Source organism: Triticum aestivum, chromosome 3B, assembly GCF_018294505.1.
Source record: "Triticum aestivum cultivar Chinese Spring chromosome 3B, IWGSC CS RefSeq v2.1, whole genome shotgun sequence".
NCBI lineage: Eukaryota > Viridiplantae > Streptophyta > Magnoliopsida > Poales > Poaceae > Triticum > Triticum aestivum.
Genome location: NC_057801.1, coordinates 638,735,916 through 638,808,004, shown reverse-complemented (window position 1 = coordinate 638,808,004; position 72,089 = coordinate 638,735,916). Strand labels below are relative to the sequence as shown.

Here is a 72,089-nt window from a genome sequence, read left to right as displayed (position 1 = left end):
TTAGGTCCTTGGGCCAATGCACATGCTTGGAGCATATCCTCGAGTATTTGATTTACTCGCTCGGTCTGTCCATCTGTGGATGATAAGTTGTGCTATAATTTAGGGCAGTCCCCAAGGCTTGATGTAGACAGGACCAGAAGGCTGAAGTGAGGAGAGATCCTCTATCGGAGGTGATGGTCTTTGGCACTCCATGCAAACTGAGGATCCTGGACACATATAATTGTGCAAGTTGATCGGCACGGTAAGTGGTCCGGATGGGCAGAAAATGAGCCACCTTGGTTAAGGTATCCACTATGACCCATATTGCGTCATTCCCTCGGTTTGTCTTTGGTAAGCCGGTGATGAAGTCCATGCAGACATCCTCCCATTTCCATTGTGATACGGGTAAGGGTTGAAGGAGTCCGATGGGCTTCTGATGTTTCGCCTTCACCTTGTCGCATATATCATAACAAGCTACAAAGTAAGCAATGTCTTTCTTCATTCCTTCCCACCAGAATACCTGACGAAGATCTTCATACATTTTGGTGCCACCTAGGTGAATCGAGTACGAAGATTCGTGTGCTTCTGATAATATCTTTGTTTTCAGACTTGTATGCAAATCCTTCCTCGAAACCTTAGCGTACCGTGTTGATCCTTAGAGAAATCCTTCATTGTCTTGGCATATGATTGCAGTGATTCGTCATGTGCTTGAGCGCTACGAATTTCTTCCTCGAGAGTAGGAGCCATTTCCAGTATGCTGGCCATACTGGCATCCACTATTAGCAAATTTAGCTGAGCCATTTCTTCACATAGTTTAGGATGCAAAGAATCCTGTAGCGCATTCAGGCTGGCGGGCTTGCGGCTGAGGGCATCAGCCACCACATTAGCTCTATCCGGGTGATAATTTATCCCGAGGTCATAATCCTTAACCAACTGAAGCCGTCTTCGCTGACGGAGCTTTAAATCTGGTTGAGTGAATATATACTTGAGACTCTTGTGGTCCGTAAATATTTGACACCTCTTGCCAATCAGATAGTGTCTCCAAATCTTCAAGGCATGCACCACCACAACCAATTCCAAGTCATGAGTTGGATAATTTCCTTCATGAGGTCATAGTTGTCGGGATACACAGGCCACAACTTTGCCATCTTGCATGAGTACACATCTGAGCCCTTTTCTGGATGCGTCACAGTAGACATCAAAGCTGCGGTAGATGTCGGGAAGAGTTAATACTGGTGCGGATGTCAGTCTGGTTTTTAACTCGTTGAAGCTCCTTTCGCAGTCCTCAGTCCATTCAAACTTCTTATCCTTCTTTAGGAGCTCTGTCATTGGCTTGGCAATCTTAGAGAATCCTTCAATAAAGCGGCGATAATGCCCGGCTAATCCAAGGAAACTCCAGATTTCTGAGACTGCCGTGGGTGCGGTCCAATCAAGCATGGCTATACCTTCAGCTGAGAGAATATGCCCTAAGAATCCCACTTGATGAGCCAAAATTCACATTTGCTGAACTTCGCATAAAGGTGGTGGTCATGGAGTCTTTGCAAAACTGCTCGGAGGTGGTCCTTGTGCTCTTCTTTGCTTTTTGAGTAAATGAGGATGTCATCGATGAACACCACCACAAACTTGTCCAAGAAATCCATAAACACCTTATTCATCATATGCATGAAAAAGGCTGGGGCGTTGGTGAGACCGAACGACATAACAGTATATTCATAAAGACTGTACCGAGTGGTGAACGCGGTCTTGGGAATATCTTCCTTCCTGATTTTGGATTGATGATATCCTGTCCTTAAATCAATCTTGGAGAATACTTTGGCCCCACTGAGTTGATCAAACAAATCATCAATTCTTGGTAGTGGATACTTGTTTTTGATGGTGATGACATTCAACTGTCCATAGTCTACACACATTCGAAGACTGCCATCCTTTTTATCCACGAATATAGCGGGTGATCCCAAGGTGAAGAGCTTGGACGGATGTATCCTTTCTACAACATCTCATCGAGCTGTTTCTTTAACTCCACCAATTCAGACGAAGGCATCCGATAATACTTCTTATATATCATTGCAGTCCCGGGCACCAAGTCAATTGCAAACTCCAGTTCTCTGTCTGGCGGCATTCCTGACAATTCCTCAGGAAATACATCTGGATACTCACTGACCTCAGGAATTGATTCCACTTCTTCGACCACAGCTGAGAATACCATATCATTCTTGGGTATACTTCTGTGGGCATAAAAACTGGTGATGCAACCTTCCTGATTTACCATGGTGACTTCTCTAGTCGCACAATTCATGCATACTTGGTATTGGGTCAACCAATTCATTCCCGGAATAATGTACAATTTATCAAATTCAATAACTATCAAGGTTGTTGGAAACTTGACTCCTTTTATCTCAATTTCCAAATTTCGGTAGACCAAATTACTTTGGAGTACCGATCCCGGGGATTGCACCATCATACCTTTGCCCATAATTGAGCAAGGAAATTTGTTTTGGGCAACAAAACTCCGCGATATAAAAGAGTGGGAAGCCCCAGAATCAAATAAAATTACTGCAGGTATGCTATTAACAGGGAACATACCAATGACGACTTCTAGGTCTTCTTGGGCTTCGTCAGCAGAAATATGATGGATTTGGCCTTGGATGGCCCTCGGGTTAGAATATGACTCCAGGTGGTTGACTTGTGGATGGTAGGAAGCTATTAGTTTGCCGTTCTTGGGACATTATCTGGCGTAATGTCTGGTTTGTCCATAGCTGAAGCAGGATTTATTGCGCTGGCAATCTTCACGCACCGGACTGGCTACCACATTCTTGACTTGAGTAGTGGTCTTGTTGACATTCTGCTGCTAGTTGGGTTTGTACTCAACCTGAGTCTGCCGCCATGTACGAGCCTTCTACACTGGTTGCATATCCTTCTTAGGCTCGAATTTGCGCTTGTGATCATTATTTGCGGACCTGCTGTCGTGCATGAGCTTGTGTTCCCTTTCTGCGATGAGGGCCTTATTCACCAGAGTTTGGAAGTCTGGAAAATCAAACATGCTAAGAGTGCATCTGAGGTGCTGGTTCAGTCCGCCAAGGAATCTGTTGAGCTTCCTTTCTTCGGTGGCCGCATCATAGAGAGAATAACGGGCCAAATGGTTGAATTTATTCAGGTACTTAGTTACTGACATGCTTCCTTGAGTAAGGGCGAGGAATTCGCGCTGCTTGATCTTCATAATTCCGGTGGGTATATGATACTTGCGGAACTGATCCTTGAATTTGGTCCACGTAATTTCCTCGTTCGCGGGCCACATAGCTTTAGCATTATCCCACCATATAGCGGCCGCTCCTTCGAGATAATGTGTTGTGAATGGAACTTTGTCTCCTTCTTCAATGCGAGCAATTTCCAGCTTCCTCTCAATGGTCCTTAACCAATCATCGGCTTCTAGTGGATCAATAGCTTGACTGAAACTGGGAGGCTTGGTCCTTTGAAAATCTGACACTTGGAGTAATGATCATTCTGATTTCCATTTTGTCCAACCATAACTTGCACACTTTTCAACATGTCCATCAGATCGTTGTTTCTTATTTCTTCAAACATTTGCATAATCTGCTCAGTGGAGGGCGGATGTGGCGGTGGAGGTGGTGGTGGCTGGTATGGCTCAGGGAAATGTCCTGCTTGCCGTGCGGAGCGACGAACAGGGACATCCTCACAAGCTTGGCTGCTGCTACCTCCCCGTGTCATCCTATTATTTATTTTCCCAATACAAGGCAACTGTGATGAGAAATATCCAAAAATGGGAGGAAAAGCAAGCGACAAACCCAGAAAAAAACACGGCGAAAAGAAACCAAGGCGAATAAAAAGGTTCCAACATAATTATACATAGAGTCAGCATAAAAGATAACATCATGACGGGTTCACTACCCTCATACATGAAACTAAACATCATGATGCGTACAACTACATCCATACATCATACTCATGATGAAGATGATACTCTAGCGATCTACTGCTCGGCTGGTACTGTTGCGAGCTCCTCTCCTGAGCCGGACTCAGACCCTGAACTGATAGTGGAGACCTCCGGATTAAAAGAAAATGTGACGACGCTGCCTCGAGGACTCTCCCTCAGGGGCAGGTGCAGAACAGGATCTAAGCATAAGAGCTACAGGAGTAGCGACAAGGGAAGACCACGCAGCAGGAGCACTGAGAGGGGTCACTGCCAAAGGGTTGGTGGTACCCTGGGTGGTCACCGGGGTACTAGAAGTGGGAGGAACGTATGGAGTGAAACCGACAGTGGGTAGAGGGTTCCTATTCCGAGCTGCGGCAAGGGCTATCCGAGACCGGGTTAGCTCTCGAGCTAACTCATAGATCAAGAGATAAGTGGCAGTGATATAGCAAGAAAGGTGGCTAGAAGGACGGTCGCACGCCGGATCAATAAGAGGGAAGCGAATACGCCCATTCTCGTGCAGAGATGGGTAGTAGTAAAAACCTGGGTGGGTGTGCATGCGAACCTCGTTGTAGCGCAAGTCTACAAGAGCCTCGATAGCAGCAAACTAGACCACCTGAGATGGCGTAGAAGCGAAACCACCTTTAGAGGAACGAGTGCAAGCGCCGGAAGGGGAACTGTGGTGTAGACCTCAACATAATACTCATACAGCGAACCGGCCAGCTGCTCTCGATACACCTGATACACTGGATCAGCACCCTCTGGGTAGAGTCGTCGCCACATATTCTGAAGCAGGTGCGGCGATGTGTACGGAGCTGGCTTAGGTTGGTACAAGATCGGAGCTGGTGCCATCTACACTTACAATCACCAGATGATTAGAAATAACAACAAATAAACATGCATGCAATGCAGCAATCAGTATCTATGACTACCGGCACTCAGACGCAACTATCTACCATTCCACTAACGCACTAACGTTCTAGCGTGTCCTACAATCAGCGCGGCTCTAATACCAAGCATTGTAGCACCCCGGCTTATAGCAACCGGTTTACCTTGCATTGCCAGCCCAGAGATCAAGTCTTCTGGTAACACACAACAACATGGTACAGAAACAACCACTTTATTGATGCTAGCGGATAAATAAGTCTGATATCACATCAAGATAAGAGGCCAAGCAGCACACCAGTGCAGCTGAATAGTATGTACATTATTTAATGAACATGAAGGGGCCTCGATCATATAAACTACGCTGCAGCGGAATAACGACAAAGTGGAACTCCATAGTATAGGGACACCGACGTGGATACGATGCTAGACACGGGAAGCTCTCCGATCTGATCAGTCTTGCTTGAAAGCTGGCATGACAAGCCAGGTCAGTACATTGAATGTACTTGCAAGCTCACAACAAACATAAGCACAATGGCAAACAATATCATGACAATTAATCAGGTTCATGTAATACAAGTAATACTACTAATGCAATGAAACCGACATGTGCACCGAGTCCCACGGACTCGCTTACCAGACGGGTTACCACTGTAACCGAACGGTGATCATACCCGGATCACAACTGAAGCCAACCACTTACGATCATCACATGATCCACAATTCATCCTAAAACCAGTGCCAACAATAAATACTTAGTGTGCAAGATTAATTATGATTGTTGATCCAGGGTGTGACTTACTACCAAGTTATGTCCATAACCGAGGATGCGACTATCGATAGATTAAAAAACACTCTGTAGAGGTAGCACACTTTACCCACACTACGAAACTCAAGGGCCTCACTCTCCCATTAAGGTGGACCAATGGAGTTCTGACGAAACCCTTCCCTTGCCATGACACTCTCCCGACCACTCCAATCCACTCCCTCTCAGGGCTAAGTCATGGATGGCCCCATGCCTACCAAAGGCATCTTCGGCCACTGTCGTGGAAAAACGGTCCCAAACAAGGACAAGGTACCATAAAACCAACGGGCACACAAGGTTATGTCTACTTACCGGGCCAGGGTACCGCACGCCCATAACCTTCCCTCGTTGGAGGCACCGATAAGAGGCACGACAAAAGACCGAATCAAGACCCCCATAAAGGTAAATGTGGTCGCACTGAGAAGAACCCGATTCAGAGGCACCATGACTTGATCAACATTATATTCAAGTTGGATTATTGTCAGGTTTAACTTTAAAATAAAAGTCATACGATGCCATGATCATGCAACCATTCGATATGCTCAGTATGCAACTCATAAGAACGGATCAACATCACAGAAATAACTTTATTGCACTACTCATCAATAAATCCTACTGATGTTACTACACTGGTTATTATCAAACCTCATTTTTAGTCAGTTATCTTTTATATGAAAATTTAATTATCAAAATAAACTACCATTTTTTTTATCAAAGCATTATCATTAAGCCAAAAACTTTACTCTACTTGATTAAACTACTCCATGCAATCAACCAGTAACTAAAGCAAGCAAATCAAGCATGACAATGTAACTCAACATTAAATCATAATTATGTAACTATTTTAAATGCATGAAAAATAGCTCATATTCAAGTAGAAAATCATAGATATTGAGATGACACCATCCAAATGTTATTGTGGCTTGCCTTAGTGCAAAGGAGGTTCACACTCCTCCTGGATAGCTTCAAGACAAGTCTCTCCCTCTGAAAATATTTAAAAACCACAAAACAAAATATCAAGAACCACTCTGAAAATCACCAGAAATTCTAGGCAGCAAGGAAAAATCCACACTTTGGTGTGCTGCTAGAGCTTTCTGAAACAAACACAATGCAAAAAGAATCAACTCATTTGGACTTATAGGCTAGGAGATATCAATGGTCAAAGTTCTGGTCAAAATATTTGAATATATTTGAAATAACAGAAAACCTGGGGGGTGACGTCGATGGCGTAAAGCCAAAAGACGCCTCCACTCGTACCGCTTCGGGTGCGAGTGGAGAGGCTGACACTGGGCCCCACCAGTCAGGAGAGAGGAGAGGGGGAGAGAAACAGAACGCGGCGGCGCTTCGCCGGAGCTCACGCCGGCGAGGAGGGGTTCCTGGGGCAAAACTAGAGGGATAGGATTGAAGAGGGGCTACGGCGCACCTGCCTATACCCGTAGCACGATGGGAGACGGCCGGAACTTCTCACAATCAACCTCGCAAGTGGCGGCGGCGGTCGGGTCTTGCCGAAGAGGAAGAAGGCAATGGTGAGGGGCGGTACTAGGGGTTCTATGGCTTCGGAGCGTCACCAGAGGATCTCCAGGGACGTGCCTAGGTGGTTGGTTGGGATCCAGGAGCTCGGGAACGGGGTGGCTAAGCTACGGGGGTCGCCGGCGAGCTCAGGTCGGGCACGACAGCCAGAGGCCTGCCCGGCTGGGCTGCGGCTGTGCTGTGTAAGTGGATGTTGGGATGGTGCGGTGAGTGGTTATGGGACGGAGGGGTGGGCTCAATTTATAGACGGAGGGGCAAGGGGGGTACATGTCGTCGCCGGAGTTCTCTAGAAGCCGGCGAGATGCGACGAGAGGCGTCAGCGAGGGGGTGATAGGCTCAGCGATCACGTGGAGGCTGTCCACGCTCGCAGACGAGCACAGGGAGGAGGGGGAGAAGAAGATAGGGGCATGGGTGCACTGTGGCTTTTGGCCGCGACGCGCCCATGCTCGCTGCGGTGTCTCCGGCATCGGCGAGCGCCAGGAAGAGGTCAAGGGCGATGAGACAAAGGTGGGGCACGATGCGGCAGTCGTCGGCGAGCTCTGGCTCGGGCACGCGCCGAACAGAGGCCCTGGCGCAATACAGAGCGCGTCGAACGCATGCCAGGCCCCGTGTCCACACGCGGTCACCGCCCTGGCATGGCCAAAACACTGCCAAACCTTGTTTGGGCTAAAGTCCACGAGTGTTTAGTCTAGGAAGGAGTAGGACTTGAAGCCAGTCCGACCAGAAGTGACTCAAGCTTGTTGGCAAGTTTCTGGACAGAAACTTGGTCACCAAGTTTGGCTAGCTTTTAGAAGGCCATTAGGGCTGATCTCCTGGGGTTAAGGGTTTCTTAGGAGGGTGATAAGGCTAAAAAAAGATCAGCTCCAAAAGAGTAAGGAAAAATGCACTTGTTGTAAAAAGTGTATTTTTGGGCCAGATAGGAAAAGATTTTCTGTAGCAAAAATTTACAAAAAGTCATGTAGTATTTTTGCTCAGGGAGGTGGGCCAAGGTTCAAAGAAAATTCAGGAATTATCTCAATATTTTTGGAGCTATAAAAATTGGGGTTGCTTTGGAGCTCTAATTTCTGAAATTAGCTTTCAAAAGAAAATGAATATTTTTACTTATGAAAAATATTCAATGGGCCATTCTAGGGTTTTAGAGAGAAATGTAGTTGGATGAGATGCAGATGGGTCACTTGGGTAAAAGTCAAGGGCATGCCCAAGTGATAAGTCAATTTGAATTATTCCAAAAACTCAAATCCAAGGCAAAGGCAAACCAAGTCCGGAAAAAGAGAGAAGGCAAAAACCAGGCTGTCACAAACCTCCCCCACTTAGGACGAATCTCGTCCTCAAGATTCGGTTGCTTGGGAAAATAGTTCTAGGTAAGCAGTCCTTAAAAATTTCCTCTCTTTCCCAGGTTGCCTCTTCCTCGGTATGGTGCTCCCATTGAACCTTGAAAAACCTGATTACTTTGTTGTGAGTGACTCGTTCTGTCTCATCCAATATTCTAACTGGTCTTTCCTCATATGTCAGATCCTTATCCAGTTCTATCTCTACCATATCAGTACTTTTCTCTGGTGGCGAGAAACATCTTCTTAGTTGTGAGACATGAAACACATTTTGTACCTCTGACAGTTCTGGTGGCAACTCCAATCGATAAGCAACTGTTCCAACTCTATTCATGATTGGGAATGGGCCAATATATCTGGGTGCCAACTTGCCCCAGGTCTGAAACCTCTTAATTCATTTCATCGAGGTGACTCGGAGGTACACGTGTTCTCCTGGTTCAAAGCTGACCTGTCGGTGTTTTGCATCATAGTAACTCTTCTGTCGTGACTTGGCCAACTACAATCTGTCTCAGATCTCCTTGACTTGCTTCTCAGCTTCCATCATTAGAGCGGTTCTGAAGATACGGCTGCCTCCGGTTTGAGACTAGTTCAGTGGGGTGCGACACCTACAGCCATACAGAGCTTCATATGGTGACATTTTCAAACTGGTCTAGAAACTGTTGTTGTAGGAAAACTCGTCGTACGGCAGATAGTCTTCCCACTTAGGTCCTTGGGCCAATGCACATGCTCGGAGCATATTCTCGAGTATTTGATTTACTCGCTCTGTCTGTCCGTCTGTGGATGGTAAGCTATGTTGTAATTCAGGGTAGTCCCCAAGGCTTGATGTAGACAGGACCAGAAGGCTGAAGTGAGGAGAGATCCTCTGTCGGAGGTGATGGTCTTTGGCACTCCATGCAAACTGACGATCCTTGACACATATAACTGTGCAAGTTGATTGGGATGGTAAGTGGTCCGGATGGGCAGAAAATGAGCCACCTTGGTTAAGGTATCCACTATGACCCATATTGCATCATTCCCTCGGTTTGTCTTTGGTAAGCCGGTGATGAAGTCCATGCAGACATCGTCCCATTTCCATTGTGATACGGGTAAGGGTTGAAGGAGTCCGGAGGGCTTCTGATGTTCTGCCTTCACCTTGTTGCATATATCATAACAAGCTACAAAGTAAGCAATGTATTTCTTCATTCCTTCCCACCAGAATACCTGACGAAGATCTTTGTACATTTTGGTGCCACCTAGGTGAATCGAGTGAAGATTCGTGTGCTTCTCATAATATCTTCTTTTTCAGACTTTCTTGGTTGGGTACGCAAATCCTTCCTCGAAACCTTAGTGTACCATGTTGATCCTTAGAGAAATCCTTCGTTGTCTTGGCATATGACTGCAGTGATCAATTTATAGCCGGAGGGGGAAGGGGGGACGTGTCGGCGCCGGAGTTCTTTGGAAGCCGGCGAGATGCGACGAGAGGCGTCAGTAAGGGAGGTGAGAGGCTCCGCGATCATGAGGAGTCTATCCATGCTCACGGACGAGCACAGGGAGGAGGGGGAGAAGAAGACAGGGGCACGGGTGCACTGTGGCTTTTGGCCGCGACGCGCTCGTGCTCGCTGCGGCATCTCCGGCGTCGGTGAGTGCCTTGTGAGAGGTCAAGGGCGATGAGATGAAGGTGGTGGCACGGTGCGGCAGTCGTTGGCAAGCTCTCGCTCGGGCACGCGCCGAACAGAGGCCCTGGCGCGACGCAGAGCGCGTCGAACGCATGCCAGGCCTCGTGTCCACATGCGGTCACCGCCGTGGCATGGCCAAAACGACGCCCAAATGCTGCCAAACCTTGTCTGGGCTAAAGTCCATGCAATGTTTAGTCTAGGAAGGGGTAGGACTCGAAGCCAGGCCGACCAGAAGTGACTCAAGCTTGCTGGCAAGTTTCTGGACAGAAACTTGGTCGCCAAGTTTGGCTAGCTTCTATAAGGCTTCATTAGGGCTGATCTCATGGGGTTAAGGGTTTCTTAGGAGGGTGATAAGGCTCGAGAAAGATCAGCTCCAAAAGAGTTAGGAAAAATGCACTTGTTGTACAAAGTGCATTTTTGGGCCAGAAAGGAAAAGATTTTCTATAGCAAAAATATTACAAAAAGTCATGTAATATTTTTGCTCGGGGAGGTGGGCCAAGGTTCAAATAAATTGAGGAATTATCTCAAGATTTTTGGAGCTATAAAAATTGGGGTTGCTTTGGAGCTCTAATTTCTGAAATAAGCTTTCAGAAAGAAAATGAATATTTTTACTTATGAAAAATATTCAATGGGCCATTCTAGGGTTTTAGAGAGAAATGGAGTTGGATGAGATGCAGATGGGTCACTTGGGTGAAAGTCAAGGGCATGCCCAAGTGACAAGTCCATTTGAATTGATTCCAAAAACTCAAATCCTAGGCAAAGGCAAACCAAGGCCAGAAAAAGAGAGAAGGCAAAAACCAGGCTGTCAAAATAGGTCTGTCACCTAGCGGTGCATCAAGAACATAATTCTTTTGTGCAACAATGAGGATACACCTCAGATCACGGACCTAGTCTGCATCATTGCTGCTATCATCTTTCAACTTAGTTTTCTCTAGGAACCTATCAAAAGCATAGGGGAGCTACAACGCGAGCTATTGATCTACAACATAATTTGCAAAATACTATCAAGACTAAGTTCATGATAAATTAAAGTTCAATTAATCATATTACTTAAGAACTCCCACTTAGATAGACATCTCTCTAGTCATCTAAATGATCACGTGATCCATATCAACTAAACCATGTCCGATCATCACGTGAGATGGAGTAGTTTTCAATGGTGAACATCTCTATGTTGATCGTATCTACTATATGGCTCACGCTCGGCCTTTCGGTCTCCAGTGTTCTGATGCCATATCTGCATATGCTAGGCTCATCAAGTTTAACCCGAGTATTCTGCGCGTGCAAAACTGGCTTGCACCCGTTGTATGTGAACGTAGAGCTTATCACACCCGATCATCACGTGGTGTCTCAGCACAAAGAACTGTAGCAATGGTGCATACTCAGGGAGAACACTTATACCTTGAAATTTAGTAAGGGATCATCTTATAATGCTACCGTAGTACTAAGAAAAATAAGATGCATAAAAGATAAACATCACATGCAATCAAAATATGTGACATGATATGGCCATCATCATCTTCTGCTCATGATCTCCATCACCGAAGCATCGTCATGATCTCCATCATCACCGGCGCGACACCTTGATCTCCATCGTAACATCGTTGTCGTATTGCCAACTATTGTTATTATGACTATCGCTACCTTTTAGTGATAAAGTAAAACAATTACATGGCGATTGCACTGCATATAATAAAGCGACAACCATATGGCTCCTGCCAGTTGCCGATAACTTTGTTACAAAACATGATCATCTCATACAACAAATTATATCTCATCATGTCTTGACCATATCACATCACAGCAAGCCCTGCAAAAACAAGTTAGACGTCCTCTACTTTGTTGTTGCAAGTTTTACATGGCTGCTACGGGCATCTAGCAAGAACCGTTCTTACCTACGCATCAAAACCACAACGATTTTTCATCTAGTGTGTTGTTTTAACCTTCAACAAGGACCGGGCGTAGCCACACTTGATTCAACTAAAGTTCGAGAAACAGACACCCGCCAGCCACCTATGTGCATAAGCATGTCGATAGAACCAGTCTCATGAACGCGGTCATGTAATGTCGGTCCGGGCCGCTTCATCCAACAATACCACCGAATCAAAATATGACATGCTGGTAAGAAGTATGACTATTATCGCCCACAACTCTTTGTGTTTTGCTCATGCATATAACATCTACGCATAAACGCGGTACTTTCAAAAACTTTCCTACGATCACGCAAGATCTATCTAGGTGATGCATAGCAACGAGAGGGGAGAGTGTGTCCATGTGCCCTCGTAGACCGAAAGAGAAAGCGTTATGTAACAGTGATGATGAAGTTACCGACGCAGGGCTTCGCCTAAGCACTACGACGATATGACCGAGGTGGAAATCTGTGAAGGGGGCACCACACATGGCTAAGAGATTGTCTGTTGTCCTATTGGGGTGCCCCCTGGCCACGTATATAAAGGCGGGAGGGAGAGAGGAGGCCAGCCAGGTTGGGCACGCCAGGGGGGAGTCCTACATGGACTCCTAGTCCAAGTAGGATTCGCCCCCTCCCTTTTCCTTTCTTCCACCGGAGGGAAAGGGAAGGGAGGGAGAGGGAGAAGGAAAGAGGGGGGGCGGCCCCCTCCCGTAGTCCAATTTGGTTTGGGCAAGGGGAGGGCGCGCCCCTCCCTTGTGGCCTCTCTCCTCTCCTCCAATAAGGCCCAATAGGCCCATTACTTCTCCCGGGGTTCCGGTAACCTTCCGGTACTCTAGAAAAATACCCGAACCACTCGAAACCATTACGATGTCCAAATGCAACCTTCCAATAGATGAATCTTTATGTCTCGACCATTTCGAGACTCCTCGTCACGTCCGTGATCTCATCCGGGACTCCAATCAAACTTCGGTCATCAAATCACATAACTCATAATACAAATCGTCATCGAACGTTAAGCGTGCGAACCCTACGGGTTCAAGAACTATGTAGACATGACCGAGACATATCACCGGTCAATAACCAATAGCGGAACCTGGATGCTATTGGCTCCTACATATTCTAGAAGATCTTTATCGATCAAACTGCATAACAACATACTTTGTTCCCTTTGTCATCGGTATGTTACTTGCCCGAGATTTGATCATCGGTATCATCATACCTAGTTCAATCTCGTTACCGGAAAGTCTCTTTACTCGTTCCGTAATACTTCATCCCGCAACTAACTCATTAGTCACAATGCTTGCAAGGCTTACAGTGATGAGTATTACCGAGAGGGCCCAGAGATACCTCTCCGAAACACGGAGTGACAAATCCTAATCTTGATCTATGCCAACCCAACAAACACCTTCGGAGACACCTGTAGAGCACCTTTATAATCACCCATTTATGTTGTGACGTTTGGTACCACACAAAGTGTTCCTCTGGTATTTGGGAGTTGCACAATCTCATAGTCTGAGGAACTTGTATACGTCATGAAGAAAACAGTAGCAATGAAACTGAAACGATCACAATGCTAAGCTAATGGATGGGTCATGTCCATTACATCATTCTCCTAATGATGTGATCTAGTTCATAAAATGACAACACATGTTTATGGTTAGGAAACATAACCATCTTTGATTAATGACCTAATCAAGTAGAGGCATACTAGGGACTATATGATTTTGTCTATGTATTCACACATGTACTAAGTTTCCAGTTAATACAATTCTAGCATGAATAATAAACATTTATCATGAAATAAGGAAATAAATAATAACTTTATTATTGCCTCTAGGGCATATTTCCGTCAGACCATGGCGACCTCAACGGTAGGATGCGAGATGGTGAGACCGAGGAAGCGACTATAGCTTAGGAAGGAAAGAAGAAAGGAGGAAACAGGGGAAAGTGACTTGTGGTCGGGGAGAAAAGGGGGAGGGGAAGGGGGGCGGCGGTAGATATTTCGGCGGCAGGCCAAAAAAATTGAAATGTGGAGGGAAACTTTGCGCCCAGTGCCACTGGACACCATTCACTTTGAACGATTGTGTGCATCGCAAACAATTCTTCTGCTTTACGCGCATGGGATTAGTTTGATAATTTAAATTTTGGTGGAAATTTCCTCGGGTACTGTCCTCATCCACGTCATTGCATAATTTAACATGCTTGCTAGTTTTGGCAGAGAAAAGAGTGTACATCACACATACCACACTTACTGAATCAAGTAATTTTAGTAATTAAACAGAGACAGTTGATCTAAACATTGCTCTAACAAGAGACCAGCATTAAAAACAAAAGCCTAAGTACGGATAATTTTAACAAATCCGCCGTCGCACCGGCCTATGCATCGCCGCTGTGAGATGAGACGTCGATGGCTTGTCCTGGCGACATGCCGCCGTTGGTGGACTCCGCGTCCCCACTACTGAAGTCGACCATGTCCTCGTCCTTGACGCCGCCCTCAAGGTTGTAGTACTCATAGTAGTGGCTGGGGCAGAGCTCGCGTTGGTACTCCACCGCCGATTCCTTGACGGACAAACTCTTCTCTACCTCGACCTCGGCCATGCACAACTCCTCCTCCCGGCGCTCCTCGATCTCCGTCGCCTCCTGCATCTCCAGCTCCTGCTCGGCGATCTCATGAGGAAGCAGGTGCTCCGTGGCCACCGCCACCTTTTCGGACGTGGGTTGCATGCTGGATTCTGAGGTGGCCTGAAATATCTTGGCGTGTGCATCGTCGATCTTGGCATGGATGGCCTCGACCCGGGCCAGGGCAACATCGGCGGCATGATGGTAGCTTGAGCACTCTCGGTGTTTGCAGCCACCGTCGTAGCAGCAGCTGCAGCCGTCTCGAATGCAATAGCCGCCCTGTCGGCTGTCACAGACGCCCTCTAGGCGGATGCAGCCGCACTCAATGCGGATGCGGTGTCACTCTCGGTGTAGGTAGCCGCACTCCTGGCACAGGCGGCAGCGCTCGAGGACGACTCGGCCATCGTACGGGCCTTCATGAAGTGTTTCCACGATGTCATCTTTGCAAGAAGGGGTTGCGGGAATGGGGATCGCGATTCGTGGATTCGATGTTGCAGGCACTAGAGCAGACGAGCTGGCGCAGTTTAAGGAGGAAGACTTAAATAGACACAGGAATTTTCATCGCAAACGGTTCCTACAAAAAACTGTGTGTGATGTTGTTGATATTTTTTATTAGCTGTTAAAGACGAATTTGGAGTAAAGTGGCAACGGATGGTGTTTTAAATGTATGAGAAAATTTGTAGTACTAATACAACTGTCATGTCAAATTTTGGAAAATTTTAGGGGTCATTTGACCTTTTAAGACATTTAAATGATTTTCTAGCCATTTAATGACCGTAATTCAAATTTAAACTACACGTACATGCAATAACTAATCATAACGGTTTGAAAAGTCATATTTTGTGTACTTGTGTGTGAGTTAATTCCATGTGCGGGAAATTCGAAAGGATTTTCAAACATATTGGTCTTGCGGCTATGACGCAATTAAGCATGGAGTGCCATGGCATTTAAATTCCAAAAAACTGAAAAAGATCAGAAACACGTGAAAGCTTGCTTGATGTAATGTCATGCTACCAAGATGATGTGGTAAAAAAGTTGGCATGTTTGACGAAAGTTTGGACACACACCCCTCATAAACCGAAGCAACACACTAGAAGGCTCGTGATTCCGAGATGCAACAATGCATGTTTAATAAGTCATTTAAGTGATTTTCTAGCCATTTAATGACCATGATCCAAATTTAGACTACATCTACATGCAACGGCTAACCATAATGGTTTGAAAAATCATATTTGTGTACTTGTGTGCGAGTTAATTCCATGTGCAGTAAATTGGAAGGAAATTTCAAATGTATTGGTCTCACGCCCTAGACACATGCATGGAGTGCCACGGCATTTAAATTCCAAAAAAATAAAAAAAGATCAGAAACACATGAAACCTTGCTTGATGTACTTTCATGCCACCAAGATGATGTGGTAAAAAAATTGGCATGTTTGACGAAAGTTTGGACACACACACCCCTCACAAACCGAAGCAACTCGCTAGAAGGCTCGTGGTTCCGAGAGGGAACAATGCATGTTTGATGACAAACGGGAGATAGCTTCCTCTTACGGCCTTCAATTTTTTTCTACATTTTAACATGCACTAATACAACTGTCATGTGATAATTTGGAAAATTCATGGGTCATTTGACCTTTTAAAGACATTTAAGTGATTTTCTAACCATTTAATGACAGTAATTCAAATTTGAATTGCATCTATATGCAACAGTTAACCATAACGGTTTGAAAAATCATACTTGTGTACTTGTGTGCTAGTTAATTCCATGTGCAGTAGAAGGATTTTTCAAACATATTGGTTTCACGGCATGGACACATGCATGGAGTGCCATGGCATTTTAATTCCAGAAAATTAAAAAATGATCAGAAAAACATGAAACCTTGGTTGATGTAATATCATGCCACCAAGATGATGTGGTAAAAAAATTGGCCTGTTTGATGGAAGTTTGGACACACACCCCTCACAAACCGGAGCAACTCACTAGAAGGCTCGTGGTTCCGAGAGGGAACAATGCATGTTTGATGACGAACGGGAGATATCTTCCTCTTACGGCCTTTCTACATTTAACATGCACTAATACAACTATCATGTGAAAATTTGGAAAATTCTAGGGGTCATTTGACCTTTTAAAGATATTTAAGTGATTTTGTAGCCATTTAATGATCTTAATTCAAATTTGAACTACATCTACATGCAATGGCTAACCATAACAGTTTGAAAAAGCATATTTGCGTACTTGTGTGCGAGCTAATTTCATGTGCAGTAAACTAGAAGGAATTTTCAAACATATTGGTGTCACAGCACAGACACATGCATGGAGTGCCATGGCATTTTAATTCCAAAAAATTAAAAAGTAATCAGAAAAACATGAAACCTTGCTTGATGTAATGTCATGTCACCAAGATGATGTGTTAAAAAAATTGGCATGTTTGACGAAAGTTTGGACACACACCCCTCACAAACCATAGCAACTCACTAGAAGGCTCATGTTTCTAATAGGGAACAATGTATGTTTGATGACGAACGTGAGATTGCTTCCTCTTATGAGCTTCAATGTTTTTTCTACATTTAACGTGCGCTAATACAACTGTCATGTGGTAATTTGGAAAATTCTAGGGGTCATTTGATCTTTTAAAGACATTTAAGTGATTTTCTAGACATTTAATGACCGTAATTCAAATTTGAACTACATCTACATGCAACGGCTAACCATAACAGTTTGAAAAATCATATTTGTGTACTTGTGTGCTAGTTAATTCCATGTGCAGTAGAAGGATTTTTCAAACATATTGGTTTCACGGCATGGACACATGCATGGAGTGCCATGGCATTTTAATTCCAGAAAATTAAAAAATGATCAGAAAAACATGAAACCTTGGTTGATGTAATATCATGCCACCAAGATGATGTGGTAAAAAATTGGCCTGTTTGATGGAAGTTTGGACACACACCCCTCACAAACAGGAGCAACTCACTAGAAGGCTCGTGGTTCCGAGAGGGAACAATGCATGTTTGATGACGAACGGGAGATATCTTCCTCTTACGGCCTTTCTACATTTAACATGCACTAATACAACTATCATGTGAAAATTTGGAAAATTATACGGGTCATTTGACCTTTTAAAGATATTTAAGTGATTTTGTAGCCATTTAAGGATCTTAATTCAAATTTGAACTACATCTACATGCAATGGCTAACCATAACAGTTTGAAAAAGCATATTTGCGTACTTGTGTGTGAGCTAATTTCATGTGCAGTAATTTAGAAGGAATTTTCAAACATATTGGTGTCACAGCACGGACACATGCATGGAGTGCCATGGCATTTTAATTCCAAAAAATTAAAAAATAATCAGAAAAACATGAAACCTTGCTTGATGTAATGTCATGTCACCAAGATGATGTGTTAAGAAAATTGGCATGTTTGACGAAAGTTTGGACACACACCCCTCACAAACCATAGCAACTCACTAGAAGGCTCGTGTTTCTAATAGGGAACAATGTATGTTTGATGACGAACATGAGATAGCTTCCTCTTATGAGCTTCAATTTTTTTTCTACATTTAACGTGCGCTAATACAACTGTCATGTGGAAATTTGGAAAATTCTAGGGGTCATTTGATCTTTTAAAGACATTTAAGTGATTTTCTAGACATTTAATGACCGTAATTCAAATTTGAACTACATCTACATGCAACGGCTAACCATAACAGTTTGAAAAATCATATTTGTGTACTTGTGTGCTAGTTAATCCCATGTGCAGTAGAAGGATTTTTCAAACATATTGGTTTCACGGCATGGACACATGCATGGAGTGCCATGGCATTTTAATTCCAGAAAATTAAAAAATGATCAGAAAAACATGAAACCTTGGTTGATGTAATATCATGCCACCAAGATGATGTGGTAAAAAAATTGGCCTGTTTGATGGAAGTTTGGACACACACCCCTCACAAACAGGAGCAACTCACTAGAAGGCTCGTGGTTCCGAGAGGGAACAATGCATGTTTGATGACGAACGGGAGATATCTTCCTCTTACGGCCTTTCTACATTTAACATGCACTAATACAACTGTCATGTGAAAATTTGGAAAATTCTACGGGTCATTTGACCTTTTAAAGATATTTAAGTGATTTTGTAGCCATTTAATGATCTTAATTCAAATTTGAACTACATCTACATGCAATGGCTAACCATAACAGTTTGAAAAAGCATATTTGTGTACTTGTGTGCGAGCTAATTTCATGTGCAGTAAATTAGAAGGAATTTTCAAACATATTGGTGTCACAGCACGGACACATGCATGGAGTGCCATGGCATTTTAATTCCAAAAGATTAAAAAGTAATCAGAAAAACATGAAACCTTGCTTGATGTAATGTCATGTCACCAAGATGATGTGTTAAAAAAATTGGCATGTTTGATGAAAGTTTGGACACACACCCCTCACAAACCATAGCAACTCACTAGAAGGCTCATGTTTCTAATAGGGAACAATGTATGTTTGATGACGAACGTGAGATAGCTTCCTCTTATGAGCTTCAATTTTTTTTCTACATTTAACGTGCGCTAATACAACTGTCATGTGGAAATTTGGAAAATTCTAGGGGTCATTTGATTTTTTAAAGACATTTAAGTGATTTTCTAGACATTTAATGACCGTAATTCAAATTTGAACTACATCTACATGCAACGGCTAACCATAACAGTTTGAAAAATCATATTTGTGTACTTGTGTGCTAATTAATTCCATGTGCAGTAGAAGGATTTTTCAAACATATTGGTTTCACGGCATGGACACATGCATGGAGTGCCATGGCATTTTAATTCCAGAAAATTAAAAAATGATCAGAAAAACATGAAACCTTGGTTGATGTAATATCATGCCACCAAGATGATGTGGTAAAAAATTGGCCTGTTTGATGGAAGTTTGGACACACACCCCTCACAAACAGGAGCAACTCACTAGAAGGCTCGTGGTTCCGAGAGGGAACAATGCATGTTTGATGACGAACGGGAGATATCTTCCTCTTACGGCCTTTCTACATTTAACATGCACTAATACAACTGTCATGTGAAAATTTGGAAAATTCTACGGGTCATTTGACCTTTTAAAGATATTTAAGTGATTTTGTAGCCATTTAATGATCTTAATTCAAATTTGAACTACATCTACATGCAATGGCTAACCATAACAGTTTGAAAAAGCATATTTGTGTACTTGTGTGTGAGCTAATTTCATGTGCAGTAAATTAGAAGGAATTTTCAAACATATTGGTGTCACAGCACGGACACATGCATGGAGTGCCATGGCATTTTAATTCCAAAAAATTAAAAAATAATCAAAAAAACATGAAACCTTGCTTGATGTAATGTCATGTCACCAAGATGATGTGTTAAGAAAATTGGCATGTTTGACGAAAGTTTGGACACACACCCCTCACAAACCATAGCAACACACTAGAAGGCTCGTGTTTCTAATAGGGAACAATGTATGTTTGATGACGAACATGAGATAGCTTCCTCTTTTGAGCTTCAATTTTTTTTCTACATTTAACGTGCGCTAATACAGCTGTCATGTGGAAATTTGGAAAATTCTAGCGGTCATTTGATCTTTTAAAGACATTTAAGTGATTTTCTAGACATTTAATGACCGTAATTCAAATTTGAACTACATCTACATGCAACGGCTAACCATAACAGTTTGAAAAATCATATTTGTGTACTTGTGTGCTAGTTAATGCCATGTGCAGTAGAAGGATTTTTCAAACATATTGGTTTCACGGCATGGACACATGCATGGAGTGCCATGGCATTTTAATTCTAGAAAATTAAAAAATGATCAGAAAAACATGAAACCTTGGTTGATGTAATATCATGCCACCAAGATGATGTGGTAAAAAATTGGCCTGTTTGATGGAAGTTTGGACACACACCCCTCACAAATAGGAGCAACTCACTAGAAGGCTCGTGGTTCCGAGAGGGAACAACGCATGTTTGATGACGAACGGGAGATATCTTCCTCTTACGGCCTTTCTACATTTAACATGCACTAATACAACTGTCATGTGAAAATTTGGAAAATTCTACGGGTCATTTGACCTTTTAAAGATATTTAAGTGATTTTGTAGCCATTTGATGATCTTAATTCAAATTTGAACTACATCTACATGCAACGGCTAACCATAACAGTTTGAAAAAGCATATTTGTGTACTTGTGTGCGAGCTAATTTCATGTGCAGTAAATTAGAAGGAATTTTCAAACATATTGGTGTCACAGCACGGACACATGCATGGAGTGCCATGGCATTTTAATTCCAAAAAATTAAAAACTAATCAGAAAAACATGAAACCTTGCTTGATGTAATGTCATGTCACCAAGATGATGTGTTAAAAAAATTGGCATGTTTGATGAAAGTTTGGACACACACCCCTCACAAACCATAGCAACTCACTAGAAGGCTCGTGTTTCTAATAGGGAACAGTGTATGTTTGATGACGAACATGAGATAGCTTCCTCTTATGAGCTTCAATTTTTTTCTACATTTAACGTGCGCTAATACAACTGTCATGTGGAAATTTGGAAAATTCTAGGGGTCATTTGATCTTTTAAAGACATTTAAGTGATTTTCTAGACATTTAATGACCGTAATTCAAATTTGAACTACATCTACATGCAACGGCTAACCATAACGGTTTGAAAAATCATATTTTTGTGTACTTGTGTGCGAATTAAAAAATCATCAGACGATGTAAATATCTAGTGTTCAAAATAGAAAATGTAAAGATCTGGCAAGACAACCGGCCCCACATGATTGGCACTCTATTTCGCGCCTCGGGATTTGGAAGGTGAGTGGTGCGGGTTATTAATCAGACACGGTTCTGTATTGAAAATCGTCAGCTATTAAGTTCACACACGGATTTTCCTGCGGGAATCGTGTGTAATTCAAACTATAGTACTCATAAATTCCGGTGACCGGCGTGTGATTGTTTCCGTCGATCTAGATTTCGACCGCCAATAAATAGTACCTTGCTCACATCGTCCCGCCTGCATTCTCATCTACATCCTCCCCTCGCTCGCCCTATCTCTCTCTCTCTCTCTCTCTCTCTCAAATCTCTACCATGGCGCCGCCGATCTGCCCATGCACCGACGAGGAGTCGCCACCCCCCAAGGACGCTCAGTCAAAGAGCAGCGACGAGGAGGACCCCTACGCGCGGACAAGGTTGTGATGGACCCCCCAACTTTGGATTGGTTTTGGGGCCAGAAAAATCTTTGTCTGTGGAAGTCGCTGTCGCTGGCTGAGAAAGCCAGGCAAGTGATGTTCAAGAAGGAGATGGCGGAGGAGGAAGGCAGGTACCAGGCGGCCTGTGAAGCCCGTGATGTCGCCTGGAAAAAGGAGGCGGTGGAGCTTTGGGCGCGAGCACGTCGTCGTGCGGAGGAGGTGTACAAAGACGGGTACTTCGCGAGGAAGGTCAAAGGCGCTAGGTGCCTCATCGCTGCGTGGAGGTGGGCCGGTAAGCTCTAGCGTGCCATCGACACGGAGCTCTGGTGGGCTCCCAACAAAATGGCAAGATCATTCGTGCTCATCCGCCAGCAAGAGGTAGATCGATACATCAAGCACTGCGAGGTGGAGGAGGCGGAGTACTGCCTCCGCGCTGGAAATACGCCCGCACCAGGGAGCTGTTGGCGAGGGGTTGCCGGAATACTGCCCCCAGGAGGGATTATTAGTTTTAATATTGTTCGTTTTCAATTTTATGCATTGTACCTAGTAGTTAAGTATCAGCACATATATGTGATGATATTATATATATTCTATGGTGAACTAATGAACAATTGATATAAATATTATGAATTCCATTTTCTATCTGTTTTTGTATACTAATTTGTATCTAGTTGTTATCATCCACATATACAGAATGAAAAGCATATATACACTTGAAACAGAACATATAAGAATGGAAAACAGGGTACACACATTAAAACAGAGCAATAAATAGAGCAATATTATGATTGCTGTGAATACATAGCGATCCACGTCGAAACAACTCAATAAAATAAAACGCGTCCATGAGACCATGACCAGCAGCCCTTGGCTACGGTAGCTCTTGGCTCTGCCTGACCTCGTGCAGGCGTTCGTCCAAGCGGTCGACATGCTCGCGGTACATCTGGAGCGCGATCTCGAGCTCCAAGTTCGCTATTTCATCGGAGATCACCAGCTCGAGGATGCAATGACCATGTTCCTCTACTGCACCCAGGTGGACACCTGGGCCAAGGAGGCGGTCGAGCCTAGCAACCAACGTGTTGGCATCGAGCGGGTCACGAACAAGGCGAACGGGGCGACCCATGCGAATGGTGCAGCGGGCGTCTGGTGCAAGTAGTGCGCGGTCGGCCTCTGGTGCAAGTACGGCGCAGAGGGCCTCTACCCATTCCTGGCAAGGAATGGGGGTACTGAAGGGACGTGTACCCAACTGTGACGCCCTGTCGACAGCAGGCAAGCGCCGATGGATCCGCTCTTGCTGTGCGGCGAGCCAAGCCTCTTGCTCTGCGGTGCTCTAATGGTCTCACCGTGCGGCGAGTCGCAGCCTATTAGCGCGGACGCGCCTAGCTTGCTTTGCACCACGCCATCGATCATGTTGTGCGGCGAGCTGCAGCCTCTCGGCACTGACATACCTATCTTGATTCACGGTGTTGAAGCGCCTTGCACCAAGGGTCTTCTCAACCCTAGCGATGACGCACATCATGACATCGTCCATCGTGTTGTCGGGGAGCGCCTCAGCCTTGACGGGTCATGACGCCTTCTCGTTTTCCTCGTTGGCGAGGTTGATGGCAGAGGCGGCGCTTTGGTGGGTTGGCATGCTTGGAAAAGGTGGATGTGCGACATGTTGTGCTAGTTGCCTCAGTGCATCGCGCGCCGCCGAGGTTTATGCGCAATATCGCTGGGTGATGGGAAACCGGTGAGGAAATGGCGGGCAATGGTGGCGTGTTCATAAAACACCATACATTAATGGAAACTTAGCATAGAAGGAACATCGAGCTAGCACAAGAAGTAGATGATGATTATATGATGGTTTATCCTAGTTAATTATGCATGTAATAGTTTACTTTGGTGTGTGGAAATGTCATGTGTGTACTAGCCACCTATGTAATTGGATGTTTGCTGCGTATTACACACATCTTGTTTATGTGAATCGTTTCTATTCTCTTGGCTCAACACAAATAGTTTATCACAATGAATTGTATGTCATATATCGCAAACACCTTGACCTGACTAACCGTTTCTTTTGTGTTGCCTAATCACAAATAGTTCATCCGAGTGAACTGTATGTCGTATATCACGCACACCTTCATCTGGCTGTTCATTTCTGTTGTTCCGCATCATCACAAATAGTTCATCCGAGTGAACTATATGCCGTATATCACACACGCCTTCATCTGGCTGCCCGTTTCTTTTGTTCTGCCTCATCACAAACATTTAATTGAACTGAACCATATGCCCTGCATCGCACACACAACTAAAATCTGAACTGTGTTTGATGTATCCTTCATCGCAAATGTTTTGCATCTTTTTTGGCGGGTTTTTTACATCACCGTTTCCGATTAATGCATCACACACAGTTTCATCAAAGGGTCTCTGATTGTAGTGTCGCATTAGCAGCATCCTGCAATAGTGGAAGGATCTCAATGTGTTTAGTTTGGAGTTGTCAAGACTGGCTCGTGTTGCATCAGTGCCTCTGCGGTCTTCTGCTATTATAGGAACAGGTGCGGGTTTAGTCAAGAATGTTGGAGTCGGGCTTCTACTTGTTAGGTATGAACGTTGTGCTTGAGTATATGACAAGGTTTTCACTTTGTTGTGTTGTAGCAGTGCCTCGCCGTCAGCTACTTCCTCCTGAAGTAAAGCCAACGAGCATGCAGTGTCCGGCTCGGAGATCTAGTCAAAGGCCCTCGACGAAGCATGTCAAGAATAAATAGTTATGAATTAGTTCCGATAGGAAATCAAATGATGCATCAATGTTTCAAATCTCTTGATGTAATCTGTGACCGAACCAAGCTATTTAATGGCATACAATTATCGAATCAGCATCTGGTGTTTGTCACGTGCAAAGCACGTGCATCTGGTGTTTCTCTGAACTGATTGCAACCAAATTGATGTAGCGCCTGAGAAATTGAGTATGGCCATCGACACCCAAGACGAATTGTGTACTGCGAACATATGAAAATACTGCTCTATGAGCATGCTATTGGGGAACGTAGTAATTTCAAAAAAAATCCTACGCACACGCAAGATCATGGTGATGCATAACAACGAGAGGGGAGAGTGTGTCCACGTACCCGCATAGACCGAAAAGCGGAAGTGTTAGCACAACACGATTGATGTAGTTGTACGTCTTCACGATCCGACCGATCAAGTACCAAACGCACGGCACCTCCGAGTTCCGCACACGTTCAACTCGATGACGTCCCTCGAACTCCGATCCAGCCGAGCTTTGAGGGAGAGTTCCGTCAGCTCAACGGTGTGGTGACGATGATGATGTTCTACCGACGCAGGGCTTCGCCTAAGCACCACTACGATATTATCGAGGTGGATTATGGTGGAGGGGGCACCGCACACGGCTAAGAGATCCAAGGGATCAATTGTTGTGTCTCAAAGGGGTGCCTCCCTCCCCGTATATAAAGGAGTGGAGGAGGGGGAGGGGGCCGACCACCCTAGGTGCGCCCCATGAGGAGTCCTACTCCCACGGGGAGTAGGACTCCCCCCTTCCAAGTGGGAGTAGGAGAGGAGAGGGAACGAGAGAGAGGGGGAAAGGAAAGGGGGGCGCCGCTCCCCCCTCCTTGTCCAATTCGGACTGGGGGGGAAGGGGGCGTGCGGCTGCCCTTGGCTGCCCCTCCTCTTCTCCACTAGGGCCCGATAGGCCCATTAGTCTCCCCGGGGGGTTCCGGTAACCCTCCCGGTACTCCGGTATATGCCCGATACTCCCCGAAACCATTCCGGTGTCCGAACATAGTCGTCCAATATATCAATCTTTATGTCTCGACCATTTCGAGACTCCTCATCATGTCCGTGATCACATCCGGGACTCCGAACTACCTTTGGTTACATCAAAACACATAAACTCATAATATAACCGTCATCGAACTTTAAGCGTGCGGACCCTACGGGTTCGAGAACTATGTATACATGACCGAGACACGTCTCTGGTCAATAACCAATAGCGGAACCTGGATGCTCATATTGGCTCCCACATATTCTACGAAGATCTTTATCGGTCAAACCGCATAACAACATACGTTGTTCCCTTTGTCATCGGTATGTTACTTGCCCAAGATTCGATCGTCGGTATCTCAATACCTAGTTCAATCTCGTTAACGGAAAGTCTCTTTACTCGTTATGTAATGCATCATCTCGTAACTAACTCATTAGCTACATTGCTGGCAAGGCTTATAGTGATGTGCATTACCGAGAGGGCCCAGAGATACCTCTCCAATAATCGGAGTGACAAAACCTAATCTCGAAATACGTCAACTCAACAAGTACCTTGGGAGACACCTGTAGAGTACCTTTATAATCACCCAGTTATGTTGTGACGTTTGGTAGCACACAAAGTGTTCCTCTGGTAAGCGGGAGTTACATAATCTCATAGTCATAGGAACATGTATAAGTCACGAAGAAAGCAATAGCAACATACTAAACGATCAAGTGCTAAGCTAACGAAATGGGTCAAGTCAATCACATCATTCTTCTAATGATGTGATCCCATTGATCAAATGATAACTCATATCCATGGTTAGGAAACTCAACCATCTTTGATCAATGAGCTAGTCAAGTAGAGGCATACTAGTGACACTATGTTTGTCTATGTATTCACACATGTATTATGTTTCCGGTTAACACAATTCTAGCATGAATAATAAACATTTATCATGATATGAGGAAATAAATAATAAGTTTATTATTGCCTCTAGGGCATATTTCCTTTAGTCTCCCACTTGCACTAGAGTCAATAATCTAGATTACACAATAGTGATTCTAACACCCATGGAGCCTTGGTGCTGATCATGTTTTGCTCGTGGAAGAGGCTTAGTCAACAGGTCTGCAACATTCAGATCCGTATGTATCTTGCAAATCTCTATGTCTCCCACCTGGACTTGGTCCCGGATGGAATTGAAGCGTCTTTTGATGTGCTTGGTTCTCTTGTGAAATTTGGATTCCTTTGCCAAGGCAATTGCACCAGTATTGTCACAAAAGATTTTCATTGGACCCGATGCACTAGGTATGGCACCTAGATCGGATATGAACTCCTTCATCCAGACTCCTTCATTTGCTGCTTCCGAAGCAGCTATGTACTCCGCTTCATATGTAGATCCCGCCACGACGCTTTGGTTAGAACTACACCAACTGACAGCTCCACCGTTCAATATAAACACGTATCCGGTTTGCGATTTAGAATTGTCTGGATCATTGTCAAAGCTTGCATCGACGTAACCATTTACGACTAGCTCTTTTTCACCTCCATAAACGAGAAACATATCCTTAGTCCTTTTTAGGTATTTCAGGATGTTCTTGACCGCTGTCCAGTGATCCACTCCTGGATTACTTTGGTACCTCCCTGCTAAACTAATAGTAAGGCACACATCAGGTTTGGTACATAGCATTGCATACATGATAGAGCCTATGGCTGAAGCATAGGGAACATCTTTCATTTTCTCTCTATCTTCTGCAGTGGTCGAGCATTGAGTCTAACTCAATTTCACACCTTGTATTACAGGCAAGAACCCTTTCTTTGCTTGATCCATTTTGAACCTTTTCAAAACTTTATCAAGGTATGTACTTTGTGAAAGTCCAATTAAGCGTCTTGATCTATCTCTATAGATCTTGATGCCCAATATATAAGTAGCTTCACCGAGGTCTTTCATTGAAAAACTTTTATTCAAGTATCCTTTTATGCTATCCAGAAATTCTATATCATTTCCAATCAACAATATGTCGTCCACATATAATATTAGAAATGCTACAGAGCTCCCACTCACTTTCTTGTAAATACAGACTTCTCCAAAAGTCTGTATAAAACCATATGCTTTGATCACACTATCAAAGTGTTTATTCCAACTCCGAGAGGCTTGCACCAGTCCATAAATGGATCGCTGGAGCTTGCACACTTTGTTAGCACCTTTTGGATCGACAAAACCTTCTGGTTGCATCATATACAACTCTTCTTCCAGAAATCCATTCAGGAATGCAGTTTTGACATCCATTTGCCAAATTTCATAATCATAAAATGCAATAATTGCTAACATGATTCGGACAGACTTAAGCATCGCTACGGGTGAGAAAGTCTCATCATAGTCAACCCCTTGAACTTGTCGAAAACCTTTCGCAACAAGTCAAGCTTTGTAGACAATAACATTACCATCAACGTCAGTCTTCTTCTTAAAGATCCATTTATTTTCGATGGCTTGCCGATCATCGGGCAAGTCAACCAAAGTCTACACTTTCTTCTCATACATGGATCCCATCTCAGATTTCATGGCTTCAAGCCATTTTGCAGAATCTGGGCTCATCATCGCTTCCTCATAGTTCGTAGGTTCGTCATGGTCAAGTAACATAACCTACAGAATAGGATTACCGTACCACTCTGGTATGGATCTTACTCTGGTTGACCTACGAGGTTCAGTAGTAACTTGATCTAAAGTTTCATGATCAATATCATTAGATTCCTCACTAATTGGTGTAGGCATCACAAGAACCGATTTCTGTGATAAACTACTTTCCAATAAGGGAGCAGGTACAGTTACCTCATCAACTTCTACTTTCCTCCCACTCACTTCTTTCGAGAGAAACTCCTTCTCTAGAAAGGATCCGAATTTAGCAACAAAAGTCTTGCCTTCAGATCTGTGATAGAAGGTGTACCCAATAGTCTCCTTTAGGTATCTTATGAAGACACATTTCTCCGATTTGGGTTCGAGCTTATCAGTTTGAAGTTTTTTCACATAAGCATCACAGCCCCAAACTTTAAGAAACGACAACTTTGGTTTCTTGCCAAACCACAGTTCATAAGGCGTCGTCTCTGTTGGGGAACGTAGTAATTTCAAAAAAAATCCTACGCACACGCAAGATCATGGTGATGCATAGCATCAAGAGGGGAGAGTGTTGTCCACGTACCCTCGTAGACCGAAAGCGGAAGCGTTAGAACAACACGGTTGATGTAGTCGTACGTCTTCACGGCCCGACCGATCAAGCACCGAAACTACGGGACCTCCGAGTTCTAGCACACGTTCAGCTTGATGACGTCCCTCGAACTCCGATCCAGCCGAGTGTCGAGGGAGAGTTCCGTCAGCACGACGGCGTGGTGACGATCTTGATGTTCTATCGTCACAGGGCTTCGCCTAAGCACCGCTACGATATTATCAAGGTGGACTATGGTGGAGGGGGGGCACCACACATGGCTAAGAGATCCAAGGGATCAATTGTTGTTGTGCCTAGAGGTGCCCCCCTGCCCCCATATATAAAGGAGCAAGGGGGGAGGGGGCAGCCGGCCTAGGAGGGGGCGCGCCAAGGGGAGTCTTACTCCCACCGGGAGTAGGACTCCCTCCTTCCTTGTTGGAGTAGGAGAAGGGGGAAAAGAGGGGGAGAGGAGGAAGGAAAAGGGGGCTGCACCCCTTGTCCAATTCAGACTAGAGGGGGGCTGCGCGCCTCCTTCCTTTAGGCCTCTCTCCTCTATTCCCGTATGGCCCAATAAGGCCCATATACTCCCCGGCGAATTCCCGTAACTCTCCGGTACTCCGAAAAATACCTGAATCACTCGGAACCTTTTCGAAGTCCGAATATAGTCGTCCAATATATCAATCTTTACGTCTCGGCCATTTCGAGACTCCTCGTCATGTCCCCGATCTCATCCAGGACTCTGAACTCCTTCGGTACATCAAAACTCATAAACTCATAATATAACTGTCATCAAAACCTTAAGCGTGCGGACCCTACGGGTTCGAGAACAATGTAGACATGACCGAGACACGTCTCCGGTCAATAACCAATAGCGGAACCTGGATGCTCATATTGGCTCCCACATATTCTACGGAGATCCTTATCGGTCAGACTGCATAACAACATACGTTGTTCCCTTTGTCATCGGTATGTTACTTGCCCGAGATTCGATCGTCAGCATCTCAATACCTAGTTCAATCTCATTACCGGCAAGTCTCTTTACTCGTTCCATAATACATCATCCTACAACTAACTCATTAGTTGCAATGCTTGCAAGGCTTAAGTGATGTGTCTTACGAGAGGGCCCAGAGATACCTCTCCGACAATCGGAGTGACAAATCCTAATCTCGAAATACGCCAACCCAACATGTACCTTCGGAGACACCTGTAGAGCACCTTTATAATCACCCAGTTACGTTGTGACGTTTGGTAGCACACAAAGCATTCCTCCGGTAAACGGGAGTTGCATAATCTCATAGTCATAGGAACATGTATAACTCATGAAGAAAGCAATAGCAACATACTAAACGATTGTGTGCTAGGCTAACGGAATGGGTCATGTCAATCACATCATTCTCCTAATGATGTGATCCCATTAATCAAATGACAACTCATGTTTATGGCTAGGAAACATAACCATCTTTGATCAACGAGCTAGTCAAGTAGAGGCATACTAGTGACAATCTGTTTGTCTATGTATTCACACATGTATTATGTTTCCGGTTAATACAATTCTAGCATGAATAATGAACATTTATCATGATATAAGGAAATAAATAATAACTTTATTATTGCCTCTAGGGAATATTTCCTTCAGTCTCCCACTTGCACAAGAGTCAATAATCTAGTTCACATCACCATGTGATTTAACACCAATATTCACATCTGTATGTGATTAATACCCATAGTTCACATCGTCATGTGATCAACACCCAAAGGGTTTACTAGAGTCAATAATCTAGTTCACATTGCTATGTGATTAACACCCAAAGAGTACTAAGGTATGATCATGTTTTGCTCATGAGAGAAGTTTAGTCAATGGGTCTGTCACATTCAGAGCCGTATGTACTTTGCAAATATTCTATGTCTACTATGCTCTGCACGGAGCTACTCTAGCTAATTGCTCCCACTTTCAATATGTATCCATATTGACACTTAGAGTCATCTGGATCGGTGTAAAAGCTTGCATCGATGTAACTCTTTACGACGAACTCTTTTATCACCTCCATAATCGAGAAACATTTCCTTAGTCCTCACTAAGGATATTCTTGACCATTGTCCAGTGATCTACTCTTAGATCAAAATTGTATTCCTTTGCCAAACTTAGAGCAAGGTATACAATAGGTCTAGTACACAGCATAGCATACTTTATAGAACCTATGACTGAGGCATAGGGAATGACTTTTCATTCTGTTTCTATTTTCTGCCATGGTCCGTTTTTGAGTCTCATTCAACTTCACACCTTTGCATCACATGCAAGAACTCTTTCTTTGACTGTTCCATTTTGAACTACTTCAAAATCTTGTCAAGGTATGTACTAATTGAAAATCTTATCAAGCGTCTTGATCTATCTCAATAGATCTTGATGCTCAATATGTAAGTAGCTTTACTGAGGTCTTTCTTTGAAAAACTCCTTTCAAACACTCCTTTATGCTTTGCAGAATAATTCTACATTATTTCCAATCAACAATATGTCATTCACATATACTTATCAGAAATGTTGTAGAGCTCCCACTCACTTTCTTGTAAATACAGGCCTTTCCAAAGGTCTGTATAAAACCATATGCTTTGATCAACTCATCAAAGCGTATATTCCAACTCCGAGATGCTTGCACCAGTCCATTGATGGATTGATGGAGCTTGCACACTTTGTTAGCACCTTTAGGATTGACAAAACCTTATGGTTGCATCATATACAACTCTTCTTCAATAAATCCATTAAGGAATGCAGTTTTGACATCCATTTGCCAGATTTCATGAAATGTGGCAATTGCTAACATGATTCGGACAGACTTAAGCATCGATATGAGTGAGAAAATCTCATCGTATTCAACACCTTGAACTTGTTGAAAACCTTTCGCAACAAGTCGAGCTTAGTAGATAGTAACACTACTATCAGTGTCTGTCTTCCTCTTGAAGATCCATTTATTTAACATGGCTTGCTGATCATCGAGCAAGTCAACCAAAGTCCATACTTTGTTCTCATACATGGATCCTATCTCAGATTTTATGGCCTCAAGCCATTTCGCGGAATCTGGGCTCATCATCGCTTCATCATAGTTCATAGGTTCATCATGGTCTAGTAACATGACTTCCAGAACTAGATTACCGTACCACTCTGGTGCGGATCTTACTCTGGAAGACCTACGAGGTTTGGTAGCAACTTGATCTGAAGTTTCATGATCATCATCATTAGCTTCCTCACTAATTGGTGTACGAATCACAGGAACTGATTTCTGTGATGAACTACTTCCAATAAGGGAGAAGGTACAATTACCTCATCAAGTTCTACTTTCCTCCCACTCACTTCTTTCGAGAGAAACTTCTTCTCTAGAAAGGATCCATTTCTAGCAACGAATCTTGATTTTGGATCTGTGATAGAAGGTGTACCCAACAGTTTCCTTTGGGTATCCTATGAAGACGCACTTCTCTGATTTGGGTTCGAGCTTATCAGGTTGAAATTTTTCACATAAGCATCGTAGCCCCAAACTTTTATGAAATGACAACTTTGGTTTCTTGCCAAACCACAGTTCATAAGGCGTCGTCTTAACGGATTTTGATGGTGCCCTATTTAAAGTGAATGTAGCTGTCTCTAATGCATAACCCCAAAACGATAGTGGTAAACCGATAAGAGATATCATAGATCGTACCATATCCAATAAAGTGCGGTTATGACGTTTGGACACACCATAATGATGTGGTGTTCCAGGTGGCGTGAGATGTGAAACTATTCCACATTGTTTTAAATTGAAGACCAAACTCGTAACTCAAATATTTGTCTTCGCGATCAAATCGTAGAAACTTTATTTTCTTGTTACGATGATTCTCCACTTCACTCTGAAATTCTTTGAACTTTTCAAATGTTTCGGACTTGTACTTCATTAAGTAGATATACTCATATCTGCTCAAATCATCTTCTGAAGGTCAGAAAATAATGATACCTGCCACGAGCATCAACACTCATTGGACTGCACACATCGGTATGTATTCTTTCCAACAAATCAGTAGCTCATTCCATTGTTCCGGAGAACGGAGTTTTAGTCATCTTGCCCATGAGGCACGGTTCGCAAACATCAAATGATTCATAATCAAGTGATTCTAAAAGTCCATCTTTATGGAGTTTCTTCATGCGCTTTACACCGATATGACCCAAACGGCAGTGCCACAAATAAGTTGCACTATCATTATCAACTTTTCATCTTTTGGCATAAATATTATGAATATGTGTATCACCATGATCAAGATTTAATAAACCATCAACATTGGGTGTATGACCATAGAAGGTTTTATTAATGTAAATAGAATAACAATTTATTCTCTATCTTAGATGAATAATCATATCGCAATAAACATGATCTAATCATATTTATGCTCAACGCAAACACCAAATAACATTTATTTAGGTTTAACACTAATCTCGAAAATATAGGGAGTGTACAATGATGATCATATCAATCTTGGAACCACTTCCAACACACACCGTTACTTCACCCTCAACTAGTCTCTGTTTATTCTGTAACTCCTGTTTCGAGTTACTAATCTTAGCAACCAAACAAGTATCAGATACTCAGGGGCTACTATTAACACTAGTAAGGTACACATCAATAACCTGTATATCGAATATACCCTTGTTCACTTTGCCATCCTTCTTATCCACCAAATATTCAGGGCATTTCCGTTTCTAGTGACCATTTCCTTTGCATTATAATCACTCAGTTTCAGGCTTTGGTCCAGCTTTGGGCTTCTTCGCGGGAGTGACAACATGCTTGCCATTCTACTTGAAGTTCCCTTTCTTTTCCTTTGCCCTTTTCTTGAAACTAGTGGTCTTGTCAATCATCAACACTTGATGCTCTTTTCTTGATTTCTACCTTCGTCGATTTCAGCATCACGAAGAGCTCGGGAATCGTTTTCGTCATCCCTTGCATTATAGTTGATCACGAAGTTCCAGTAACTTGGTGATGGTGACTAGAGAACTCTGCCAATCACTATCTTATCTGGAAGATTAACTCCCACTTGATTCAAGCGATTGTAGTACTCAGACAATCTAAGCACTTGCTCACTAGTTGAGCAATTCTCCTCCATCTTTTAGGCGAAGTATTTGTCAGAAGTCTCATACCTCTTGACACGGGCATGATTATGAAATATCAATTTCATCTCATGGAACATCTCATATGTTCCGTGACGTTTCAAAAACGTTTTTGTAGTCCCGGTTCTAAGCCATAAAGCATGGTGCACAAAACTATCAAGTAGTCATCATATTGAGCTACCCAAACGTTCATAACGTCTGCATCTGCTCCTGCAATAGGTCTGTCACCTAGCGGTGCATCAAGGACATAATTCTTCTGTGCAGCAATGAGGATAAACCTCAGATCACGGACCAAGTCCGCATCATTGCTACTAACATTTTTCAATATAGTTTTTCTCTAGGAACATATCAAAATTAACATATGAAAGCAACATCGCGAGCTATTGATCTACAACATAATTTGCAAAATACTACCAGGACTAAGTTCATGATAAATTTAAGTTCAATTAATCATATTACTTAAGAACTCCCACTTAGATAGATATCCCTCTAGTCATCTAAATGATCACGTGATCCAAATCAACTACACCATGTCCGATCATCACGTGAGATGGAGTAGTTTCAACGGTGAACATCAATATGTTGATCATATCTACTATATGATTCACGCTCGACCTTTCGGTGTCCGTGTTCCGAGGCCATATCTGTTATATGCTAGGCTCGTCAAGTTTAACCTGAGTATTCCGCGTGTGCAACTGTTTTGCACCCGTTGTATTTGAACGTAGAGCCTATCACACCCGATCAACACGTGGTCTCAGCACGAAGAATTTTCGCAACGGTGCATACTCAAGGAAAACACTTTTACTATGATAATTTAGTGAGGGATCATCTTATAATGCTACCGTCAATCAAAGCAAGATAAGATGCATAAAAGATAAACATCACATGCAATCAATATAAGTGATATGATATGGCCATCATCATCTTGTGCTTGTGATCTCCATATTCGAAGCACCGTCGTGATCACCATCGTCACCGGCGCGACACCTTGATCTCCATCGTAGCATCATTGTCGTTACGCCATCTATTGCTTCTACGACTACCGCTACCGCTTAGTGATAAAGTAAAGCAATTACAGGGCGTTTGCATTTCATACAATAAAGCGACAACCATATGGCTCCTGCCAGTTGCCGATAACTTCGGTTACAAAACATGATCATCTCATACAATAAAATATAGCATCACGTATTGACCATATCACATGACAACATGCCCTGCAAAAACAAGTTAGGCGTCCTCTACTTTGTTGTTGCATATTTTACGTGGCTGCTACGGGCTTAGCAAGAACCGTTCTTACCTACGCATCAAAACCACAACGATAGTTTGTCAAGTTGGTGCTGTTTTAACCTTCGCAAGGACTGGGCGTAGCCACTCTTGGTTCAACTAAAGTTGGAGAAACTGACACCCGCCAGCCACCTGTGTGCAAAGCACGTCGGTAGAACCAGTCTCGCTTAAGCGTACGCGTAATGTCGGTCCGGGCCGCTTCATCCAACAATACCGCCGAACCAAAGTATGACATGCTGGTAAGCAGTATGAATTGTATCGCCCACAACTCACTTGTGTTCTACTCGTGCATATGACATCTATGCATAAAACCAGGCTCGAATGCCACTGTTGGGGAACGTAGTAATTTCAAAAAAATTCCTACGCACACGCAAGATCATGGTGATGCATAGCAACGAGAGGGGAGAGTGTTGTCCACGTACCCTCGTAGACCGAAAGCGGAAGCGTTAGCACAACGCGGTTGATGTAGTCGTACGTCTTCACGGCCCGACCGATCAAGCACCGAAACTACGGCCCCTCCGAGTTCTAGCACACGTTCATCTTGATGACATCCCTCGAACTCCGATCCATCCGAGTGTCGAGGGAGAGTTCCGTCGATACGACGACATGGTGACGATCTTGATGTTCTACCGTCGCAGGGCTTCGCCTAGGCACCGCTACGATATTATCGAGGTGGACTATGGTGGAGGGGGGCACCGCACACGGCTAAGAGATCCAAGGGATCAATTGTTGTTGTGCCTAGAGGTGCCCCCCCTGCCCCCGTATATAAAGGAGCAAGGGGGGAGCGGGCGGCCGGCCTAGGAGGGGGCGCGCCAAGGAGAGTCCTACTCCCACCGGGAGTAGGACTCCCTCCTTCCTTGTTGGAGTAGGAGAAGGGGGGAAAGAGGGGGAGAGGAGGAAGGAAAAGGGGGCTGCACCCCTTGTCCAATTAGGACCAGAGGGGGGCTGCGCGCCTCCTTCCTTTCGGCCTCTCTCCTCTATTCCCGTATGGCCCAATAAGGCCCATATACTCCCCGACAAATTCCCGTAACTCTCTCGTACTCCGAAAAATACCTGAATCCCTCGAAACCTTTCCGAAGTCCGAATATAGTCGTCCAATATATCGATCTTTACGTCTTGACCATTTAGAGACTCCTCGTCATGTCCTTGATCTCATCCGGGACTCCGAACTCCTTAGGTACATCAAAACTCATAAACTCATAATATAATTGTCATCGAAACCTTAAGCGTGCGGACCCTACGGGTTTGAGAACAATGTAGACATGACCGAGACACGTCTCTGGTCAATAACCAATAGCGGAACCTGGATGCTCATATTGGCTCCCACATATTCTATGAAGATCTTTATCGGTCAGACCGCATAACAACATACGTTGTTCCCTTTGTCATCGGTATGTTACTTGCCCGAGATTCGATCGTCGGTATCTCAATACCTAGTTCAATCTCGTTACCGGCAAGTCTCTTTACTCGTTCTGTAATACATCATCCCGCAACTAACTCATTAGTTGCAATGCTTGCAAGGCTTAAGTGATGTGCATTACCGAGAGGGCCCAGAGATACCTCTCCGACAATCGGAGTGACAAATCCTAATCTCGAAATACGCCAACCCAACATGTACCTTTGGAGACACCTGTAGAGCACCTTTATAATCACCCAGTTACGTTGTGACGTTTGGTAGCACACAAAGTGTTCCTCCGGTAAACGGGAGTTGCATAATCTCATAGTCATAGGAACATGTATAAGTCATGAAGAAAGCAATAGCAACATTCTAAACGATCATGTGCTAAGCTAACAGAATGGGTCATGTCAATCACATCATTCTCCTAATGATGTGATCCCGTTAATCAAATGACAACTCATGTCTATGGCTAGGAAACATAACCGTCTTTGATCAACGAGCTAGTCAAGTAGAGGCATACTAGTGACAATCTGTTTGTCTATGTATTCACACATGTATTATGTTTCCGGTTAATACAATTCTAGCATGAATAATAAACATTTATCATGATATAAGGAAATAAATAATAACTTTATTATTGCCTCTAGGGCATATTTCCTTCAGTCTCAACGGATTTTGATGGTGCCCTATTTAACGTGAATGTGCCCGTCTCGAAAGCATAACCCCAAAACTATAGCGGTAAATCAGTAAGAGACATCATAGATCGCACCATATCTAGTAAAGTACGGTTACGATGTTCGGACACACCATTACGTTGTGGTGTTCTGGGTGGCGTGAGTTGCGAAACTATTCTGCATTGTTTCAAATGTAGACCAAACTCGTAACTCAAATATTCTCCTCCACGATCTGATCGTAGAAACTTTATTTTCTTGTTACGATGATTTTCCACTTCACTCTGAAATTCTTTGAACTTTTCAAATGTTTCAAACTTATGTTTCATTAAGTAGATATACCCATATCTGCTCAAATCATCAGTGAAGGTGAGAAAATAACGATACCCGTCACGAGCCTCAATATTCATCGGACCACATACATCAGTATGTATGATTTCCAACAAATCTGTTGTTTGCTCCATAGTTCCGGAGAACAGCATTTTAGTCATCTTGCCCATGAGGCATGGTTCGCAAGTACCAAGTGATTCATAATCAAGTGATTCCAAAAGCCCATCAGTATGGAGTTTCTTCATGCACTTTACACCAATATGACCCAAACGGCAATGCCACAAATAAGTTGCACTATCATTATCAACTCTGCATCTTTTGGCTTCAACATTATGAATATGTGTATCACTACTATCGAGATTCAATAAAAATAGACCACTCTTCAAGGGTGCATGACCATAAAAGATATTACTCATATAAACAGAGCAACCATTATTCTCTGATTTAAATGAATAACCGTCTCGCATCAAACAAGATCTAGACATAATGTTCATGCTTAACACTGGCACCAAATAACAATTATTCAGGTCTAAAACTAATCCCGAAGGTAGATGTAGAGGTAGCGTGCCGACCGCGATCACATCGACTTTGGAACCATTTCCCACGCGCATCGTCACCTCGTCCTTAGCCAATCTTCGCTTAATCCATAGTCCCTGTTTCGAGTTGCAAATATTAGCAACAGAACCAGTATCAAATACCCATGTTCTACTGCGAGCATTAGTAAGGTACACATCAATAACATGTATATCACATATACCTTTGTTCACCTTGCCATCCTTCTTATCCGCCAAATACTTGGGGCAGTTCCGCTTCCAGTGACCAGTCCCTTTGCAGTAGAAGCACTTAGTCTCAGGCTTAGGTCCAGACTTTGGTTTCTTCTCTTGAGCAGCAACTTAGCTTGCCGTTCTTCTTGAAGTTCCCCTTCTTCTTCCCTTTACCCTTTTTCTTGAAACTGGTGGTCTTGTTGACCATCAACACTTGATGCTCCTTCTTGATTTCTACCTCCGTAGATTTTAGCATCACGAAGAGCTCGGGAATAGTTTTGTTCATCCCTTGCATATTATAGTTCATCACAAAGCTGTTGTAGCTTGGTGGCAATGATTGAAGAATTATGTCAATGATACTATCATCAGGAAGATTAATTCCCAGTTGAATCAAGTGATTATTATACCCAGACATTTTGAGTATATGTTCACTGACAGAACTATTCTCCTCCATCTTACAACTATAGAACTTATTGGAGACTTCATATCTCTCAATCCGGGCATTTGCTTGAAATATTAACTTCAACTCCTGGAACATCTCATATGCTCCATGACGTTCAAAACATCGTTGAAGTCCTGGTTCTAAGCTGTAAAGCATGGCACACTGAACTATCGAGTAGTCATCAGCTTTGCTCTGCCAGATGTTCTTAACGTCGTCAGTTGCATCTGCAGCAGGCCTGGCACCCAGCGGTGCTTCCAGGACGTAATTCTTCTATGCAGCAATGAGGATAATCCTCAAGTTACGGACCCAGTCCGTTTAATTACTACCATCATCTTTCAACTTAGCTTTCTCAAGGAACGCATTAAAATTCAAGGGAACAATAGCACGAGCCATCTATCTACAACAAACATAGATAAGCAAAATACTATAATGTACTAAGTTCATGATAAATTTAAGTTCAATTAATCATATTACTTAAGAACTCCCACTTAGATAGACATCCCTCTAATCATCTAAGTGATCATGTGATCCAAATCAACTAAACCATGTCCGATCATCACGTGAGATGGAGTAGTTTTCAATGGTGAACATCACTATGTTGATCATATCTACTATATGATTCATGCTCGACCTTTCGGTCTCAGTGTTCCGAGGCCATATCTGTATATGCTAGGCTCGTCAAGTTTAACCCGAGTATTCTACATGTGCAACTGTTTTGCACCCGTTGCATTTGAACGTAGAACCTATCACACCCGATCATCACGTGGTGTCTCAGCACGAAGAACTTTCGCGACGGTGCATACTCAGGGAGAACACTTATACCTTGAAATTTAGTGAGAGATCATCTTATAATGCTACCGTCAATCAAAGCAAAATAAGATGCATAAAGGATAAACATCACATGCAATCAATATAAGTGATATGATATGGCCATCATCATCTTGTGCTTGTGATCTCCATCTTCGAAGCACCGTCATGATCACCATAGTCACCGGCGTGACACATTGATCTCCACCGTAGCATCATTGTCATTTCGCCACCTATTGCTTCTACGACTATTGCTACCGCTTAGTGATAAAATAAAGCAATTACAGGGCGATTGCATTGCATACAATAAAGCGACAGCCATATGGCTCCTGCCAGTTGTTGATAACTTTGTTACAAAACATGGTCATCTCATACAGTAAAATTTAGCATCATGTCTTAACCATATCACATCACAACATGCCCTGCAAAAATAAGTTAGACGTCCTCTACTTTGTTGTTGCAAGTTTTACGTGGTTGCTACGGGCTGAGCAAGAACCGTTCTTACCTACGCATCAAAACCACAACGATAATTCATCAAGTTAGTGCAATTTTAACCTTCTCAAGGACCGGGCGTAGCCACACTCGGTTCAACTAAAGTTGGAGAAACTGACACCCGTCAGCCACCTATGTGCAAAGCACGTCAGTAGAACCGGTCTCACGTAAGCGTACGCGTAATGTCGGTCCGGGCCGCTTCATCCAACAATACCGCTGAACCAAAGTATGGCATCTTGGTAAGCAGTATGACTTGTATCACCCACAACTTACTTGTGTTCTACTCGTGCATATAACATGTACGTATAAAACCAGGCTCTGATACCACTGTTGGGGAACGTAGTAATTTCAAAAAAAATTCTACGCACACGCAAGATCATGGTGATGCATAACAACGAGAGGGGAGAGTGTGTCCACGTACCTTTGTAGACCGAAAGCGGAAGCGTTAGCACAACGCGGTTGATGTAGTCGTACGTCTTCACGATCCGACCAATCAAGTACCGAAAGCACGACACCTCCGAGTTCAGCACACGTTCAGCTCGATGACGTCCCTCGAACTCCGATCCAGCCGAGCTTTGAGGGTGAGTTCCGTCAGCACGATGGCATGGTGACGATGATGATGTTCTACCGATGCAGGGCTTTGCCTAAGCACCGCTACGATATTATCGAAGTGGATTATGGTGGAGGGGGCACCACACACGGCTAAGAGATCCAAGGGATCAATTGTTGTGTCTCCAAGGGGTGCATCCCTCCCCGTATATAAAGGAGTGGAGGAGGGGGAGGGGGCCGGCCACCCTAGGTGCACCCCATGAGGAGTCCTACTCCCACCGGGAGTAGGACTCCCCCCTTCCAAGTGGGAGTAGGAGAAGAGAGGGAAGGAGAGAGAGGGGGAAAGGAAAGGGGGGGGCGCCGCCCCCTCCCCCTCCTTGTCCAATTCGGACTAGGGGGAAGGGGGCGTGCGGCTGCCCTTGGCCACCCCTCCTCTTCTCCACTAGGGCCCAGTAGGCCCATTAGTCTCCCTGGGGGGTTCCGGTAACCCCCCGGTACTCCGGTATATGCCCGATACTCCCTGAAACCATTCCTACGTCTGAACATAGTCGTCCAATATATCAATCTTTATGTCTCGACCATTTCGAGACTCCTCATCATGTCCGTGATCACATCTGGGACTCCGAACTACCTTCGGTTACATCGAAACACATAAACTCATAATATAACCGTCATCGAACTTTAAGCGTGCGGACCCTACGGGTTCAAGAACTATGTATACATGACCGAGGACGTCTCTGGTCAATAACCAATAGAGGAACCTGGATGCTCATATTGGCTCCCACATATTCTACAAAGATCTTTATCAGTCAAACCGCATAACAACATACGTTGTTCCCTTTGTCATCGGTATGTTCCTTGCCCGAGATTCGATCGTCGGTATCTCAATACCTAGTTCAATCTCGTTACCGGCAAGTCTCTTTACTCGTTACGTAATGCATCATCCCGTAAATAACTCATTAGCTACATTGCTTGCAAGGCTTATAGTGATGTGCATTATCGAGAGGGCCCAGAGATACCTCTCCGACAATCGGAGTGACAAATCCTAATCTCGAAATACGTCAACTCAACAAGTACCTTCGGAGACACCTGTAGAGTAACTTTATAATCACCCAGTTATGTTGTGACGTTTGGTAGCACACAAAGTGTTCCTCTGGTAAGCGGGAGTTACATAATCTCATAGTCATAGGAACATGTATAAGTCATGAAGAAAGCAATAGCAACATACTAAACGATCAAGTGCTAAGCTAACGAAATGGCTCAAGTCAATCACATCATTCTTCTAATGATGTGATCCCACTGATCAAATGATAACTCATATCCATGGTTAGGAAACTCAACCATCTTTGATCAATCAGCTAGTCAAGTAGAGGCATACTAGTGACACTATGTTTGTCTATGTATTCACACATGTATTATGTTTCCGGTTAATACAATTCTAGCATGAATAATAAACATTTATCATGATATGAGGAAATAAATAATAACTTTATTATTGCCTCTTGGGCATATTTCCTTCACATGCGTCATAGTTGAGGATTGTCACCAATGAAAACCGGGAATGCCATAATGGGAGGCTACTGCCCCATGGCCGTGAGTAAAGGTGCATGGAGCGTAGGAGCAGGGAGGGTGACCGTACCGTGACCGGAGGGTCCGCCGACGAGTCGAAGGTCACCGACATGAGTCCTCCGAGGAGATGCATCGCGCCGTTGCTAGTTAGCCCATGAAAGTGATCGGGCACCGTGAAGAGGGGAGGCATCACCAGTGATCCACCTAAAGAGGTCATGACTACAGGGGACATTGCCTGCAGCGCAACAACAGAGAGCTCGAGCTTGGCGAAGCGGGCCTCGAGCTCCGGTCTCCAAGCGGCGAGCGCATCAATCCGCTTGGTTTGCACATCAAGGGCCTTGAGGATGGAGTTGGACTTGGCGGCGACGACACGTTCGTTGGCGTTGGAGTCCAACTACTTGAGGTATGCACGCAACTCAGGATCCATGCCCACGAGGAGTGCTGCCCGAGCTTGGTGTCGACGACGTGTCTCTAGGGTGGCGTCGGTGGTGGTGGCTGAGCAACATCGAGAGGGTGGAAGGTGGTCTCTGATACCACGATGTGGAGCTTGTTCTCTCTCGATCTCGATTGCAAGTAAATAGGAGGTCTGTACTCTCCACTTTCATATACAACTTGATACAAAAGAAAGAAAAGTGAAGGACAACCGTCGTGTTGGTTCTGATCCAAGCCAGGATACTTCTCTCCCCGCGCTTCTTTCCTTAAGTAGTGTTTAGCCAAGTGGGTCCCGCGTATTTGCGGTTGGGATGAGCTAATCGACGTGGGTGGCTGGTGACGTGCCCTTGTCCTTGATTGGTTGACGATGCTGAGTCAGCTGACAGTACCGTTCGATGGCCACTTGTTATCATGTTGCTCTTTTCTGCTGCCATGGTAGAGTTGTTAGGTTGGGCTGCCATGACAGCTTTCTTGTCATCGGTGCTTGGGACACTAACAAAAAATAAAATAAAATAACCTTCCATAAACCTCTAGAGAGTACCCAAAACCAGGATCGCTGAAACATTAAATGGGCCGACCCGAGACGAGGGATCGCTTGATCTTCCTGTGCGAAACGGCGACACTTGGACGCAATGATCTTCTGTTAGGGAGAATTCACGCGAGCACAGTGCTCCAAAAATTTTAGGCTGATCACCGAAATCACTAATTGAGGAATACTCCTCGCAAAGATCACTCCCACCTCAGGTTGTGACAAGTGGCGCGCTGCATGTGTGCCACTTGTCGCAACCTGGTAGTTTTCCCTTTTCTCGTAGATTAGTTTATTTAAAATGTTTTATCTCTTAAACCATGCGTTCAAATCTCGAACCGTTTTCACCGCTGGATTTCCCGCGTCGAGATCTTCAAAATTAGATCCCATGTTGATAGGTTTTGACGAAAAAAAATCATGAAAAAAACCATACGAAAAAAGGAACCGGGAGCACGGTTTTTTTCCTTTCCGAAAGAGGCAAAACCGTGCCTCTCGTGAAAGAAAAAAAATAGAAAACACGTTTTTTTTCGTTCCGAGAAGGCATGGCCGTGCCTCTCGCGAAAGCACAACCATGCCTCTCGCGGGAATAAAACCGTGCCTTTCACGAAAAAAAATAGAAAACATGTTTTTTTTTTCCTTTTCCGAGATGCACGGTCGTGCCTGTCGCGAAAGCAAAACACGTCTCTCGCGGAAGCAAAACCGTGCCTGTAGCGGAAAAAAAATAGAAAACGTGTTTTTTTTCGTTTCCGAGAGTCATGGTCATGCCTCTCACGAAAGAAAAATGTGCTTCTCGCGAAAGCAAAACCGTGCCTCTGGTGGATGAAAAAAAAACAGAAAACACGTTTTTTTCGTTTCCAAGAGTCATGGTCATGCCTCTCGCGAAAAAAAACTTGCCTCTCGCTGATGAAAAAAAAGAAAACACATTTTTTCACGCAAAAAATGTTTTTTCCCGAAGAAAAAATCTGGTCCAAAAGTTAAGGAAGACAGATGGAAAACCGAAACGTCGAAAACCCGAAAAAAAAAACCCTTTAAACAGCCAAAAACGCGTGCGAAAAAATAAAAAACAAAATTCCAAGAAAGCATCCAGAGCACGACACAGGTGACTGAGAGCGCGCCAAGTGACGTCGATCATTGTGAGGCTTCCAAAGAAGCGCTCGTTAACTAGTTGCTCCCGCCGATCACGCGCCGACCCGTTCAGCCATTTGCAGCCCAAACGAAGGGTCGAAATGCAGCCCATACTCCTGCAAACGTGTAAGATGGACCCGGAGCCCATCGGGCATCGGCCTACCGAAACCACAAAAAATCGCGCAAAAATCCCGACTCTTCTCCGGCTCCGCGCGGCACGGCCATTTTCCTCCGCCTCCACCCGACCCGAACTCCGACCGAACCGGCCACAAACCCAACCCAAAAAATATCCATCACGCCGGCGCAGCGGCGCGCCCCTCCTCCCCCACGGTGAAGCCCCTACCTAGCCGCCCCCTCCGCCTCCGCCTCCGCCCCCTCCGCCTCATGTTCGCCTCCGCTCCCGCGGGTTCGCTCCACCTCTCCCACCCGGCGTTCGGCGCCAGGCGCCCAAGGCTCGCGCGCTGCAGGTCGTCCCTGTCGTCGTCGGGCGCGGCGCCCCCGCCGGCCAACGCGAACCACCTTATCCAGACGCTCTGCGCCAGCGGCCGCCTCTCCCGCGCCGCGGCGCTCCTCCAGGGCCTCCCCGCGCCCACGCAGCGCACCTACGAGTCGCTCCTCCAGGCCGCCGCCCGGGCCGGGGACGCCGCGCTCGCCGCGGCCGTCCACCGCCGGCTCGAGGCCGACCCGGTCTTCCGCTCCGACCCGTTCCTCTCCACCCGCCTCATCGACGCATACGCCGCGCTCGGCGCGCTCCCGGCCGCGCGCCAGGTGTTCGACGAGGCGCCCGACAAGAACATCTTCGTGTGGAACGCGCTGCTCAAGGCCCTCACGCTCGCCGACCATGGCGACGAGGCGCTCGCGCGCTTGGCCGACATGGGGCGGTTCGGCGTTCCCGTCGACAGCTACAGCTACACGCACGGGCTCAAGGCGTGCATCGCTGTGTCGGCGTCGCACGCACCTGCCTCCGCCCGTGTACGCGAGGTACACGCACATGCCATCCACCGTGGCTACGCATTGCACATGCATGTCGCCACTACTCTTATTGACTGCTATGCAAAGCTTGGGATCGTCGGCTATGCTGAGAATGTGTTTGCTGCAATGCCAGAGAGGAACGTTGTTTCCTGGAGTGCCATGATTGCGTGCTATGCCAAGAATGAGAGACCTGCTGATGCCATTGAGCTGTTCAAGGATATGCTGGCTTCTGATGCAGACCTGGTGCCTAACTCGATCACAATAGTAAGCGTCTTGAATGCATGCGCAGGAGTAAACGCGCTTGGTCATGGCAAACTATTGCATGCATATATTCTTCGGAGGGGCTTCGACTCACTTGTTTCTGTACTGAACGCATTGATGGCAATGTACATGAGATGTGGACGCCTTGAAGTTGGCCGGCATATCTTCAATTGGATAGGACGCCGGAGAGATGTTGTGTCGTGGAATTCACTTATATCAGGATATGGGATGCATGGCTTTGGCCGTGAGGCGCTTCAGGTGTTTGAGGAAATGATTCAAATTGGGTTATCACCGAGTATCATAACATTTATCAGTGTTCTTGGGGCTTGTAGCCATGCCGGACTTGTGGATGAGGGGAAGAAGTTGTTTGAGTCGATGATGGATTATGGTGTCAAACCCCGTGCAGAGCACTATGCTTGCATGGTAGACCTCCTTGGTCGTGCTGGGCAGTTGGATGAAGCAGTGGAGCTCATACAGAGCATGCACATTGAGCCAAGTCCTCAAGTGTGGGGTGCACTGCTTGGAGCTTGCCGTATTCATGGCCATGTGGAGTACGCAGAGATGGCTTGCTCTCGTCTCTTTGATCTTGAACCCAGAAATGCCGGCAACTATGTACTACTTGCTGATATTTATTCTCGAGCTAAACTGCAAGACCAAGTTGCCGTGCTAAAGGAGCTGCTTGAGGAGCATGGGCTGGAGAAGGTGCCGGGGTGCAGCTGGATGGAGGTGAACAAGAAGATACACTCTTTCACATCTGTGGACAACAAGAACCCGCCGGTTGAGCAGCTTCAAGCTCTGATAGGTGAGTTTGTGGCACAGATGAAAAATGAGGGCTATGTCCCTGACACAGATATAGTCATGTATGACATTGAAGAAGAAGAAAAGGAAAGGATCTTGCTTGGCCACAGTGAGAAGCTGGCAGTTGCATTTGGGCTTATCAACACCCGAAGCAGTGAAGTAATCAGGATCACCAAGAACCTGAGGCTATGTGAGGACTGTCATTCAGTCACCAAGTTCATCTCCAAATTCACAGAGCGCGAAATCGTTGTGAAGGATGTGAATCGGTTTCACCGCTTCAGGGTTGGAATTTGTTCGTGTGGCGATTATTGGTGAAGATGCTGCCAAGTCGCTGGTGCTTTTTGATCTTTACTGATCATACCAAAGACGATGAAGTAGGCACTATTGTACAGCCTAACATGATTAGATTAGCAATGATGACCCAGTCTTTCAGGAGGAACAAGAAATTGATTGCCAGTCTTTACATGGAGACCAGTGGGACTTCTGCAAGGCAATTTTGACACGTTTGCAATGGGTCCCCTTTAATGACATTTTTCGTAGTAATGGTGTCCCTGGCACATTATGAATTAGCAAGTTCCTTGTAAAATCCCACCTAATCTTCATAATCAAGACCTGAGATTCGTTTAAGATATATGCAAGCAAATGGTTTATGATCAGAGGTTTATGGTTCTGTGATTTGACGCATAAATGAGTTGTCGTTGCATTCCCTAGGTCATGACAATTTGTTGAGATTGCTGTTTTTATTTGTTTGTTTTGGCAAGACTTATTTATCACGAGTCCTGCCATTTCTGAGATTTCTGATATGGCTTGTTGCATTCTGAGAGTTCGAGACTGCATTTAATTGTTCGTTTTGGCAAGACTTGTCATGACTTCAGGAGTTGATTTGCAAATAGTTCTAACTCACAGAGGCGCGGCTATGTGAAACTATCTGTGTTGGCTGGCTACGGCTGCAAATCTGTCCGTTTCAAGGACAGAGTTCAGCCTAATGCACATAGCCTCAGACACAGTTCGTGACAGTTCACCCGGTGCCAAAGACAGCTCGTGTTAGTTCTGTTCATCCCTGCATCCACTCGTTTGTTTGTAACAAGAGGATTCGAGCAGATGTCTCAGCTTCAAGCTGCGAGGCCAGCGGTTTTACGGCTGCAAATCTGTCCGTTTCAAGGACAGAGTTCAGCCTAATGCACATAGCCTCAGACACAGTTCGTGACAGTTCACCCGGTGCCAAAGACATAGCTCGTGTTAGTTCTGTTCATCCCTGCATCCACTCGTTTGTTTGTAACAAGAGGATTCGAGCAGATGTCTCAGCTTCAAGCTGCGAGGCCAGCGGTTTTACAGCCGATGTCAAGCGCCATTCCAAGAAGACTGTATACCGATACATTCATTTCAGGTGCTCTTTGCCATAGAAAGACAACATGACAACGGATTCGAGAATTCATCAGAAACAGTACAGCTACTTCATATATGTAGCATAGATGTACCGATGCAATTCTACAGTTACAACAGCTAGTGCCATAACTACGACATTGTATGGATAAATCATTGTACACGAATAATCACGGAACTAGATAGCGACATAGTAACAACAATGCTCTCTTGTCTTTCTTCATTCCTCGCACAGAGAGAAGGGGGCTTTGAAGAGGATTATTCTATAAAAATTGCTCTACAGCAGGAATCCTCTACCTGCAAACATAGGAGCTGAAGGTCAGTAAATACTCCACTGAGTAAGCATTCTATCGAAGCGAAGCATCGTAAACCAGGTCTTACCCTCATTGCAAAGGAAGATCCTTGTGGGTGTACACAACTCCCTTGTCACCGTTCACTACTTGTCCACTCCCTCGCAGAATGCTACATAATGAGGAGAGCAAATGCATACATATTAAGTGAAGATACTAATGCTTTAGAACCAGGAAGTATCTTGCGTAAACAGATGGCATGCAGAACTCTTCCTCATATGAAAGTACAGTTCTATTATTTGCTGAAGGATTGCAGAAAAACAACTGGCATAAAAGACCTACCACCGAGTGGTTAAAAGACCGTCGACGCCAACAGGTCCACGGGCATGTATGCGCCCTGTACTTATGCCAACCTATTCAAGACATTTGAAAATGTTCAGAAATACAGTTAAAAAAATGTTCACAAAGATAGAATTGAAAGATGATTGCATCAGAGCCAATTGAATCTTGAGTAACATTTGACAACACATATTAGACCGAAGCGGGTCAAAAGGCAATACCTCTGCACCTAGACCAAAGCGAGTCCCATCACAGAACCTTGTGCTTGCATTATGGAACACAGCAGCACTGTCACAGTTTAGACGAAATGTCATTTCGATAGTTGCAGCATGATCTTATATCAAACAAATCATCAAATAATGCTAACATAACCATAATAAGCAACCACAATAACCGTAGAAATGAAGTTAACTAAATACCTGTCAACTTGTTGTAGAAAAGTATCCGCTGACTTCTTATCAGTTGTGATAATACAATCTGTGTGTGCACTGAAACAGAAATATTTAAGACAATCAAATTTAGTGTAACAGAAGAAAAACACTGAGAGTATGTTTAAATGGAAACCTGCATACCTTCCATAACGATTTATATGGTCAATCGCTGACTGCACATCATCAACAAATTCGAGGGTGCATGCCATTGAGCTATACTCATGATGAAATGAATCTACCTTCGGTACTTTCAATGTGTCATGTGCGACAGGCCCACCATAAATAACAACTCCTGCAATATTACATCACCTTATAAATTAAAAGAATGATCATTGTAAAACAATTACTATAATATAATGATATTATGATCAACTGATCATGCCCATCAAATGTTCATTAGAATCAAGTTCATATTTCAATTCACGGTGTCTAGAACCTCATACAGATTAGTACTTGTGACTAAGTTTGCTAGACTTATTGTTGAAACATAACTACAGAATTGCTTATTATTGTTGACATATTTGACTTCAAGGTACGAGCTGGTACCTTCTTTCGCAAGTTCCATCAATAAATCATCAAGACCCTCTGTCTTGTTCAGATCTTTATGAACAAGCAGTGTTTCCTGCGCAATGATATACATAATACTTAGTCTATTTATGTAGTTATTCATGCCGGAAATAGTGCATCATATATTAAAAAGTATATTTAGTTGAAAGTAGAATCAGTGTTGTGTTACAATGATATATGCAACCTCGAAGAAATATAGTATGATGGAAAATATTAGAAACCATATACAAATATCAAACGCAGAGACGTACCATAGCATTACACGCTGCAGGATAATCAACCTTTGCATCCAATACTATACGTTTTGCCATGTCCATGTCAGCTGATTTATCAATATAAACATGGCAGATACCATCTGCACAAGAATGAAAACAATTTAGTTCGTTATATATTCTAATTTCACAGAAAATGTAACCTACTTGATTTCTGTGATATAATATCCTATTTAAAAAATATGCTGAATTACAAGAATTCAGTGAGGAAAAATTGCTTACCAGCATGACCCAGAACGGGAATCTTGGTTTGTGCTTTGATTTGAGAAACAAGCCTGTTACTGCCTCTTGGAATAACAAGATCAATCACATCGTCAAGCTGCATATTATGCATCCAGTTTAGACATGTTTATGTAATCAACTTCTCACCAATCGAAGAATCAAATGACATGCTCACCTTTAGAAGATCAGCAATTTCATCTTTGCTTTTCACAAGGCCAATAAGCTTTTTACCAACAGCATCTGGAATCACACTGGTTATGACCTAATAAAAAGCGATAAATTGATATGTCAGAAGTGTAATTAAGCTAAATAAAGATTATGCATTACTCCAAACACAATCAGCTAACTGAACGGATCATACCTTATGTAATATTGTGTTTGATCTCATAGCTTCTTTTCCTCCTTTCAGAAGAAGGCCATTTCCACTTCGGATTGCTAGAGCTGCAATCTGTACAATAATATGCTGATAATAAATAACAGTTGATGTTCCAGGTAAGTTTTATAATTTGTACCTCCTGAAATCTTTACCTGGACCAGGGCATCAGGACGAGACTCAAAAATAATTAGAAGAACACCTAATGGGCAGTACATCTTCTCGAAAACTAAATCCTTGGCAACCTACAAAATAAGTCCTTGATTGGTTAAATACATGAGGAAATTATAATTTAAATCTTAGTATGACATAATCATAAAATATCTTCCAAATTTAGAAATGTGGTTTTGTTTTCACCTCTGTTTTTTTCAGTGTATGTGAGATAGGGTCCTCCATGTCCGCAATTGCACGAATCGATTCAGCAAGGCTTGTTATCTACAAGTATATAATGAGAACATATGATATGACCAAACATAATCAAATAGATGAACGGATACTGCTGAGATGAAGAAATATATGTATATATATAACCCACCTTTCCAGCCTTCAGGGTCATCCTAGCAACCAAGGATTTCTCGTAACCTGAATCTTGTGCCGCAGCTAGATCAGCTTCATTCTCGGATATAATTAAATCCACATTTGCATCCAGAGCACCGGCAATATCTAGCAAAATCTTCTTACGCTCCTCCGATGACAAATTCTGTTTGGGTAGCAATATGCAACAGAAAAAAATTAGCAATGGCAGCTCGAAAACCAAAATACCGAGACAGCTCAAACTTTCCATTGATAGCTATTGCTCCATAAGAAATGATGGTATATCTTAGTATGCCTCCAACAGCTGCTTGTTTCTAGAGAAAGAGAAAAAGGTACCTGGAGATGCCGTGAGCAATCTTTTGCAGCAACTGCCATCTCACGGGTTGTCACCTCCTTTGAACAATCCCAGACATTTGCTTCATTATGGAAAAGTGTACCAATTTTCTCTCCTCGCATAATCTTAATAATGCTATCTGTTACAAATCCACTGAATGGATATAGGAACAAAAAGGTTAGAAGGTGGAAATCATTATATTACAGGTTGACTCAAACTCAGTTTTGTACAATAGTACAAGGCTACAGCTGGCAGCTGCAGCTAAAACGCTCCACAAGCTTGACTACATGCTGAAGTGAAAGCATAGGCCTCCCTAAATCTTCAGTGAAGTAATCAAGCACTAAATGTGTCTGGTAGTGTTTTGAAGATGTGAAATTTGATGTACTACTTTAAAATATTTGACCAACCAGGACTAGCCTCTGGTGGCATGTTTTAGGAAGAAAAGCGAGCACCAAGCCTCGAACACGGGTCGGCAGGCTGCGAGCATTTCAGCCTGCTCTAGCTAGCCAACTGGTCGCCGCACAGTTCTCTGGGATACTCAAGGAAATTAAACTAAATATCAACACAAGCGGGTAACAGTAGTGACTCCAGTGGATTATATAAGGACAAATTGCATGCATTAGATCTCTAGTATCCATAAATACTTGCACATTGGTTTACGAAATGCCAAATTATAATAGCGATAGTTTAATATGTAACCATGGATTGCTCAAATATAGTAGCTGGCAGTGTGTCCAACCATAGTGGCTTGCAGTATATTAACCTAATGGGAACATTTAGTAGTTATCATATGGCTAAATCATGCTATAATAACAAGGGAGAAAAGTTGCCTCACCTTGCAATTACAGCAGGTACGCCCTTTGATGCAGCAGTAACAGCAGCTGCCACCTTAGCTTGCATTCCACCTCTTCCCACACGAGACTTCTCCCCAAAATTAATTAGCTTCCCGTGTTTTTCATTAATGTAGGTGTGGATAATCTTTGATTGGGGATCGCTCGGTGGACCACTATAGAGTCCCTCCACATCACTAAGCATGATAAGAAGATCAGCATCCAGTTCTTTCGCCAACAGCGTTGCCAAACTGTCGTTATCCCAGAATATACCGGATGAATCCTACACATGAAGTCAAATGTTATACCCAGTGAACAGGAAATGCTAAAGACGGCCCAGTTGTCATTGCTAGTGGGAATCCATAATGTTGATGCATAGCCATCATTTATTTAAAGCCTGGAGTGATAAACATCGTTCACTAAACTAAAAAGGACACTGCATATTCTGTTACAGCATAATGAAAGATAAACCAGCTGGTGCATCAGCAAGACAGGCAGAGAGCAAAATAACATAGGTTGCTTGTTCTAAAAAATAATAACAGAGGTTGCCTGCAGAAGAAAGGTTAAATGAAGGCCTAAACTATGGACAATTGTCAATTAAGCTCCTACTGCAGAGATCACATTAGAGAAACACAAAACTCTGAAGCTTTGGGTGTGCACGGCAATTGTTCTTAAGAGAAAGCGCACCTCGTATGGCGCTCTCCTCGTACTGATGGCATCGTTCTCGTTAAACACCGGTATCACCTTAAGATCTAACAGGGAGACAACAGTCTCACGAAGCTGGTGCCCAAAACTTGGATCTCGGAAATCACGATCCGTAACAAGAAGCTGAGACGATGTTACATCAAGCTGCAGTAAGGTAAGTTTGGTGTCAGAAACACGTTAACCTCAACAACAACAACAAAAGAAAGAACAACAGTTAGCGGAACCCACTTGGCTAAACAGCGTATCGTAGATAGCCATGAGGCCACTCTGGCCGACGGCAGCGCAGGCCTTCCCGTCGAGGTCCAACTGTGGGTTCTGCAGATCCGCGAAACTACACGCAAGGAGAATTATCAGCACAGATAATGGCGAAATAACCAAAGCTAATGGCCGTCAGCAAACTGCTGTGAGCAAAAACTCTCTGCAACCTGCTGTTGATAAGCTTTCGGTACTTGAGCCTCTGCCTCCCGACGCCAACGGCGCCGGAGGTGACCAGAATCACCTCATACCCCTGGAAATTGAGCTCCTTCACCTGAAACATTTCCACATATTTACCGGTTAGTATCGGTCAATAAAACAATTTACCGGCTAGTACTACTGTATATTAGCACAAGCTCCTTCTGGCACATGACATGTCGGAAAATTCAGTACCTGCTCGCAGAGAGCTCCGAGCCTGCCCATGGCCAGCCGGCCATTCTGCCCGGTGACAACAGCGGTGCCGACCTGGATGCACCAGAAAGTGGTTAGATGGACCCGACGAAGAGAACACCGATTTACTTAGCGACAAAGTAAATTATTCACTTGAATTTTTTTACTTTGCAGCTAATAAACTAAAAGAAATTACGTCGCAATTTAGTTTCAGAGATCCCCTTCATCGTTTTTATCAGCGGGGGTAAATCTAGAACCCAGCACGTGATTTTTATTATTACGCTATAATAACGGGAGGTGCAGCGAATCGAAACAATTTTCGCCGCCTTTGTTGAACAGATACTTTACTGAATCAGCCCGCTGACGTCATCAGATCGGAACCTTTTCGCCCGTGTCAGCCTCGCGCTTTCTCCGATCACCCGTGCCCGCCGCACTCGGGCCAGGATCACGCCGGAGAAGAAAGGGAAAACAAAAGCAGCAGCAGCGAACAGGCCCGATAAAACGGTGGCGACGGCGGCGGCGGCATTAGATTCGTATCGGGAGAGGAGGAGGAGGAGGAAAAGCTCGCCATGCATGCATGGGAGCATATTCGTATCGTATCGCGGCCACCCACCTTGACGACGATGCGCTTGACGTCCCTGACGAAGCCGCGGGTGGAGTCGCTGTTCTCGAGGTCCGCCGCCGCGACGGCGCCTCCGATGCCTCCCCTGCCCATTCTCCGCTTCGCCGGGGAGTGGCGACCCGCGGGCGCTCGCTCGCTCCGGATCGAGACGGGCAAGGAAAAAAAAGAACGGGTGGGCGAGGCGAGGCGAGGCGAGGTCAAGGTGGGTGGAAGTGGCGGAACAGAACCGTGGGATAACAAGTGGAGCTACCGGGCGCCCCCGATTTAAAGGGGAGGCCGAGCGAGCCGCAGCGCCCCGTCGCGTCCCGGCCGAGGAAGGTGGGGCCAGGGCCACACGGGGTACGTGTGCGGCGCGATGGCGGCCACAGGCCCTAGATCGTCTGCGGCGAGGGGAGCCCGTGGCCACCGCCTCGGCCGCCTGTGCGGGGCGCACACGTGTGCGCGCGGCCGGAGGGAGGGGAGGGAGGGAAGGCCGTTGCGCAAAATATCCTGGAGCCGCATTCTGGGCCGAGGAAATATAGGGCGGGGATCGATCGCCAGCTGTTGCCCCGCACCTGGACACAGCAGTGGAAGGGCGTGGTGGACGTTTGCGGGGTAGGCTCTTTTGGGGCTGCCTCCTTCGGTCCATGGTAGGACACTCGTACTGCTAGCTCTAGTATCGGTACGTATGGGGTGGATCGTTATGGTCATTTTTGATGCACCAGCCAATTTGTTTGCATTTACATGTTTCCTTAAAAGAGGTTGCATGCATGCGCATATATGTGCATAGTTTGAGTCCCAAGGAGATGGGAATGTGGTGGAATAGCATGTCGATGGATTCGCGTATATGCCTTGGAACATGGGCACTTAGGTAGTATTTCGTCGAGGCCTCGAGGGAACGGAGTAGAGTGGAATGGAACGGTTTTAGAAGCTATGGAACTTCGGTTCACGGAATGCTCGGCTCACGGAACGTGGTAACGTAGGACGGAAGGAACTCGTTCCATTGAATGGAACATTTGACCAATAGTGGAACCAGCTGATAACTTCGAAGCCGACAAAACAATTGATTCCATGCTTGGTCGATATTCATTTGTGTTTCCTTGATCAAAAGGAATATAGATCTCAATACAAACAAAAATATGTTCACCAAACAAAACACATTTTTATCTTATCCCAATGTTCTAGAACCATTCCACTAGATTTCGGTTGATTCCCCCCAATCAAACACATGTTTAGTGGCGATATATTTTGTGGTTCTTACATATATATGTTTGTTTTTGTCATGTATGACAGATAATCAAACTGCTAGAGTGTGGTCGGCAATACCTTAGTTGAATCATGTAGTCTAGGATGTGGGTGATGAAGATGAATAGTGTTGGTACAAAGGGGTGGATGCACAAACCAGCATGTGAGGATGTGATCACACTAGCTCATATCAATGTGTTATCAGTTTGGTGAAAATGAAATCGAAAAAGGGGAAGACTCTTTACTCTGTAAAAAAAAAGATCTACTAACAAGAATTATATAGTACCACACTTCAATTTGCTCGGTGTAGTAGTAAATTTGTCTAACAAATACTTACAGATTGTGTTCCAATAAGATGAGATGTATCATCATATTTGTAGAAATGTGTGTGCTAGTGAAGTACTATGTCGATGGATTGGCTATGTTGCGAATCATAGACATTTAGGTATTGTTTAGTTAAGAAAACTAAATATAATGTAATGTAATTTGTATTGAACGGTGTGGTCCTTTGGCTCATGGAAAGCAGCATAGTGGAACAAAACAAACTGGCTCCATTGAAGAGAAGATTCGGACAAGTTGAACCAGCTGATAACTTCAAAAAACAAAAGAATTGATTCCCTACTTGATCTCTCTTTCCATTTCCATCCTCTCGACCAAACGAAAAATGAAATGGTTATGTTCCCCAATTCGTTATTTCCTTTTCATCTCATTCAAAGATTCTACAACCACCTTGTTAGATTCCACTTGGTCCCCCAATCAAGCACACTACCAGCGTCAAATTTACAGTTGTCTAATTCATGTATACATTGTTGTTATGTATCAAACTATTGGAGCATGGTCGGCAAAAGATATTGTACATAAATGAAACTACATTCTTGTAGTTTAGGATGTCGGTAATCGAAATGAATAGAATGGTGTCAGGAGGGTTTGAGGCGCATGCATGGCACGTGGGGATGAGATCAAACTAGGACATATGATTGTGTTCCTAGTTTCATGGAAATGCAATCTAGGGGAGAGAACTGGTCATTTGCTAAAAAATAGCTCGAGCAACATAGTTTATATATTACCTTGGTTTTTCTTCGATCGAGGAACCGGCAGGAGCAATGCCTTTTCATTCAGACAAAAAAGAAGGGTTTATGTATAGAGGTGTCAGTTTTTTCAAAAAAAACTGGCAAAAAATCGCAAAACAAACCTACAAGGTATTACAACTCAACCAATACAGGTCGCCTCATGGGCCCTTCCGAAGGCCAAGGCCCTTTGTTTGATGTCCTCAAATGCGATTGCTGCCACCTCCAAGTGGGTGAGGCGAGTTCCATTGAAGATGCGGCAGTTATGCTCCTTCTAGATATTCCAAATGGTGTAGAGAAGGCGGCCGTTACGACGGTGTCTGTGCTCGATGGACGGCGGAGCGTCTAATGTATCCCACCAGTTAGAGATCCCCATTGGAGGTGGAAGCGCATGCGTGAATGCATGCGCCTCTCCCGTCCACACCTGGACGTGCGACCATACTGCAACAACAAATGAGCAGTCCTTGCACAGGTGAGTTGTCGTTTCTAGCGCCCCAAGACAAAGCGGGCAATGAGGGTCATGAGGCCAGCCCCGAACGGTCAGCATGTCCGCCGTAAGGATATTTCCATGGCGCACGAGACAGAATAATAACTTGCATTTTGGTTCTGTGTGCGCCTCCCAGATCTTAGTCGGCGAGAACCTGGGGAAGGACCCTGTAAGCTGGGTCACGTAAGCCGAAGCAGCGGAGTAGATGCCGTTGGGGGTCCAATTCCATGATATGGAGTCTTCCCTATTCGGGGTCAGCGCGACCTCAAATGTTACCGATGCAAGAGTAATGAACTCCAGCAGCTAGGCTGGCATCGCCAGGCGGGCGACCGATCCGACCCAGTTCTCATCATGTAGCTCCTTCATTAACCTAGGGAAGGGTTTGAATTTCAATCATCCAATATTCACAACTAAAAAGAATTTCAAACATATCGAGCTCATGTGTCGTGATAATTCCACGCTTGTATAGATATATACGAAGTGTTGATGTGATTTGTATCCAGTCAGTGGCGGATCTAGAAATTCAACTTTGGGTGTTCAATTTTTTTCCCACCCTAACAAAGAAGTCCATTGGTCCACGACAATACAAATTGTTCACAACAGTAACAAGAAGAAAATTACCAAGAGCTATATATCTCTAAACCAAAAATAATTCATCAGATTCTCAAAAGAAAGATAATTCATTCGCTTTCTTACTAATGAAATCAATCCAAATATAATTCATTTGTTGTTTCTAAATCAACAATCTTCCTCTTTACTAATATGGTCATGTACAGAGCTATATATCTCTATATTCAAACATAAGCTACACATGTACCGGTCAATGAATGAAATTTCATATTGAAACTCTGGACTGAGCTTTTTAGGGGTATTTGGACCGTGCTTAGAGCATCTACAACCGGGCATCCGAACCCCGCCTCAAACATCCGGGCGCATCTGCCACATCAGACTAACGACCGAGTCTCACATGAAAACACTATGAAACTAGACGGTCTGAAGCTCGTCTCCCTCGTCGTCGTGTAGCGCTGCTCCGACGGGCGGCGTAGTGCCCTAGCGCGACTATTTAAGCCGACCACCGGCACCGAAACCCTACCCATCCATATTTTCCCGCTCCCGCCCTCTGCCGCCGCTACTTTCCACTCGCCATCGACATTGTGGACATCTCCGCCGATGAGGCATAATTAGTTAGTGTGTGCGTAGTATGTAGGATTTATTTTGCATGCTTTGTATGGATTTAGGCGATGAAATATGAGAGACTCGGATGCATAGCACCATGTATGAGACGTGACCGGTCGCGTCCGCGGGCGTTTGAGGGGTCAGATTTACCAAGTCCGGCTATAGATGCTCTTAGTGACATGGGCTTCAGTCTTCACGAGCTAACCCACCTCTCCTCCTCTCCCCTGGGTCGCCCCCGCACAACGACCAGGGGGAACCCTAGCGCCACCAAGCCCTCAACTCCTTCTCCCACCTCTCCTGCCCGCCGCCGGGCAAAGCCTGGTTGGCATCGGCGGCTGCGGGATCTCTCCTCCCCGCAACGGCCGGACCTGGCGCGGGTAGCATTCGGTGGCGGTTGGCGGCGGGGCACGCCGGTGAGGACTCAGTGGGCGACGACAGGAGCTGCATCTGAAGGAAATATGCCCTAGAGGTAATAATAAAGTTGTTATTTATATTTTCTTATATCATGATAAATGTTTATTATTCATGCTAGAATTGTATTAACCGGAAACGTAGTACCTGTGTGAATACATAGACAAAACATAGTGTCTCTAGTATGCCTCTACTTGACTAGCTCGGTAATCAAAGATGGTCATGTTTCCTAACCATAGACATGTGTCGTCATTTGATGAACGGGATCACATCATTAGAGAATGATGTGATTGACAAGACCCATCCGTTAGCTTAGCATTATGATTGTTATAGTTTTATTGCTACTTCTTTCTTCATGACTTATACATGTTCCTCTGACTATGAGATTATGCAACTCCCGAATACCGAAGGAACACCTTGTTTGCTATCAAACGTCACAATGTAACTGTGTGATTATAAAGATGCTCTACAGGTGTCTCCGAAGGTGTTTGTTGAGTTGGCATAGATCAAGATTAGGATTTATCACTCCGTGTATCAGAGAGGTATCTCTGGGCCCTCTCGGTAATGCTCATCACTATAAGCCTTGAAAGCAATGTGACTAATGAGTTAGTTACGGGATGAAGCATTACGGAACGAGTAAAGAGACTTGCCGGTAACGAGATTGAACTAGGTATGATGATACCGACCATCGAATCCCGGGCAAGTAACATACTGATGACAACGGGAACAACGTATGTTGTTGTGCGGTTTGACCGATAAAGATCTTTGTAGAATATGTAGGAGCCAATATGAGCATCCAGGTTCCGCTATTGGTTATTGATCGGAGATGTGTCTTGATCATGTCTACATAGTTCTCTAACCCATAGGGTCTGCACGCTTAACGTTCGATGACGATTTGTATTATGAGTTATGTGTTTTTGATAACCGAAGTTTATTTGGAGTCTCGGGTGAGATCACGGACATGACGAGGAGTCTTGAAATGGTCAAGAGGTAAAGATTGATATATTGGAAGGTTATATACGGACACCAGAATGGTTTCGAAGAAGATCGGGGATTTTTCGGAGTACTGGAGGGTTACCGGACCCCCCCCCCCCCGGAAAGTTATTGGGCCATAGTGGAGGAGAGGAGGCAGGCCACGGGAGGTGGTGCGCGCTCCCCTTGCCCCAATCCGAGTTGTACAAGGGGAGGGGGTACGTGTTGGGGAACGTAGTAATTTAAAAAAATTCCTACGCACACGGAAGATCATGGTGATGCATAGCAATGAGAGGGGAGAGTGTCGTCCACGTACCCTCGTAGACCGTAAGTGGAAGCATTATGACAATGTGGTTTATGTAGTTGTACGTCTTCATGATCGACCGATCCAAGTACCGAACGTACGACACCTCCGCGATCTGCACACGTTCAGCTCGGTGACGTCCCACGAACTCACAATCCAGTAGAGCTTCAAGGGAGAGTTCTGACAGCACGACGGCGTGATGAGGTGTTGATGAAGATACCGATGCAGGGCTTCGCCTAAGCACCACTACTATATGACCGAGGTGGATTATGGTGGAGGGGGGGCACCGCACACAGCTAAAGATCAATGATCAACTTGTGTGTCCATGGGGTGCTCCCCTCCCCCGTATATAAAGGAGTGGAGGATGGGGAGGGTCGGCCCTCAATTATGGCGCGCCCTGGGGAGTCCTACTCCCACCGGGAGTAGGATCCTCCCCTCCTTCCATGTAGTAGGAGTAGGAGAGAAGGAAAGGGAAAAGAGAAGAGAAGGAAGGAGGGGGCACAACCCCTCCCCCTAGTCCAATTCGGACTAGGCCTTGGGTTGGCGCGCAGCCTCCCCTCTCTCTTTCCCCTAAAGCCCAATAAGGCCCATATACTCCCCGGCGAATTCCCGTAACTCTCTGGTACTCCGATAAATACCCGAATCACTCGGAACCTTTCCGATGTCCAAATATAGTCATCCAATATATCGATCTTTACGTCTCAACCATTTTGAGACTCCTCGTCATGTTCCCAATCTCATCCGGGACTCAGAACTACCTTCGGTACATCAAAACACATAAACTCATATACAAATCGTCATAGAACATTAAGCGTGTGGACCCTACGCGTTCGAGAACTATGTAGACATGACCGAGACTCATTTCTGGTCAATAACCAATAGCGGAACCTGGATGCTCATTGATAACCCACAAGTGTAGGGGATCGCAACTGCTTTCGAGGGTGAAGTACAACCCAAATTTATTGATTCGACACAAGGGGAGCCAAAGAATATTCTTGAGTATTAGCAGTTGAGTTGTCAATTCAACCACACCTGGATAACTTAGTATCTGCAGCAAAGTATTTAGTAGCAAGAGTGGTATGATAGTAATGGTAACAGTAGCAACAGAAAAGGTAAATGTTTTGGGGTTTTTTTAGTAGTTGTAACAGTAGCAACGGAAAAGTAAATAAGCGAAGAACAATATGTGAAAAGCTCGTAGGCAATGGATCAGTGATGGATAATTATGCCGGATACGATTCCTCATGCAATAGTTATAACATAGGGTGATATAGAACTAGCTCCAATTCATCAATGTAATGTAGGCATGTATTCCGTAAATAGTCATACGTGCTTATGGAAAAGAACTTGCATGACATCTTTTGTCCTACCCTCCCATGGCAGCGGGGTCCTAGTGGAAACTAAGGGATATTAAGGCCTCCTTTTAATAGAGAACCGGACCAAAGAATTAACACATAGTGAATACATGAACTCCTCAAACTACGGTCATCACCGAGAAGTATCCCGATTATTGTCACTTCGGGGTTGTCGGATCATAACACATAATAGATGACTATAGACTTGCAAGATAGGATCAAGAACACAAATATATTCATGAAAACATAATAGGTTCAGATCTGAAATCATGGCACTCGGGCCCTAGTGACAAGCATTAAGCATAGCAAAGTCATAGCAACATCAATCTCAGAACATAGTGGATACTAGGGATCGAACCCTAACAAAACTAACTTGATTACATGGTAAATCTCATCCAACCCATCACCGTCCAGCAAGCCTACGATGGAATTACTCACTCACGGCGGTGAGCATCATGAAATTGGTGATGGAGGATGGTTGATGATGACGACGGCGACGAATCCCCCTCTCCGGAGCCCCGAACAGACTCCAGATTAGCCCTCCCGAGAGAGATTAGGGCTTGGCAGCGGCTCCGTATTGTGAAATGCGATGAAACTTTCTCCTTAATTTTTTTCTCCCCGGGACAGTATATATGGAGTTGGAGTTGAGGTCGGAGGAGGTCCGGGGGGCCCACGAGAGAGGAGGGTGCGCCCCTAGGGGGGCGCCCCCTGTCTCGTGGACAGCCAGTGGGCCCCCTGACCTTGATTCTTTCACCAAAAATTCTTATTAAATCTGAAAAGTGCCTTCGTGGATTTCCAGGACATTCCGAGAACTTTTCTTTTCTACACATAAAACAACATCATGGCAGTTCTGCTGAAAACAACGTCAGTCCGGGTTAATTTCATTCAAATCATGCAAGTTAGAGTCCAAAACAAGGGCAAAAATATTTGGAAAAGTAGATACGTTGGAGACGTATCAACTCCCCCAAGCTTAAACCTTTGATTGTCCTCAAGCAATTCAGTTGACAAACTGAAAGTGATAAAGAAAAACTTTTACAAACTCTGTTTGCTCTTGTTGTTGTAAACATGAAAAGCCAACGTTCAAGTTTCAGCAAATATTATGAACTAATCATACTCACAATAACACATAGGTCTCACAATTACTCATATCAATAGCATAATCAGCTAGCGAGTCATAATAATAAAACTCGGATGACAACACTTTCTCAAAATAATCATAACATGATATAACAAAATGGTATCTCGCTAGCCCTTTCTGAGACCGCAAAACATAAATGCAGAGCACCTTTAAATATCAAGGACTGACTAAACATTGTAATTCATGGTAAAAGAGATCCAGTCAAGTCATACCCAATATAAACCAGTAATAATGAATGCAAATGACAGTGTGCTCTCCAGCGGGTGCTTTTAATAAGAAGGATGATGACTCAACATAAAAGTAAATAGATAGGCCCTTCACAGAGGGAAGCAGGGATTTGTAGAGATGCCAGAGCTCGATTTTAAAATAGAGATTGAATAACATTTTGAGCGGCATACTTTCGCTGTCAACGCAACAACTATGAGATGGCTGTATCTTCCATACTACATGCATTATAGGCAGTTCCCAAACAGAATGGTAAATGTTTATACTCCCCCAACCACCAACAAGCATCAATCCATGGCTTGCTCGAAACAATGAGTGCCTCCAACATACAACAACCCTGGGGGAGTTTTGTTTAATTATTTTGATTTGCTTTGATCTTTTTGGATCATGGGACTGGGCATCCCGGTTACCGGCCCTTTCTCGTGAATGAGGAGCCGAGTCCACTCCTCGTGAGAATAACCCACCTAGCATGGAAGATATAGGCAGCCCTAGTTGAAACATGAGCTGCTCGAGCATACAAAACATAATTTCATTTGAAGGTTTGGAGTTTGGCACATACAAATTTACTTGGAACAGCAGGTAGATACCGCATATAGGAAGGTATAGTGGACTCATATGGAACAACTTTGGGGTTTAAGGAGTTTGGATGCACAAGCAGTATTCCCGCTTAGCACAGGTGAAAGCTAGCAAAAGACTGGGAAGCAACCAACTGAGAGAGCGACAACAGTCGTAAGCATGCATTAAAATTAATTCACACCGGATACAAGCATGAGTAGGATAGAATCCAGCATGAACATAAATATCGTGAAGGCTATGTTGATTTGATTCAAGTACATGCGTGAACATGTGCCAAGTCGAGTCACTAAATTCATTCAAAGGAGGATATCATCCCATCATATCACATCATAATCATTCTAATAGCATGTTGGCACGCAAGGTAAACCATTATAATTCATAGCTAATCAAGCATGGCACAAGCAACTATAATCTCTAAGTGTCATTGCAAATATGTTTATTTCATAATAGCTGACTCAGGAAAGATGAATCATCATATTTACAAAAACAAGAGAGGTCGAGTTCATACCAGCTTTTCTCATCCCGATAAGTCCATCATATATCATCATTATTGCCTTTCACTCGCACGACCGAACGAAGTGTATAATAATAAGAGTGCACATGCATTGGACTAAGCTAGAATCTGCAAGCATTCAACTCAAGAGAGAAGACAAGTAATATGGGCTTTAAATATAAATAATCAATCATGCATATGAGAGCCACTAAGCATTTTCAATATGGTCTTCTCGACCCCCAGAAGAAAGAAATGAAAATAAAACTATTTACACGGGAAAGCTCCCAACAAGTAAAAGAAGAACGAGAAATCTTTTTGGGTTTTCATTTTAATTTCTACTACAAGCAAGGAAATTAAACTAACTAATTTCTTTGGTTTTTCTTAAGGTTTATCAAACACACAAGAAGAAAACTAGAAAAAGAGATTTAAACTAACATGGATAATACAATGAAAGAGTATGAGCATCGACGACTAGTGTGTGAACATGAATGTAAAGTCGATGAGAAATACGTACTCCCCCAAGCTTAGGCTTTTGGCCTAAGTTGGTTTAATACCAAGGACCGCCTGGCTGATATCCATAAGTGAAACTGGGATTGTACTGAGATGCAGAGGCAACGGCCTCCTGGGCAGCAGCGTGTTGGCGAGCTGCCTCCATTCCCCTCTCATATTCAGTGGCTTCTTCCCTGGTGATAACATATCCTCCTTTTGCCTGATAATCAAAAAGGTAGGGGGCAGGAAGAGTGACAGGGACGACATTGCGTCTATCATAGATTAGTCGATAATGGAGGAATTGTTCATTCCTCTCAAGAAATTGATGATCAAACATAGCTTCTTTATCTAAATAAGCAGGAGGTACAATCATATCCCCCTCTCGTGGAGCTATATTAAGAAAATTTGCCACACAGGTTGCATAAATTCCTCCAAAGAAATTCCCCTTTTACTATTATTATGCAACCTACGTGCAACTATTGCCCCCAAGTTATAACCTCTGTAACCAGACACAACACTCTTGAGGACACAAAGATCAGGGGCACACAAGTGACTTACTTCGTCCTTACTGTTAATGCATTTACCAATAAAGAGAGCAAAGTAATGTATAGCAGGAAAATGAATGCTCCGTATGGTAGCTTGTGTTACGTCCCTAGATTGTCCCACAATAATACTAGCAAGAAAATTTCCAACTTCAGATTTGGGAGGATCATTAATATTACCCCACTGGGGGAGTTTGCAAGCAGTTGTAAAATCCTCTAAATCCATGGTATAAGATGTATCATAAATATCAAACATAACACTAGGAGAATTACGCGAAGAAATATATTCGAACCTCCACACAAAGGAATCAGTCAATTAATAATATTGAGGACACTTATCTTGTAAGAAGTCCTCCAGCTCGGCATTACGCACATACACGTCAAATTCCTCCTTGAAGCCTGCTTTGACCATAAAATCATCAGATGGCCACTCGCAAGCCCGTACATTTGCGTCCCTTGGCAAGTTAACATCTTGTTCACGTATAGCAATCCTGGGCCCTTTCTTTGCCGAGGAACCTCCTTGGTACATTCTTCTAAGCATATTTCTTTTTCTGAAAAAAAATCTGAAATTTTAGTAACTTCAAAATAAAAGTGAATAAAACTAAACAAGATTGATAGCAACTACTCCTACAAGTGCCTAGAGCCAATATCATGCATTGGAATTGCTTGGGACCTCAAAAATGATCAAGAACAGGGTCATCAAGGCAGCAAGGTTTTGCAATGAATAAAGCACTAGAACAAAAACTAATTGGACCAACGGAGGAGTCACATACGAAGCAACAATCTCCCAAAGCAGTTTTGCGAATGGAGCTTTGAGCTAAGAGATCGAAAATCGCAGCAAAACAAGCTAGAACTCAGGCTTGAGCTGGATGGGGATTTTTTTGGGTAGAAGATGAAGTGTGTGGGTGCTGGCATAAGTGGAGGGGAGTCACCAGGGGCCCACGAGACAGGGGGGCGCGCCCGACAAGGGGGCGCGCCCTCCTCTCTCGTGGCCTGGTGCTTGGCCCTCGTTGAAAGTGCAACTATCCCTAGGTGGTTTTGGTAATTCATAACAACATATAGCTCATTGAGCTAATGTTATTCCAAGACTATTATTTCAGGAAAGCTCAATGAATGGCATGGCATGGATGATGAAAGTGGAGCCCTCAAAATACTAAGGACAAAGGATTGGCTCAAGCTCAAAAGCTCAAGACTCTTCATTTTACATTTTAGTGATCCAAGATCACATTGAGTCTATAGGAAAAGCCAATACTATCAAGAAGGGATGAGGTGTTGCTTAATGAGCCTCTTGCTTCATGTGCTTAGTGATATGCTCCAAAACCCTCAACTACTTTCCCACATCCACAAATGACCTAATCCTAAAGCCAAAATCGGTCACACCGATTCTTTCTATCCGGCGCCACCGATTCCAAAAGTCATAGCCACTGCCACAAACCCTAAGAAAATCGGTCTTACCGATAGGGATCTCGGTCTCACCGAGATGGGGTTGCAATCTCTCTGTTTCCCTTCGTAACATTTCGGTCTAACCGAAGTGAGCGATCGGTCCCACCGAGATTGCAATGTAAACTCTCTGTTTCCTTTTTATAACATTTCGGTCTCACCGAAAAGAGCAAATCGGTCCCACCGAGTTTACCTGACCAACTCTCTGGAAAGCTTATTACCAAATCGGTCTTACCGAGTTTGTGTAATCGGTCTCACCGAGATTACGTTATGCCCTAACCCTAACCGAATCGGCCTCACCGAGATGCATGTCAGTCCCACCGAAAATCACTAACGGTCACTAGGTTTACTAAATCGGTCCGACCGAGTTTAACGATTCGGTCCCACCGAGTTTGGTAAATTGTGTGTAACGGTTAGATTTTGTGTGGAGGCTATATATACCCCTCCACCTCCTCTTCATTCGTGGAGAGAGCCATCAGAACGAACCTACACTTCCAACTTACCATTTCTGAGAGAGAACCACCTACTCATGTGTTGAGGCCAAGATATTCCATTCCTACCATATGAATCTTGATCTCTAGCCTTCCCCAAGTTGCTTTCCACTCAAATCTTCTTTCCACTAGATCCAAAACCTATGAGAGAGAGTTGAGTGTTGGGGAGACTATCATTTGAAGCACAAGAGCAAGGAGTTCATCATCAACGCACCATTTGTTACTTCTTGGAGAGTGGTGTCTCCTAGATTGGCTAGGTGTCACTTGGGAGCCTCCGACAAGATTGTGGAGTTGAACCAAGGAGTTTGTAAGGGCAAGGAGATCGCCTACTTCGTGAAGATCTACCGCTAGTGAGGCAAGTCCTTCGTGGGCGACGACCATGGTGGGATAGACAAGGTTGCTTCTTCGTGGACCCTTCGTGGGTGGAGCCCTCCGTGGACTCGCGCAGCCGTTACCCTTTGTGGGTTGAAGTCTCCATCAATGTGGATGTACGATAGCACCACCTATCGGAACCACGCCAAAAACATCCGTGTCTCCAATTGCGTTTGAATCCTCCAAACCCTTCCCTTTACTTTCTTGTAAGTTGCATGCTTTAATTTCCGCTGCCTATACACTCTTTGCATGCTTGCTTGAATTGTGTGATGATTGCTTGACTTGTCCTAAAATAGCTAAAATCTGCCAAACTCTAAAATTGGGAAAAGGTTAAGTTTTTATTGGTGAAGTAGTCTAATCACCCCCTCTAGACATACTTCAAGGTCCTACAAGTGGTATCAGAGCTTTGATCTCCATTTGCTTTGATTTCCATAGCTTTTGGTGGTCATAGCCTTGGTTTAACAACCTAGGAGAGTATGGCGTCTAGCGAGGGAAATTATCACCGTAGAGGTCCTTACTTTGATGGTACTAATTTTTCTAGTTGGAAGCATAAGATGAAAATGCATATTCTTGAACATAACCCCGCCGTTTGGGCAATTATTTGTATTGGCTTGCAAGGTGAATTCTTCGATGGGAGAGAACCGAACCGTGAAGCTAATGCGGAAGAATTGAAGATGCTGCAATACAACGCTCAAGCATGTGACATTATCTTCAACGGATTGTGCCTCGAAGAATTCAATAAAAGCAGCCGTCTTGAGAATGCAAAGGAAATTTGGGATACTTTGATTGATATGCATGAAGGTACCGAGTCCGTCAAGGAATCCAAGTTGGATGTGCTCCAAAGTCAGCTTGACAAGTTCAAAATGATGGATGGTGAAGGTGTCGCTGAAATGTACTCTAGGCTTGCTCTTATCACAAATGAGATTGCCGGCTTAGGGAGTGAAGAGATGACCGACAAATTCATCATCAAGAAAATCCTAAGATCATCGGATGGAAAGTATGATACCGTGTGCACATTGATCCAAATGATGCCAAACTACAAAGATCTCAAGCCAACGGAAGTCATTGGAAGGATTGTTGCTCATGAGATGTCACTCAAGGATAAGGAGGAACTTCACAACAAGTCAAGTGGTGCTTACAAAGCCTCAAGTGAAGCCCCCACATCATCAAGTGAGAAACAAACCTTCAATGAAGAATTGAGCTTAATGGTGAAGAACTTCAACAAATTCTACAAAAGTAGAAGCAAACAAAGAAGCTCCAAGTCAAGGTCTTACAATGACAAGAGATCTTCTAGTCGAGAGTGCAATTGCTACAATTGTGGGAGACCCGGACACTACTCCAATGAGTGTACGGCACCCTACAAAAGAAGAGAAGATTCTCCAAGAAGAAGGAGCAAAAGAGAAGAATCACCACCAAGAGAGAGGAGGAGTAGAGATGATCGTTATGAACGAAGACCCTCACAGAGAAGTAAGGATTCGGAAAGAAAGGACAAGTCATCAAGGAGCTACACAAAATGAAGACATCAAGCTCATGTTGGTGAATGTGTTTCCGGCTCTGACTCCGACAATCACTCTGAGAGAAGCTATCACTCCGAGTCCGAATATACTCAAGATGAAGGTGTTGCCGGTCTAGCACTTGTGTCAACCAACTCCTACGACATATTTGACTCACCAAATGAAGGTGTTGGAAGATGCTTCATGGCCAAAGGTCCAAAGGTAACACATCCTGAGTATGTTGATTTTAATAGTGATGAAGATGACTTGCTTGTGGATGATGATTTACTTGTTGACAACTCTAGTGATGAATACTATGATGAAACGTCAATTAATCATGCTAATCAAATGAATGACAATGATAAGGAGAAAATTGAGCTTCTAACTAAAGAACTAAACACTCTTAAGTTGGCTCATGAAACTATCTTCGAAGATCATCGAGAACTTTTAAGGGCTCATGAGAAGTTATGCTTTGAAAAGCTCAATCTTGAGCAAGAGCATGAGTTCTTAAAGGCAATCAATGATGATCTCCGCAAGAAAAGTTCTTCTTACATTGCCAAGCATTTACTCTTATCTACTTACTGTTGGAAATATGCCCTAGAGGCAATAATAAAAGCATTATTATTATATTTCCTTGTTCATGATAATTGTCTTTATTCATGCTATAATTGTGTTATCCGGAAATCGTAATACATGTGTGAATAAAAGACACCAACATGTCCCTAGTGAGCCTCTAGTTGACTAGCTCGTTGATCAACAGATAGTCATGGTTTCCTGACTATGGACACTGGATGTCATTGATAACGAGAACACATCATTGGGAGAATGATGTGATGGACAAGACCCAATCCTAAACATAGCACAAGATCGTATAGTTCGTTTGCTAGAGTTTTCCAATGTCAAAGTATCTTTTCCTTAGACCATGAGATCGTGTAACTCCCGGATACCGTAGGAGTACTTTGGGTATGCCAAACGTCACAACGTAACTGGGTGACTATAAAGGTAGACTACGGGTATCTCCGAAAGTGTCTGTTGGGTGACATGGATCAAGACTGGGATTTGTCACTCCGTATGACGGAGAGGTATCACTGGGCCCACTCGGTAATGCATCATCATAATGAGCTCAGAGTGACCAAGTGTCTGGTCACGGGATCATGCATTACGGTACGAGTAAAGTGACTTGCCGGTAACGAGATTGAACGAGGTATTGGGATACCGACGATCGAATCTCGGGCAAGTAACATATCGATAGACAAAGGGAATAGCGTACGGGATTGATTAAAGCCTCGACATCGTGGTTCATCCGATGAGATCATCGTGGAGCATGTGGGAGCCAACATGGGTACCCAGATCCCGCTGTTCGTTATTGACCGGAGAGTCGTCTCGGTCATGTCTGCTTGTCTCCCGAACCCGTAGGGTCTACACACTTAAGGTTCGGTGACGCTAGGGTTATGAAGATATGTATATGCAGAAACCCGAATGTTGTTCGGAGTCCCGGATGAGATCCAGGACGTCACGAGGAGTTCCGGAATGGTCCGGAGGTAAAGAATTATATATAGGAAGTGCTATTTCGGGCATCGGGACAAGTTTCGGGGTTATCGGTATTGTACCGGGACCACCGGAAGGGTCCCGGGGGTCCACCGGGTGGGGCCACCTGTCCCGGGGGGCCACATGGGCTGTAGGGGGTGCGCCTTGGCCTAGATGGGCCAAGGGCACCAGCCCCTATAGGCCCATGCTCCTAGGGTTTCCACCATGGAAGAGTCCATGTGGTGGAAGGCACCCCTAGGTGCCTTGGGGGGGAGGGAAACCTCCCCTTGGCCGCCGCCCCCCCTAGTAGATGCCATCTACTAGGGCCGGCGCCCCCCTGGCACCCCTATATATAGTGGGGGGGAGAGGAGGGATTTCAGACCAGCCCCTGGCGCCTCCATCTCCCCCCGTTACGTCTCTCCCTCGTAGTCTCGGCGAAGCCCTGCTGCTGTGACGCCCTGCATCCACCACCACGCCGTCGTGCTGCTGGACCTTCATCAACCTCTCCTTCCCCCTTGCTGGATCAAGAAGGAGGAGACGTCTCCCATCCCGTACGTGTGTTGAACGCGGAGGTGCCGTCCGTTCGGCGCTGGTCATCGGTGATTTGGATCACGTCGAGTACGACTACATCATCACCGTTCTTTTGAACGCTTCCGTGCGCGATCTACAAAGGTATGTAGATGCATCTAATCACTCGTTGCTAGATGAACTCCTAGATGATCTTGGTGAAACGAGTAGGAAAATTTTTGTTTTCTGCAACGTTCCCCAACAGTGGCATCATGAGCTAGCTCTATGCGTAGTTCTTCTTGCGCGAGTAGAACACAATTTGTTGTGGGCGTAGATTTGTCAACTTTCTTGCCGTTACTAGTCCTTTCTTGCTTCAGCGGTATTGTGGGATGAAGCGGCCCGGACCAACCTTACACGTACGCTTACGTGAGACCGGTTCCACCGACTAACATGCACTAGTTGCATAAGGTGGCTGGCGGGTGTCTGTCTCTCCTACTTTAGTTGGAGCGGAATCGATGAACAGGGTCCTTATGAAGGGTAAATAGAAGTTGACAAATCACGTTGTGGCTTTAACGTAGGTAAGAAAACGTTCTTGCTAGAACCCTAATTCAGCCACGTAAAACTTGCAACAACAATTAGAGGACGTCTAACTTGTTTTTGCAGCAAGTGGTTTGTGATATGATATGGCCAAAGTTGTGATGAATGATGAATGATCTATATGTGATGTATGAGATGTTCATGCTATTGTAATAGGAATCACGACTTGCATGTCGATGAGTATGACAACCGGCAGGAGCCATAGGAGTTGTCTTTATTCTTTTATATGACCTGCGTGTCATCAAGAAACGCCATGTAAATTACTTTACTTTATTGCTAAACGCGTTAGCCATAGTAGTAGAAGTAATAGTTGGCGAGCAACTTCATGGAGACACGATGATGGAGATCATGATGATGGAGATCATGGTGTCAAGCCGGTGACAAGATGATCATGGAGCCCCAAGATGGAGATCAAAGGAGCTATGTGATATTGGCCATATCATGTCACGTTTATTATTTGATTGCATGTGATGTTTATCATGTTTTGCATCTTGTTTACTTAGAACGACGGTAGTAAATAAGATGATCCCTCACAATAATTCAAGAAGTGTTCCCCCTAACTGTGCACCGTTGCGACAGTTCGCTGTTTCAAAACACCACGTGATGATCGGGTGTTTTATTCAGACGTTCACATACAACGGGTGTAAGACAGATTTACACATGCAAACACTTAGGTTGACTTGACGAGCCTAGCATGTACAGACATGGCCTCGGAACACAGAAGACCGAAAGGTCGAGCATGAGTCGTATAGAAGATACGATCAACATGAAGATGTTCACCGATGTTGACTAGTCCGTCTCACGTGATGATCGGACACGGTCTAGTTTAACTCGGATCATGTAATACTTAGATGACTAGAGGGATGTCTAATCTAAGTGGGAGTTCACTAATAATTTGATTAGTTGAACTTAATTATCATGAACTTAGTCTAAAATCTTTGCAATATGTCTTGTAGATTAAATGGCCAACGTAGTCCTCAACTTCAACGCGTTCCTAGAGAAAACCAAGCTGAAAGACGATGGCAGCAACTATACGGACTGGGTCCGGAACCTGAGGATCATCCTCATAGCTGCCAAGAAAGATTATGTCCTACAAGCACCGCTTGGTGACGCACCCGTTCTCCCTGCAGAACAAGATGTTATGAACGCTTGGCAGGCACGTTTCGATGACTACTCCCTCGTTCAGTGCGGCATGCTTTACAGCCTAGAGCCGGGGCTCCAAAAGCGTTTTGAGAGACATGGAGCATATGAGATGTTCGAAGAGCTGAAAATGGTTTTCCAAGCTCATGCCCGGGTCGAGAGATATGAAGTCTCC

General features: G+C 44.3%; 2 protein-coding genes across 2 annotated transcripts; one reads left to right on the top strand and one right to left on the bottom strand.

Moving 5' to 3' along the window:
- Nucleotides 1–44,537: 44,537 nt before the first annotated feature.
- Nucleotides 44,538–46,977, top strand: LOC123071411 (pentatricopeptide repeat-containing protein At3g46790, chloroplastic). The gene has a single exon (XM_044494955.1). It carries the CDS (start codon nucleotides 44,698–44,700, stop codon nucleotides 46,657–46,659), a length of 1,962 nt encoding a protein of 653 aa, XP_044350890.1. The 5' UTR covers nucleotides 44,538–44,697; the 3' UTR covers nucleotides 46,660–46,977.
- Nucleotides 46,978–47,775: 798 nt separating this feature from the next.
- On the bottom strand, nucleotides 47,776–54,163 carry LOC123071410 (delta-1-pyrroline-5-carboxylate synthase 2). Its single transcript, XM_044494954.1, has 21 exons — nucleotides 53,883–54,163; nucleotides 53,273–53,344; nucleotides 53,050–53,153; nucleotides 52,853–52,955; nucleotides 52,607–52,768; nucleotides 51,925–52,202; nucleotides 51,092–51,242; nucleotides 50,757–50,921; nucleotides 50,579–50,656; nucleotides 50,377–50,466; nucleotides 50,210–50,296; nucleotides 50,024–50,110; nucleotides 49,849–49,945; nucleotides 49,606–49,709; nucleotides 49,334–49,409; nucleotides 48,929–49,079; nucleotides 48,776–48,844; nucleotides 48,578–48,644; nucleotides 48,360–48,430; nucleotides 48,109–48,189; nucleotides 47,776–48,024 (listed from the first exon to the last, which is right to left on the bottom strand). The coding sequence occupies exons 1-20, from the start codon at nucleotides 53,982–53,984 to the stop codon at nucleotides 48,111–48,113; spliced, it is 2,193 nt and encodes a 730-aa protein (XP_044350889.1). The 5' UTR covers nucleotides 53,985–54,163; the 3' UTR covers nucleotides 47,776–48,024; nucleotides 48,109–48,110.
- Between the last annotated feature and the right edge of the window lie 17,926 nt (nucleotides 54,164–72,089).

Excerpts from the sequence above, each read along its gene's own strand:
- LOC123071411 (XM_044494955.1), top strand. The coding sequence starts at position 44,698 with ATGTTCGCCTCCGCTCCCGCGGGTTCGCTCCACCTCTCCCACCCGGCG.
- LOC123071410 (XM_044494954.1), bottom strand. The coding sequence starts at position 53,984 with ATGGGCAGGGGAGGCATCGGAGGCGCCGTCGCGGCGGCGGACCTCGAG. Across the intron at positions 52,956-53,049 it reads CGAAAGCTTATCAACAGCAG|TTTCGCGGATCTGCAGAACC; the intron begins GTTGCAGAGAGT and ends CCTTGCGTGTAG. Across the intron at positions 48,431-48,577 it reads GCTTTGGTCTAGGTGCAGAG|GTTGGCATAAGTACAGGGCG; the intron begins GTATTGCCTTTT and ends TGTCTTGAATAG.